This window comes from Silene latifolia, chromosome 1 (assembly GCF_048544455.1).
Source record: "Silene latifolia isolate original U9 population chromosome 1, ASM4854445v1, whole genome shotgun sequence".
Lineage (NCBI taxonomy): Eukaryota > Viridiplantae > Streptophyta > Magnoliopsida > Caryophyllales > Caryophyllaceae > Silene > Silene latifolia.
Genome location: NC_133526.1, coordinates 48,896,310 through 48,968,398, shown reverse-complemented (window position 1 = coordinate 48,968,398; position 72,089 = coordinate 48,896,310). Strand labels below are relative to the sequence as shown.

The following is a 72,089-nucleotide window of genomic DNA, read 5'->3' as shown; positions in this document are numbered from 1 at the left end:
CATTCCCAGCCGGTGGACCGGCTGCCGGCCTGCCGGCTGGGACTCACCTCCTCTTCAATTCTCAATTTTTCTCCAAATTTTACAGGAACTTCCCAGCCGGTCATAGACCGGCTGCCGGTACCCCGGCTGGGAGTTCACCTACTCTCATTTTCTACAATATGCCCCTAGTTTCACTTCTCATCATCACTCGGCCTCGGTTTGCGTGTTTTCATCTTTCAAAACCGACTCATCAAGTCGGGAAAAGGCCAATTGACGGTCATACACTTGTTCTTCATCAAAATCCCAAATCCTTCAAGATGACAACCCGTCATCAACCAAATTGTTAAGTACCATTGATCCAAAATTCTCATTTACCTATCTACATGCATGCTATGTACAATTGGTGGTTCTTGTGGGACTCCACCAAACCATTTCTTGTTCAATGTTGAAATTACTCATCCCCCAAGGACGGGGGGTCTTCCAAATCAATTTTATTTTGGGTCTCGATGTGTTGACCCTCATAGAAGTACTTCACTCGATGTCCATTCACTTTAAAACATTCTCCTTTGCGATTCTTCAACTCAAATGATCCATATGGAAACACGGTTACTACTTCAAAGGGTCCCGACCACCGGGACCTCAACTTCCCGGGAAATAGTTGAAACCGGGAGTTGAAAAGTAGTACCTTGTCTCCCACAACGATCTCTTTCCTTGTAATCTTTGAGTCATGCCATTGCTTGGTTCTCTCCTTGTAAAGTTTTGCATTTTCATAGGCATCCATCCTCAACTCATCAAGTTCATTAAGTTGAAGGAACCGCTTATTCCCTGCGACATCCAAATCATAGTTGAGCTCCTTAAGAGCCCATCTTGCCTTATGCTCCTACTCAAGAGGTAAGTGGCAAGATTTGCCATAAACCAACCGGTAAGGAGTAGTGCCAATTGGGGTCTTGTATGCGGTTCTTAGAGCCCATAACACATCATTGAGCTTAGCACTCCAATCTTTCCTAGATTTATTCACCACCCGTTCCAAAATAGCCTTGATTTGTCGATTTGATACTTCCACTTGCCCGTTGGTTTGGGGGTGGTATGCAAGAGCTACTTTGTGCCGGACACCGTACTTTTTGAGTAGAGAGTAGATGGTGCGATTGATGAAATGTGATCCACTATCACTTATAACGGCTCGGGGCACTCCAAAACGGGGGAAAATGTAGTCTTTGAATATTTTGGTCACTACCTTTGAGTCATTGGTAGGGGCGGCGATTGATTCAATCCATTTGGACACATAATCCACCGCAACCAAAATATATTGGTTGCCAAATGATGATGGAAATGGTCCCATGAAATCCACGCCCCATACATCGAAGAGCTCCACTTCCAAAATGTTGTTCAAAGGCATTTCATCTCTTCTTCCAATATTACCTCTTCTTTGACAAGAATTGCAAGAATGAACTATGGCAAAGGCATCTTTGAAAAGAGAGGGCCAATAAAATCCAAAATGAAGAACCCGAGCTTGGGTTCTAGAGGTGGACAAATGCCCTCCATAAGTAGTAGCATGACAAGCTTGAAGGATAGTTCGACCTTCTTCTTGGGTAACACATCTTAGATAGATCCCATCATTGCATCTTCTATATAGGAAAGGATCTTCCCATACATATCTCCTAGACTCATATCTCAACTTCTTCCTACCTTGGTTGTCTAGTTCTTCCGGAATAAAGTTAGAGCTCAAATAGTTAGCTATATTTGCATACCAAGGGTCGGAGTGCGTGATAGCTAAGATAGAGTCATCGGGCAAACACTCTTCAATGGGGATTCCATCATCAACATCCCCACGGGATTCTCTAGTCAATCTTGACAAATGGTCCGCAACAAGATTTTCGGACCCCGGCTTATCCTTGATTATAACATTAAATTCTTGTAGTAGCAAAACCCAACGAATTAGTCTTGGCTTGGCGTCTTTTTTGACCATGAGTTGTTTGATAGCGGTGTGATGCATGTAAACAATAACCTTTGAACATAGAAGATATGGCCGAAATTTCTCAAAAGCATACACCACCGCCAACATCTCCTTTTCCGTGGTGGTGTAGTTGCATTGAGTGTTGTCCAAAGTCTTGCTCACATAGGCAATCACATGAAGCTTCTTATCATGTCGTTGGCCCAAGACCGCCCCTAAAGCGAAATCACTAGCATCACACATGAGCTCAAAGGGGAGGTCCCAATTCGGTGGTTGCACAATTGGTGCCGAGACTAGAGCTTGCTTGAGCCTAGAAAAGCTCTCCATACAACTTTCATCAAATACAAAGGGAGTGTCTTTGGCTAGAAGTGAGGTGAGGGGTTTAGCAATCTTTGCAAAATCCTTTATAAATCTTCTATAAAAACCCGCGTGACCCAAGAAACTCCTCACACCCTTGACATTGGTGGGTGGGGGAAGTTTCTCAATAACCTCTACTTTAGCCTTATCCACTTGGATCCCTTTACTCGAAATGACATGACCAAGAACTACTCCCTCTTGCACCATGAAGTGGCATTTTTCCCAATTCAACTTAAGGTTGTATTGGATGCAAGTTTGGAGCACTTGGGAGAGGTACTCTAAACAATCATCGAAGGAGTTGTCATGGACACTAAAATCGTCCATGAACACCTCCATCGATTTCTCAATGTATTTAGAAAAGATGGACATCATTGCTCTTTGAAATGTCCCGGGAGCATTGCATAATCCGAATGGCATTCTTCGATATGCGAAGACACCATAAGGACAAGTGAAAGTTGTTTTTGCTTGATCATCCGGGTGGATGGGAATTTGAAAGAACCCGGAATAACCATCAAGGAAGAAAAAATACTCATGATTAGCAAGTCTCTCGAGCATTTGATCAATAAATGGCAATGGGAAGTGATCTTTGATTGAGGCAGAATTGAGCTTTCGGTAATCAATGCACATTCTCCATCCCGTGACCGGTCGGGTAGAGATGATTTCACCTTTCTCATTCTCAACCACGGTCATACCGCCCTTTTTGGGGACAATTTGAACCGGGCTTACCCAATCGCTTCCCAAGATGGAGTATATAATTCCGGCCTCAAGCAATTTATCAACTTCCTTCCTTACCACATCCTTCAATTTCTCATTCAATCTCCTCATTGGTTGAGCGGAAGGAGTGAATTCATCTTCGAGTTTGATGCGGTGCATGCAAACTAGAGGATCAATTCCCGTGAGATCATCAAGACTATACCCAATGGCTTTCTTGTTTACTTTGAGAACATTCAAAAGTTTTTCTTTTTGAGAATCCGTTAGGTTAGCATTGATGATCACGGGGAAGGCTTTTGCCTCATCTAGATAAGCATATTCAAGGGAGGAGGGCAAGGGTTTGAGGTCTACCTTTGGAGAGTTCTTACCCTCAACTTCATCAAGAATGGGTGGTAAAACTTTGTAGTCCTCTTCCAAATGCTCCTCCGAGCATTTATCCTTTTCATCTTCAATCAATTCTTCTAACATGTCCACCGCATAGACACTCTCAAACATAGGTTGCGACATTGCCCCGGTTAAAGAGAACTCAACAACATTTCCTCCCACCTTGAAGGTGAGCTTCCCCTCTTTGACACTAATGTTAACATCTCCGGTTGTTAGGAAAGGTCTTCCTAGAATGATTGGTGTTTGTTTATCTTCCGGAATATCAAGTACAACGAAATCCGCCGGGGATATAGAAGTTGCCAACTTTGACCGGCACATCCTCAATCACACCCATCGGTCTTTGTACCGATCTATCCACAAGTTGTAATGTCATTGAGGTGGGAATCATGTCATGGAGCCCAACTTTCTTTGCAATGGGAAGAGGCAAGATACTAACACTTGCACCAAGATCACAAAGTGCCCTCTTAATGTTCACATTACCCACCGTGCATGGAATGGAGAAACTACCCGGATCTTGTAGTTTCTCCGGCATGGGATTAAGTAAAATTGCGCTACATTCTCCTCTAAGAGGGACTACACCATCTTCTACAATGCTTCTCCTCTTGGTCAAAACATCTTTCAAGAATTTTGTGTAGAGAGGCATTTTTGTCACTACCTCGGTGAAAGGCAATGAAACCTCAAGCTTTTTCAACATATCCACAAATTTGGAGAACTTCCTCTCCTCATTCATGGCTCTACTTCTATTGGGAAATGGTATTGGAGGGTTAATGGTGGCTTGCTTAGTGTTCGCTTCTTCATTAATTTCCTTCTCTTTCTCTTGGTTTCTTTCAACCACTCTTTCTTGGCCTTTTTCAACCACTATCTCTTCCAACACAAAATTGTCATCATCTTCAACATAGGCACCCACTTTCCCTTTCTTGGTATGATAAACCTTGCTTGATGGTGAGGGAGGTGGACTATCCTCACTATCTCTCATCATATCTCTCTTTCTCTTGGCTTCATAGTCCTTGTAGGGATCTTCCAAGTCTTTACCACTTCTCAAGGCCACTACATGGGCTTGTTGGTGTGGTGGTGGTCCATCTCTAGGATGAGAGCCTTGAGGAGGCAATGAGTGAGGTGCCCTTTGAGAGGAAGAAGGGTTTTTGTTTGCCATATATGAATCAAATGTCCTTTGATGTGCTTGGACATTTGATAATTCGGTCTTCAAAGCTTTGAATTGATTATCCACTTTGGCATCCATGTCCCTTAGCAATTTCTCAAGGGAAGAGTTGGGGTTTGGTGGTTCTATGTATTGTTGATTTTGTGAGGGTTGGTTGAAATTTTGTTGTTGTTGATACCCTTGTTGTTGGTATCCTTGTTGTTGGCTAAATGGTTGATGAGATTGTTGGTATGGAGGATTTTGGTTTTGGTTCCGGTAATTGTCTCTTTGATGAGGTGGGATGTAGTTTGAATTGTCATGTTGCCTTTGGCCTCGATAGTTAGAGCCTCGGCCTTGGTTTTGGTGGTATTACCGAGAGTGGTCGGGTTTGGGTGGAGGAAGGTATTGAGCTTGTTGATATTTGGGATCCAATGGTTGTCCCGCATATGAAAGTTTTGGGTCTTGATTAGGGAAGACGCGGTAGAGGGTCTCGTGATGTTGGTAGGAGACTCTAGGTGCACCTTGCCCTTGGAGAGCAAAACTCTCTTGTTGTTGGTCATCTTCCGGTATAGATGAACAATACTCAATAGTATGCCCCACACCGCCACAATAATCACAAAACATTTGAGGGGGATAGTGCATAGGTGGAGACCTTGGTTCTTGGACATAGTAAACTTTGGAGTGACTAGGTCCACCCTCATTAGCACGCTTTGACTCTCCTTGCTTCTTTGCCAATTTGAATTCTTCAAATTCCTTTGTCAAGGTATCCAATTTTGCCTTATACTCCATCTCTATCTTGGAGGATCCTTCACTTTTGTAGTCCACATCCCTAGCATAACTACTCTCCATCTCGGAAATATTTTGATTCATTTCCGTGATTTGAGCGTTATTCATTCCATCAAAATTTCCACCGGACGCCGCCACTATCATGTCCCGGAACCTTTGCTCAAGAGTTTGAAAGAAGGTTTGGGTGGTCATCCATTTTGGGATGCAATGATGTGGACAAGATGAGAGAAGGTCCCTAAAACGCTCCCAAGCTTCACTTAGAGTTTCCAAGGGTTTTTGCTTAAAAGTTTGAATCTCATGGCGAATTCTTGCGGTCTTAGAAGGCGGGTAGAATTTGTTGATGAAGGCCTTGGATAGAGCTTCCCAAGTGGTAAATGTACCCAGCTCATGAGAGTTCAACCACTTCTTAGCATTGTCTTTCAAGGTGATGGGGAAGAGCATCAAGAGAATTTGCTCCTCCGTCACACCGTTATGCTTAATGGAACCCGCTTTCTCTTTAAAGGAGATAAGATGTTGGTGTGCATCATCATTCTTCATACCATGGAAAGTGTCTTGTTGCATGTAGTTGATCACATGATGCCAAAGTTCAAATGTATTGGGAGCAATAGCCCCATAGTTAATAGGCGAAAATGCACGGTTGGGGTCCGGTCTATTGTAATAGCCCATGGGTTGGTCCGCCATGTCTTCGTTTATGAGATTGTCTCGTGAAGAGTCGGTTTCATTTGTATGGTTGGAATGTAATGAATGTGTTGGTGAACTTTGTGGTGAGTCAATGGGAGAGTTTTGAGGTGGAGAGTTTTTAGTGGAGAGTTGTGTGGAATGTAAAGGGGTTATAGGGTGGAGGAAGAGGGTGGTTGGCATAGGTTATCTGTTGTGGAAATTTGGTTTATTGGTGGGTTAACAATGGGTGGAGATCCTCGAAATGCCGAAAGAGCTAATCTTCTTCTTGCTCGAAATGTCTTCTCGATCTCGTGATCAAGTGGGAAAAGAGGTCCGATGTAACACCTATTCATACACTTAACAAAAGATCAAATAGCCTTAATGAAAGAGTTGCACTAGGACAAGGGAGAAAATAATCAAGCAACAAAATGAAAGAACTAAGCCTAGATGTAAACAAACAATCCTATCCAATGTTACCGTCCCCGGCAACGGCGCCAAAAACTTGATGTTTATTTTTATTTGCCTCACAATTGCACGAGGGTGTCGCAAGTATGTGAGGGTCAAACCCAAAACACGGTATCTATGGCACTAGGATTAATTGTTTGACTACTAGTTTAGTTCAACTCAAAAGGGAAATGATAGATTTAATTAACTAAAGAGAAATGCTAAACAAGAAGATTAAACAATTGCTATGGATGGTGATTAAAAAAATTTAAGGGACTAGGATATCGGGTTCACTCATATGGTTAAGGGAAGACATGCATAGGAGGATAAATTCAAAAGCAAAAGCATAGAAAAGACTCTATCTCTCGATATGAGACTAATCCCTAAGCTAAGATCGATTAAGTCCTCACCTAATCAACTCAACTACAGTTTTATCATGCTAATCCTACTTACTAGCCGAGTTCTCACTTAACAAGCAAAGATAGATAGTGAAAGCACTTAAATCCTCATTCAAGCATTAACACAAACACCTAGCATGCATAATAAAATTGTAAAGCTTAAACTCAAGAATTATAATCATTCTATGCTATAATCTACCCTCATTAATCCATATGAGATCCCCCTTCATCCTAGTAGAGTACTACTCACACATGGAGATGATAACAAACACAAAATATGAGGAATTTAACATAGAACAATCAAGGAGAAACATTTTTGCAATTACTACTAACTAAACTATTCAAAATGTAAACAAATGAAAGATGAACAATAATAGAGAAGAATTATACTAATGATAAAGGCAAAGTTGCAATCTTTGAATAATTGGAAGAACAATCTTCACCAAATTTCAAGTTACAACCCAATACTCAAATGTAAATAATCCAACAAAACTATTTCTAAACTATAATAACAAGAAACTAAAGATTGATTGAGGAAAGATTGAAACTTTGATTAAGGGTTTGCTTATAATTAAGAGAGTAATTTCAGATCTAAGGTATTGTGTACAATTGATTAAGGGAGGGGGTATTTATAGGTTGCACCATAATTAGGGTGAGGTTACAAATGGGCTTCAAAATGCGGAGATGTACTCCCAGCCGGGCAGCCGGCTGCCGTCTTATGGCCGGCTGGGAGTTTCCTGGAAGAATATTTTATTTCCAAAGTCATCAGGTGGCCTCAGCCGGCTGGCCGGCTGCCGGTGCTTGGCCGGCTGGGAGTGCATTGACTTCCTCTTCTTCTTGTTGACTTTCAAGCTTCTTTGTGAGCTCCCAGCCGGGTGGCCGGCTGCCGGTCTTATGACCGGCAGGGAGTTCTCTGTAACTTTCCTTGAATTCTTCCATCCTCTTGTTCTCCCAGCCGGCTGCCGGCCTTATGACCGGCTCGGAGTTCGCTGTAACTTCCCTTAATTTGCTTGAGTTGTATACATATGGGGGTCCCAGCTGGCTGACCGGCTGCCGGCCTACCGGCTGGGAGTACATCTTAGCTCTTTTTCCTCCTTCTTCCACACTTAGTCTTATCAACCCATCTTCTTGCTTCAATTCTCCTGTTCCCGCCTCAATTCCTGCAAGGGAGGCATAATGTCATAGTCAAGGGAATCGGGGCATAAAATGTAAGCAAGGACATATAAAACCGACTCAAATTGAGTCGGAAAGTATGAAAATGGAGGGGGAAGATGGTGCAAATGGATCCTATATCAGGTGCCCAGACCTTGGGTGGACTACCCCGGTGCTCCGGCCTTTGTAGTTGAAGTCCTTCGACCTATGAGCTCGAGTTGGTTGCTGCTGAGGACGTCCATGGGACCAGTGTGGTACCTGGGTGAGCGTTTGACTCGGCAGTGCTCTCGTGATGCTTTCACGATTCCCATCGATCCTCCACGGACGATTTTTAGGGAGCCCTCTGACGTCGAGAGAGAGGCTGACTTAGCGAACGTTGGCGGTGATGCTCTTCTCCTTCCTGGTGAGGAGTACTCTTCGTTTGTTCGCCAGAGGCTGGCGTACTGGCCGATCGTGGTAAGTATTTTACTTTTCCTTTTTTGAATTGATTCGACAAATGACGAATGATCGTTAGATGAAGAATTTCTTTACAACTTGTAGGAGATCGAGGTGGAAGGCATCGAGCCCCCAGCGTACCCAGAGACAATTGAGTACACTGACGCTGCGGGGACGAAGACGATCTCGGAGATCCGCGATTTCGGCGAGGAGGTGACGGATGCTGGCTTGGAGGAGTGGCAGTACTTGATGAGGAGGGTAAGCCCCCAGCTTCGGCTGTCTCTCGCTGTCTTTATAAGGATACATTTGTTTACTTGCATAAGAATGCGTTTGTTCTTTTCCTGAAAACCTTTTGTTTATTGAAATGCAGGTGGCGCCATCTCGGCATGTGGCGTTGTGGAGGATGGCCAACCGGCTGCGGGCCACGACCGTCGATGCACTTTTGGGCGGCCGAGGACGACAGGTATGAACCGTTCTTTTCCTTTACTTTTGAGCATGAGCTGGCGCAGTCCCAGGAGGAGATAGCTCACCTGCTGAGGGAGTTAGAGGTCAGGGACACTGAGATTGCTTCTTTGAGGCGACCGTAGCTGAGCGGCGATCAGGAATAGCTACTTTTCCCTTTTGTTGTCGTCTTGTATATACTTTGTACATTTTGGACTTTGTTTTGTATTTTCGGACCTGTTTTGGGCGAAAGCCCCCAGTTGGTTGTACTTGTTGCGTTTTGGTTGTATATATGGTGGCCTGAGTGCCTTTGCTGCTGGGTTGTGTGTTGTTCCTGCAGGTTAGCTTAAAAACAGGTTTGGTAGATGACGGTTTATGCCGTCATGCTGCCGAAATTTACACAGAATTTACACGCGTGACACATAATATACACATGGCTTAGATTAGCACAAAAATGAGAAAAAGCAAAAAAAGAAAAGGTGCCCATGGATGAGCAAAATGACTTGAAAATGCGAAAAATTGCCCAGAAATGAGCGAAAATGACAAAAGTGCCCAAAAATGGAAAACAAAAATGATCGGACGGTAGGGAGGGCTACCCCCTAAAAAAACGTAAAAAGAAATGTGTAAGTTTGAAATGAGGAGTGAAATGATTCCCCTAAAAATGAAAATAAAATGAAACGGGTAAGTGTGCTCGTTTGGCGAGAATGTCGATTTTGTCTCGAAAAGTGTGCCCGGAAACTTAGGAAACATAAAATTTGGTAATTAGACGGAATTACCAAAATCAGAACCTATAGAAATAGGAAATTATAGCCAAAATAAATTAGGAAAGATCCAAAGCTGAAAATCACGGAAATCATTCTGGGGAAGAGAAGATGAGAGGGGATCCTCGTTTCTTGAGCATAGTGGAACAAATGGAGCTGCGCAAGAGCCCAGCATGCTACGATTGAGGCTACTCTTCGTATCCTGTAAAAGGATTGCCTACGTATTCATTAAGAAAATGAAATCAAACCCTTGCGCGTAGTTCGAGTAAATGTAAAAGAATAAATGTTCGAAGCAAGAGCTTGTAATGAACTTGGAAAATAAGCATGAGCTTTACTTACTCCTAAAATACAATTCAATTTATTTGATGATATGAGGATGACGAAATGTCAAAATTCAAGAACACAGTGACATAAGCTTTCTTTCAGCGGGCCAAGGGCCATTTTATTTCGTGTCGCATGAGCGGCACGTAGGTGTTTCGCGAGGCGAGTGTCTTGTCCTATACTAGACATAATATCAGTTCAGTTGATCGAGGTTGGTTGGGTTAGCAAATTCATTCCCGTCTAGGCCTGTAATCTTAACCGCACCTCCAGAGAGTATGAACTTGACTAAGAATGGTCCAGCCCAATTGGGTTTAAATTTTCCACGTGGATCGACAGGTAGTAGAGCTCTGACTGATTTGAGGACTAAGTCTCCTTCTTTGATGTTTCTGGGCTTACCCGTTTATTGAAGGCTCGTTTGATACGTGCCTGATATGTTTGTACATTATGTAATGCGCGCAATCTTCGTTCATCCAAGAGGATGAATTCTTCATATCAGTCCCTTTTCCAATCAGCTTCTGGAATTTGACTTTCGAGCAGAATGTGTAAGGACGGGATCTCTAGTTCAACTAGTTGTACAGCTTCCATGCCATATGTTAGGTAGAAAGGAGTAGCTCCACTGGGCGTCCTAACTGATGTGCGATAACCCCACAAAGCGAATGATATTTTGCTGGGCCAATCGCGATAATTATCGATCATTTTCATGAGGATAGTGACGACATTCTTGTTAGCTGCCTCCACTGCGTCGTTATTTTGAGGTCTGTATGGCGAGGAATGGTGGTGTTTGATCTTGTATTTGGCTAGTAATTACTCAGTCTCAGCGTGGAAATGTGATCCATTGTCACTGATGATCTTATGTGGGCAACCATATCAACAGATGATATTGGTTTGTATGAACTTTGCCACGTTCTTGGCTGTGAGAGTAGTGTAAGATACCGCTTCGATCCATTTAGTAAAATAGTCGATAGCTACTAAAATGAAATAGTGACCTCCTGTTCCGGCTGGAGTGATTTTCCCGATGATATTGATTCCCTAAGCAGAAAATGGCCAAGGAGATGTCATGGTGTAGAGTAGTGAAGGGGGGACATGTTGTACATTCTCGAAGATTTGGCAGTTATGGCAATGTCTGATATACCTGATGCAATTCGACTCCATCGTGGTCCAGTAATATCCCAGACGCGTGATTTTATTTACCATCATTGGTCCACTCATGTGAGGAACACATTCTCCATCATGAACTTCTTCCATCACTTTTTGTGCCTGTGAATGATCAAGGCAGCGCAAGACGATACCAAGAGGTGTTCTTTTGTACAATTCTCCTTGCTTGAGGAGATATTGAGAGGCTAGTAGGCGTATGGCGTGTTGTCTTCTCTTGTCCATATCTGGTGGATACGTACCATTGAGCTTAAAGTTTAAGATGGCTTGAAACCAAGGTTCCCCTGGATTGTCTTCCTCATCTGTAATTTGGTGCACATAGGCTGGTTCTGACCGTCGTTCGATGCATAAAGGCATTTTTACCATGTCATCTGGCATATTAATCAAAGATACAAGTTTTCCAAGAGCGTCTGCAAATTGATTCTCTTCACGAGGTAAGTGTAGATAAGTGACCTGGTCAAAGAATTAGGCAACTTGATCTATCCTAGCCTGATAGAGTGATAGACTTTCACTTCGAATTTTCCAGGATCCAGTAATTTGGTTGATGATCAAGGATGAGTCTCCGCGAACTCGAAGATTCTTGATGCCTAAACTTACTGCTGCTTGTAGCCCAATGAGGCAAGCCTCATATTCTGCTGCGTTATTTGTCACCTCGAAGTCGAGTTTGACAGAGAGTGGTGTATACTCACCTTCAGGAGAAATGAGCAACACTTCTATTCCAAATCCTCTTAAATTCGATGTTCCATCAAAATAAAGGTCCCAAGAGTCTACACTAGTTTGTAGTATGTCCTCGTCTAGAAATGACCACGTGTCTACTGCTTGGGTGTCGTTGATGGGATTATCTGTGAAGAACTCGGCAACGGCTCGTCCCTTTATAACCTTCAGAGGTACATACTTGAGATCGAACTCTGAGAGCATTAGGGTCCATCTCGCCAATCGACCATTGAGAACGGGTTTCTCGAAGAGGTATTTGACGGGATCCATTTTGGAATACACCTTGACATAGTAGCTAAACATGTAATGGCGTAGCTTCTTTGTTGCCCACACAAGAGCGAGGCATGTCTTTTAGAGATGTGTGTACTTGCACTCATGTTCCAAGAACTTCTTACTAAGGTAGTAGATGGCTCTTTTTTCTTTTCCTACGGTTTGTGCAAGCATAGCCCCCATGGCTGTTTCGGTCACTGTGATATAAACCAAGAGGTTGATCTCGCTGAGGAGGCATGAGCACTGTTGGCTTGGCTAATATCTCCTTAATTCTGTCGAATGCTTTCTGGCAATCGTCGTCCCATATGGTGTGATCCGTTTTCTTGAGTTTTTGAAGATGGGTTCACAGATCATAGTAAGCTTCGATATAATCGGCTTATGTATTGGACCTTGCCTAGAAATCCTCTAACCTCCTTCTCTGTTTAAGGTTGTGGCATTTCGATTAAAGCTTTAATCTTGGATGGATCAATTTCTATTCCTCGTTGACTGGCGACATATCTCAGGAGTTTGCCTGATGTTACCCCGAATGCGCATTTTTGGGGATTGAGCCTCATATTGTACTTTCTCAATCTTAGGAAGAATTTACGAAGGTTGTCAATGCGCCCCTTCCTATCCTTGGACTTGACAATCATATCATCAACGTACACTTCTACTTCTTTATGCATCATGTCATATAGCAATGTGGTCGTAGATCATTGATATGTAGCTCCAGCATTGATTATCCCGAATGGCATAACAGTATAGCAATAGGTACCCCATTGAGTGACGAAGGCGGTCTTATGCATGTCTTCTATTTCCATCTTGATCTGATTATACCCTGCATATCCGTCCATGAAGGACAACAACGCGTGGTCTGCTGTATTGTCTACCAATATATCGATGTGTGGTAGAGGGAAATTGTCCTTGGGACTTGCCCTGTTTAAATCTCTGAAATCAACACAAACTCGGATTCGCCCATCCTTTTTGGGTACGGGTCCTATGTTAGTCACCCAGTCTGAATACTCGAAAACTTTTATGAACCCGGTTTTGAATTGTTTATCGACTTCTTCTTTGATTTTGAGAGCCCATTCGGTCCTCATTCGATGAAGCTTCTGCTTTACAGGTTTGAAACCTGGTTTGATTGGAATTCTGTGTTCTGCAATATCCCTGTCGATTCCTGGCATGTCTTTGTAGGACCAGGCAAAAACGTCCTTGAACTCATGTAGGAGGTTTATGAAATCGGCCCTTCAGTTGGGTTTAAGGTTGTCCCTATCCTAAGTTCTTGGGGTTCTAGTTCGGTTCCTACGTTGATGGGTTCGGTGTTCTCTATTACTGGTGCCCCTTCCCCCTCGTGTAGTATTTCTTTAGCTATGTAGGGAGGTAATTCGATTGAGTCTGGGTCAGGATCATCCTCTTGATCATCGTAAATAGAATTGCATTCAGAATAACACAAAGAGTAAGCAGAATATGATTTATTCATATTAAATTTTGAAAACAGTTGAAACAAAAAAGTCATCTGTTCAGTAGTCAGTGGCGGTAAAGGGACAACTGATAGGACATTTCCCAGGTTACTGTTACTACTTGATGCTAAACTAGGAGAGACAAGGGGATTGGGAGTGTCGACAGGAGGAGACACCCTAGGAACTTCTCTATACTCAGACTCTGATTCCAACTCCGACTCCGACTCTGACTCGAATTCGTTGTCTTCTGGTTCTCCTTTGAACATCTCTCCTTCTCCAGTGGTGACTTTGAAGAGCTTTCCTTGGTTGTTTGTCCACTTGATCGATTTTCTCCATCCTTTATGCTGATCTGAATTGGTTTCAGTGATTAATTATATAGGGTTTAAATGGTCATCCTGAAGTATCATGGTAATGATCTCATCTTGTGCAGCTCTAACAAATCGGTCCTCCCCAAACAGAAGACTAACAGCCTGTTCGTCTAAGCAAGGTGCTTGACGAGTTTTGACGGTAGGAACTGTTGGAATATGTGTCCTAAACAATAGTGCGATCACAAGTTTAAATCTCATAATAAGAATACGAAAGGGATGATAAATTAAATAGTCAACTGATCAACATTAATCGGTAACGATTAACTTGCTAGAGTTTGACGTTACTGTCGTACGACGGTGGTGGTCAGTTGATCCCTTAAGGTCACACCTATAGGATGATGCCCTTATCAGTAAAGTTGATTAATTGTATGACGATACAAGTTAATCAATTCCTTAAAATTGAACAATTCAATTGTGAGAGAGAATATTTAATATTTTATTGTAATTGGACTAAATAAGATTTATTTTAGTAATTGAAATACTTTATTACTAAAATTGATTATTGTTTATGAAGCAATTGAGATAAGAATGAATGGTTAATTATAATTACAATATGTTGTGAATTATAATTATATGATCCATTTTATTTATGTGATCAAGTATCACTAGTCAATTTGTTGTATGTAATTTAATTAATTTATAAAATGATATTTATTTGATAAATATGCATTAAATTAATTAATAACATATAACATACTACATGTGACATATTATGTGACAAATGACAAACTTGACAAAATAAAATGAAAGTTCATTTTATACAAATGGACCGAAATATTGGAGGAAGTGTGGGTGGGTGGGTGTTTTGTTTAATGATTAAATAAAACACCATGATTACCTATTATGTAGGTAGTCTTACACCTATTCACTTGATAAGAACAAAAGTAAAAGGAAAAGACCATGCATTGCTTGGACATACTCCCTCCACCGGTGTTCCATATACAAAAGAGGAGAATTTGTCCTCTCATTTTTTGTAGTATTCATTCTATTCACATGCAAAAACTTTCCTCTCACACATTCATAGTTCATCTTTCTCTAATAACTTGAGAAATGATAATCCAAATTGTTCAACAATATTACTAATATTATTAATATAATATATGAGTATTAGTAATCAAATTTAAGGTAGATTACTAAATAAATATCTAGCAAATATTATTTAGTAGTGATGAGGGTTAAATCTTGGGTGCAATCAAGAGGAGGGCTCTTAATATAGAGTTTTGTAGGATCATCCTAATACTCATCATAGCTCAAGAATAAGTGAAGGTAGAACACCTTACTTGTGCACATAAATCCGAAAATAATAATGTAAGGGACATTATTTTTCTTATTAATCTCTTATTTTGTTATGCATGCACTAGATCTAAAGAACTAATAACTAAGAATTTAATTAGTTAACTATTAGAAGAGTCTAATAATAGGTATATGAACCTTTCAAGTGGTATCAGAGCATAGGATATTGCATGCATAATCGGTTTGGTTTTTCCGACTTAAAATGTTAACATATAAAATTAAAAATTTGTGATTTATAAGAGTAATCACGAAATCATGATGCATGTTATATATTCTGGTCCTAAAATATTTTTAGGTCATTTATGATTTATGGTAATTTATTGCTCATTTTAATGATTTTTAGTGATTTTATTACATTTTTATGAGTAAAATGAACTTTTATTCACTAAAAATAGTTAAATCTAACTACTGGCCGTGATTTTTTAGTATGACCTCACATGAATATTTTACGTATTGTATGTAAAATTTCGTATTAATATGATTAATATTTCATGATTTATGATTTTTATGAGATAAAAATGGTATAAATGGAGGTTAAATGACTAAAAATGGCTAAACTTAGTTTCTGACTTTGAAAATTTTATATGACCTCACATGCATATTTTACTTATTGTATGTAAAATCTCGTATTAATTTGATTAATATTGCATGATTTATGATTTTTATGAGATAAAAATGGATTAGAAGAGGTAAAATGGTTAGATATAGTTAAATTTAAACCAGGCCATGAGATTTTAATATGTTATCACATGCATGATTTAAACACTGTATGTAAATTTTGAGATGAAATGATTTTATTTTGCATGATTTATGAATTTTTAGAGTAAAAATGGCATAAATAGTGACTATTTTGGCATAAATAGCTAAAATGAATTACATGGCATGAAAAAATTATTTTAGGTTGCATAAATATCCCACTTATTAGATCTAACGTTGTAAAATTTATTAGATTAATTTTTGGATACTTTAGATGTTTTATGAGATAAAACAGATAAATTGCAACTATATTTTCTCGAAATAAATTCGAAAATTTTAACCATGATTTTTGATATTATGAGTGTCATGGAATTATTCCAGAATGTTCAAAAATTTAAAATTCAAATTTTGAAATTATTGTAATTTAATTTGGATTTATTTCATAAATGTTATGATTTTAAGGTCAAAATGAGCATAAAATTAAATCAAGTTGAATTATTGTCAAAAATTGAGTGATGACTAATTTTTGAGTCCTAAGAGTGTTAGGATAATTAACTTGAGATTAAATTTGATTTAAGTATTGATTTGTGATATTAAGAAGTTATTATCACGCATTTCCATAAAACCGGGTTATATAATTGATATAAGTTAAATAGGGCGATTTGGCACATAATTTGGCATGATAGATACATATTATAATGCTGCATATTTCAATTGGTGAATGTATTTTTATTTAGATAATTTTGAATTATGTAATTTTATCTTAGTATGACCTTAGTTTTAATCGATATTACCCGTAATGAAAGGGAATATTGATTCGGTTGTAATTTAATGTGATCTCGTTTCACTTTTATTTTTACTAGTTTTTCATATTACAAATGTATAATAGGAATAACTTTGTATTTTTATTATTATTTGTAATCATGGAGTTTCTTCAAGACGGTGCCATTCGGAAATGTGTTCCGGCAAAGACGGTGTTCTTGGGAAGCGTGTCACTTGAAGATTCAAGGGACCAAAGGAGTTGGTTTCCGAATGTGTAATAGATTATTTGATTTTTTATTTTACGAAGGTCATACTATGAATTTTTATTATTGCTTTGCATTTATTTTAATATGTTGCATGCATTGCCAAATCACCATAACAACACATGCATATCATATCGAGTCATCGACCGTGTCAATTATAATTATCGTAGTTTACCGCTTTAGTTCACTTAAAACGTGATAGATAATAAATTGACAAGACCTCTCACTAAATAAAAATTGAGTATTAGCCTTACCAAATAGTAGAAACCATGAGTCCCAATTTCATGAGGAAGTAGGCTCGGCTCACCGGGGTGCTAAACTTGTTATGTTGGGTAAGTGGGTAATAAAATGTTATTACATCGAAATTTGGATTGAACTCAACGGAAGTATTTGTGGCCGTAGTCGCATGTGTTCCGGGCTAAAGATAAATATTAAAGTATTTTTTATCGACCGAGAATTCTAGAAGTAGAATCGATTAAGAGTTAATCCACCGAGTTATATTGATAAGGGATGAATCGGCTCACCGTGCCCGAATTGATATGAATTTGGATCTCGGGATCATTTATGATAGTTGGGTAGAGGTCACTATATAAATGCTTAAAACTTGTTTAAAACGTTTACAAGTATTATTAAAACGATAAATGTTAATTGTTTCCTTTCATCTCCGTTTTGTAGTTATTTATTTGCAATGGATTCATCTAATAATCCTACACCTATCACCAATAATTCAAGGCTCCAATCATTCAATGAAAAATGCTCCTTGCATGACGATGACCCGATTAGAGAACTACGCTTTGGCATTGGTGAGGATGGAAATATTTGTCTTTTTACTACTTCTACACCTCCCACTCCCATACTCATGCCCACCACCTCCTTGGTGAGAGAATCATATGAGGAGAATCTCACAAATTCCAAGGTATCCTTGTTTGATGAAGCAAGGAGAAATATCAAATTGAGTGGGAGTTCTAGCAAGAATGTCCTTGCAACCGAAAGGGGATAATGGTATTAATAAAGGAAAGGCAAAGAAGGGTAAGAAACCCAAATCCGATTGTGCATTGGAAGTTAATAGTTAGACTACCACAACCAAAACCAAGAAGGGTGCCCAATCCTACCATGAATGTCATTATTGTAATGTCATGGGCCATTGGAAGCGTAATTGCCCCAAGTATTTGGAAGATATCAAAGTTGGACTTATCACTCCAAGTGGGACTTGGAAATGTGGAAAAGCAAAACAAGGGTGATGTAGATCTCCGACAAGGAAATGGAGCTAGGGTAGCCGCCACTTCAAGAGGGACGTATGTACTTGTTTTAGCTAATAGCTTTGAGTTGTAATCTACATAATTGTTATTATGTATCCACTTTGTCTAAAAAAATTATTACCATTTATATGTTAGGCATAGAAGGATTGTTCTTTTACAATCAAAAACAATTGTTGTATTTTATTGAAATGACTTGGCCATGAGCCAAGCCACTTCTATAAATGGTATTCATGTTTTAGACATCTTCAACTAGACTAAAGATATCTATAACATACAATCCAAAAGACTCATAACAAGTGATTCAAATGATTTGTGCATTTGGCCTTTTTCGATTAGGTTACATAAATGAGAAATGCATTAAAAGGCTAGTGTCGACTAGATTTATTGAACCATTTGATTTTTCAATCATATGGAATATGCGAATCTTGTCTCCTTCGCAAAATGATTGGTACTCCTTTTAGTGGTAAAGGAACACGAGCAAGTGATTTGTTAGGACTAATACATGCCGACGTATGTGGTCAAATGAGCATCACCGCAAGAGGAAATTATGACTACTTCGTCACTTTTACCAATGATTTAAGTAGATATGGGTATATTTACTTGAACAAATATTAAGTGAAACTTTTAAGAAATTTAAAGAATTTCTAAAATGAAGTAGAGAACCAATTGTACAAAAGAAATTAAAGCATTACGATCCGATCGTAGTGACAAAGCTCTAAGTAATGAATTTGATTTATTATATATGGATTATGACCTTATGTCACTACCCATAAGATCAAACTAACATGAGTCAAGTTGAGTTGTTGAACTCACTTTTGGGGATTTTATATTAATCTGAAGGGTCAACCTGGAGATACCTAAAATAGTCAGTCTAAAGAAACTTCTAATACTCCACTATATATATGTTTGTAACTCACAAAGCTATCTCTTAAGAAGATAGAGGTAATTCTAAGAGATAGAGTGGGAGTAGATTAGATCGTCACAAACATGTCTTATAGTTAATGTGTTACTTTGTGAAAGTAATGGAACTATAATCTATAAAGATAGAGTGGGAGTATAGTTCAGTGGGAGTTTAGCACACATGTCTTGTTGTTAAAATGTTGCTTTGCAAAAGTAATGGTATTGTCCCAAATCGACTTTGTTACATACGAGCCATAGCATTACAATCCAAAGATTGTTACTCAAAGAGTGGATTTACTTAAAGGCGAGGGTCTCCTTAAAGTGAATAGAGCTTTAGAGTACCTAAATACATAGATTGACATGAAGATGTTGATCAAGATAAATTATGTTAGGAATCGCCACATTTCATTTTAATGAAGGATGGCAAATGATATTAAAAATTCGCTTTTCTAAAATGGGAATTTAGAGAAGGATGTTTATGGACCACAAAACCTTAGATAAAGATCTAAGAATCCTAACATATTATGCGTAGCTTTCTTAAGTGATCCCAAAATGGTCTTAAGCAAGCATTAAAGGATTATACTTTTCGTTCATGTGATAATTGAGAATGGTTTCATTCACATGATTGAAGAATCATGTTTATACATGAAGTTAAGTGGGAGCACGAATTATTTTTCCATGTCTTATATGTTGAAAACATATTACTTATTGAGAATAATGTACCAATACTCTCCTCTGTGAAAGAGTGATTGGGAGACTAGGAAAAGGTGTAATGTATTCGAGATTTACGAATATATGTGTTGAATTTGAGAGAATATTGGCATAGAGTCGAGAGCCTTATGATGATAAGTTCTTTCATATCTGTTTAAACATCAACAAGGTTGAGTAGGTTGTTCATGGTGATGAAAGTGGAATTACTATGATAGAGTCATAGTTATTCACTGAACCTAAATAAGTTGTTGATCACATGAAATCGATGCTAATTTTTCCGCCATTAGAACGATCATGTATGCCATTAAATGCACACGCCGTGATGAATCATATGCTTGGAGCATAATAAGTCAATAACAAGTTAATTCATAAGATGGTCTTGTGAAAGACTTAAAGAACATCCTTTATGATTCTTGAGAAGAATTGAGGAGTCGTTCCTATGTTTGCATGATATACTAAGTTAAATGTTGAAGGGTTGCACTAACTTTAGTTTCCAAACCGAAAAAGGATTTGTCGAAATCCTAGGTTGTTTTATTGACTTAGGAGTAAGAGACTAGAGAAGTATTTTAGTTTCGTACATTGCAAACTACAAATAGAATCTAAGTACATTGTGATAAGATGGTCAATGTAGGGAATGAGAGTAGATTTTCCTCTACCAATGACTTTATCACAAGTTATGAGATAACAGTGGGAGCATCTTTCAAGCATAAAGAGCCCAAGTCTAATAAGAAGACTAGACATATACTTAGATAAATTCATATTATGAGAAGTAACATTGAATAGAAGGAAATAGCAATTAATAAAGTTGGAATATATGGATATATGGTATATCCACTTGCCAAGCTTTTATTGCATTTCAACTAGTATAAAATGTACACTATAGATTATAAGATATGAAGTAGTAATAGTGTATTGACTATTCATATATGATAATCGCATTTATCGTTTGAGTTTCTTTAAACTCGCCCTTTACTTTGTTATATCCAAATGGATTGTAGAGACAAATTGAACCCCATTAAAGTGAACTGGATTGACATAGTACTCGCCCCTAGTCACTTAGAAGAGGTGACGTCTCGAAGTGATTAGAGTGTGATGCGATTGATGGCAAGTTCAAGTGCCACAGAGTCATATGGGATGACTAGTCGATCACATAGGCAGACTGTATGGGACACTCTGTCGGGCAGTGACCGCTTATAGAGTTCTGGTAATTCATAAAGTCTGATCGTGGCAAGAGCTGCTATAGTATTCTTATGAGTCAATTCTTTTGACTAGAGACTATTCGCCCAAGTTGGCACAAATTTCTGATTGGCTTTGATTTATGCTCTACGACTGTCGTAATTGAGGTCAAATGAGTGTATTTTGGGTCATGATGAACTGTGGCTATACGAAGGGAATACTGCGATAGGAATTGTCCACCCCCTTGTCAGGGTTATTTGAAATCTCAAGGCCACTCGAGGAGCAGTGAACTGAAAATGCGTGGCCACGCTCGGATCAAACAGTTACTCTCCAGATCGAGGAAACCACTTAAGATATGATCAAATGCAAGTAAGACCTGCGAGACACCTTGCATTGAGTGGGAGATTGTAATAGGACAACAGAATTGGTGACGCACACTTGTCTCGCACACTTGTCTCGGACAAGTGGGAGATTGTTGGAATATGTGTCCTCAACAATAGTGTGATCACATGTTTAAATCTCATAATAACAATACGAAAGGGATGATAAATTAAATAGTCAACTAATCAACATTAATCGGTAACGATTGGCTTGCTAGAGTTTGACGTTACTGTCGTAGGACGGTGGTGGTCAGTTGATCTCTTAAGGTCACACCTATAGGATGATGCCCTTATCAGTAAAGTTGATTAATTGTATGACGATACAAGTTAATCAATTCCTTAAAATTGAACAATTCAATTGTGAGAGAGAATATTTAATATCTTATTGTAATTGGATTAAATAAGATTTATTTTAGTAATTGAAATACTTTATTACTAAAATCGATTATTGTTTATGAAACAATTGAGATAAGAATGAATGGTTAATTATAATTACAATATGTTGTGAATTATAATTATATGATCCATTTTATTTATGTGATCAAGTATCACTCGTCAATTTGTTGTATGTAATTTAATTAATTTATAAAATAATATTTATTTGATAAATATGCATTAAATTAATTAATAACATGTAACATACTACATGTGACTTATTATGTGACAAATGACAAACTTGACAAAATAAAATGGAACTCCATTTTATACAAATGGACCGAAATATTGGAGGAAGTGTGGGTGAGTGGGTGTTTTGTTTAATGATTAAATAAAACACCATGATTACCTATTATGTAGGTAGTCTTACACCTATTCACTTGATAAGAACAAAAGTAAAAGGAAAAGACCATGCATTGCTTGGACATACTCCCTCCACCGGTTTTCCATATACAAAAGAGGAGAATTTGTTCTCTCATTTTTTGTAGTATTCATTCTATTCACATGCAAAAACTTTCCTCTCACACATTCATAGTTCATCTTTCTCTAATAACTTGAGAATTGATAATCCAAATTATTCAACAACATTACTAATATTATTAATGTAATATATGAGTATTAGTAATCAATTTTAAGGTAGATTACTAAATAAATATCTAGCAAATATTATTTAGTGGTGATAAGGGTTAAATCTTGGGTGCAATCAAGAGGAGTGCTCTTAATATAGAATTTTGGAGGATCATCCTAATACTCATCATAACTCAAGAACAAGTGAAGGTGGGAGACCTTACTTGTGCCCATAAATCCGAAAATAATAATGTAAGGGACATTATTTTTCTTATTAATCTCTTATTTTGTTATGCATGCACTAGATCTAAAGAACTAATAATTAAGAAGTTAATTAGTTCACTATTAGAATAGTCTAATAATAGGTATATGAACCTTTCAGGAACCGTTTCTAGAGGAATGAAGTAGCAATCGTGGAAGACCTCGATTCCAGCTAGTTGCGTTCCTTTGTAGTGCCAAGGTTCAGGAAACCCGTGAAAGTACTCTTGGCTCCCCTCTCTAACGAAGTATCCATTTAGGGTAGAGAGGTAAGATCGCATTTGGATTTCTTGGTTCTTACGATTCTGAAATTGAGTGAGCATCTCCAAGGCTTCTTCTTTCGTGGGTTTGTATCCCAATCCTAGTGGTATCCTTTGAGAGTTTCCTTCTTTGTAAGGTGCGAAGGTATTCCTTTTGGCAATATTCAATGGCATTCGCGGGAAGTATCCCTGAGACTTGAGTATGTGGTTGACCACTAAATTGGAGTATGGGTTGAAGTATAGAGGTGCCAGTTCACTCTCTACAAGATTTATGCTATGAAAGCCCCCAAGCTCATATACTGTATCTGTGACTACGTGGTTTCTTGACATCTTCTCTATTACTGCCTTGATAGGTGGCTAAGTGATCGTCACTACTTTGTCATCTAGTGGGATTTTGATTTTCTGGTGCAAGATGGATGTTACTGCTTTGGAAGCGTGAATCCAAGGCCTTCCCAGAAGTATGTTGAGTGATGCTTCGATATCCACTATTTGAAAATTAACCTTTCGCTCGATTGGTCTTGTGTCTACGGTGAGGTTGACTAGTCCTACCACTTTACGCCATGCTCTATCGTATGCTCGAACACCTTGGTTAGTAAGAGTCCAATCTGATTCTTTCATGCCCAATTTGTACACTGTTTTCAATGGTATTACATTGACTGCAGAGCCGTCATCTACCAATGTCATTGGCACGTTTTTCTTTAATCACATGACGGTAATGTACAGAGCTAGGTTGTGACTGGCGCCGAAGGGAGGCAAATCCTCATCTGAGAAAGTAACTGGGTTACTTAGCTTAGTTGAATCTTGGAAGACCAATTTGACTACGTCGTCAGGCGTAGAGTTGTGTGCCACATTCAATTTAGCCAAAGCTTGCAGTAAAGCTTGGCGATGAGGAAATGAACTTGCCACTAGTTGCCAGACTGAAAGATCAGCCTTTGTCTTCTGTAGTTGCTTTAGCAAGTGGTCAGTAGATGTATATCTTCGCCATCATTTGGTGTGATGACATTGGTGTTAGTAACTGGACCATTAGTTATAGGACCGTTTTGAGAAATATTTTGATATGGACGCCCCGAACGAGTAAGGTGGTCTATATCTTGATCTTTGCTAGCTTTGACTATATCCTCACTAACCTTGACGAGATAGTGTTCAGTGAGGTATTCATATTCATCGTCATCGGCCCATATTTCGTTGACATTAGTAAGCTCTCTCAATCTGATGATCTCAGCTTCTAAACTGATTATTTGGTCGACTAGACTGTTAACTACGGCGACTACCTCTTGCATTGTAGAATTTTGAGACAGATTTAGTGGCACGCTCTCCTTGGGTATGGTGCTTGGATTGCGGAGGGATGCTACTACATCTTCCAGTTCTGAAACTTGTCTACTTACACTCTTTGCCCATGCAATAAAATTGGTGATAGTAGGAGAAATGGTGGAGTAACTCCCCTCATCTTCTAATGCATGAATCTCGTCTTCGATTGGAGAAATGAGGTGTGAACAATCCAAGGTGGATTCTTCATTTGTAATCATCAGAACTCCAAGAGGATTCTGAGTGTTGTTAGGCTTACCTCCAGGAGGTATAGGTAAACGACCATCTTCGATCATGTCCTGAAGGACATATTTTAGCTTGAAGCATTTCTCTGTATCGTGCCCCTTACCTCTGTGATATTCGCAGTATGCATTTTCGTCCCAAAACTTGGACTTCTTTTCTGGGTCAGATGTAGATCCTATGGGTTGGAGCTTACCCTGTTTCATCAATCTTTTCAGAGCATTGGAGTATGTATCGCCAATGTTTGTGAACTTCCTTTGTGAGTTATTCTTTTTTGATGATTCGAGAAGGTTAACCTCATCAGTCTTGCTAGTAGAGCCATAAGAACGACTCGTTGAGCCTTGATATCTGTTAGGGATAAAAATTACATTTTATCACCTGTGACATGGCATCTGCTCATTGGTCGAAAGGAAGGAAAAGGGGGTGATGAGGTGGCACTTTTTTAATGGCGCATGAAAAGGAAAGAAGATTGATGAGGTGGACATGGTAGGACCATTGGATGGAGACCAAACAAACACAAATCTAAATTGATAATACATGTGCAAAAAGGAAGTGGGGTCTCTAACTAAGTTAATAACCACCTCCTATTCTTGTGGGTTGACCGAGAATCTAGGAGCATAAGTAGGGAAGAGGTTTTCTCACTCAGAATCTGACTTCGACGGCTATATAAAGCAAGAGAAGAGCAGCGCAAAAGGGGGCACTCAATACTGAAGCACATTCAACATTCTACTACCCAATATTCCGTCTATACTTAGCAAATATCACACTAGCAAAAGAAGTTATGTATTTCCTTACTTGCATTTTATTCCCTCGATTATAGTGCCAAATTGGTGGGATTCCGACTCCCCCCGCGGTTGTTCCCACATCGGGTTTTCCGCGTCACCAAAATCTCGCGTGTCATTCTTTTATTTCGTCATTCATTCGTTTGTTAAAACCGTTTTATTCGCATCATCATTGGCCGTAGATCATTCACTATCACTCACTAAATTAAATCAATAGACGGTAATTTTTTACCAAAACAATATCCACGACCTACCGTTTTGGACAAGAGCCCTTTACGGATGTCATCTTCGATTCTCGTCCCTAGCACGGTTAAATCTTTGAAAGTCTTTATGTTTTGGTACCTCAAGTGGTTTGCATAAATGGGTCTCAAGTTATCCATGAACTTCTCCACAAGGGTAGCTTCATCTGGACGTTCAACTAATTGTGTGCTAGTCTTCCTCCACCTACTTAGGAAGTTGGTGAAGCCTTCTTTTTCATTTTGGGTAAGAATCTCTAGAGTGCGCATGTTGACTTGGATTTCAGCATTATCCGCGTATTGTTTAGTCAATTCAATTGTGGCGTCATCCCAAGTGGCAATCTTTTTGTGCTCCAAAGAATAGAACCATTGCTTAGGAATGGTGTCGAGAGATGAAGGAAAGATCCTTAAGAACATCTCAGGTTTGATGCCTTTGATAGACATGTAGTCTTTGAACGCACGAATGTGGTTCAAAGGGTTTTCATGCCCCTTGAATTTGGGGATGTCAGTCATGTTGAAGTTGGTTGGAAATTGAGCATTAACGGCCTCATACTTGCGATTATTCTCCTTGTAGATGTCATCTCCCTTAAGGTACATTAATTGCTCCTCCAAGTATTGGAGTCGCTTTTCAGCTTTAGTAAGACCTTTTGGAGGGTTGGTTTCTTGTTGTCCAATGAAGGGTGGAAGGTTATCATGCACGATCTCGCTAGGAATATCGTCTTCTGCAGGAGGGAGTCTAGTTTCTACAGCAATAATTCGGCCTTCAATAGTGTTGAGGCGATCATAGGCTTGATCTTGGCTTGTTTGGAGGCGAGCGAGTGCAGCTAGGATTTGATCATTACCATTTGGGGGTTGACCGCTGGCACTTGTGGTACTAGTTTCAGGCATCTTGCAAGCTGGATAAGAGATCGACGACGAATCAAAACACGATCGACCACTCTAGCACACTTACTCAAAGAAAAAAAGACTCGACTTGTGAAGTGGGAATGTGCCACTTGTGTTAAGTGAGGTTTGAAAATGACAAAGTTTTGAAATGTTTGTCCTATCAACTGTAGTGTAGTTGTAGGAGTGATGACTCGGGGTGAGGTTTTAAAATGGGTTTTGAGGCCCGAATTTTGACTGGAGATTTTGGACAGAGTTTCAACTCATTTTGCGCTAATTTTAGGCCATTTTTGAAAGTGTTTACATTTTAAAATGTTTTTGATTTTACAGAAATTTTGTCATGGTTTTGTTTACAAAATGGTGATCACATGTGATACAAGCATTCATACAGGCATTATAACGGTATTCTGAGTGCATTTAGAAGGCTTTTGGCTTAAAAAAGGGTGGGTTGCCATACCGAGCAATCAAACCCTGGTCTGTGGAGAGGTCCGTGCCGGACATGAGTAAGGTCGGTTCCTAGTCCATTTCCTCGAGTAGTGAAAGCCCTTGACACAAACATGAGTAAGCACCATGGTATGGTTGACGTCAATCGCTATCCATCCTTAGGCCCAGATAAGAATTTGGACCGTCCAGACGGGACGATTGGTCGAATGGGTTGGGTTGGGCCTAGGAAGGCCGAATAAAACGACCTAAGAAGATCGAGTAATGAAAACCGACAACTGTCTCATATAAACTATTCCCTAACCTTGTTCAAGTTTCACCCTTGGCAACACGTAAGTGTATTACTCCCCAGCGGAGTCGCCAAACTGTGGACATGGGCCACGGGGGGCGCTTGGGACAAGCGTTTACATTTGTGGAGTCGCCACCAATTTTTATGGGAAATTGGAACCGTTCGAATACCTCGTGTCATGTCAAGACACAAAGTAGTGACATGAACACTAAGAACTCATTACCCTTAGCATTCTATGTCTAGAATGACTCTCGTGGATGCCAATGAACACGGATGTTCACAGAGATCTGAAATAAGGGGTGAGGGTACGTATTAGGAAGTCCTTTTACTGAACACCTAATCCAGCCCGCCTCGATAGCGGCCTATACTAATGATTAGGGAAATCTTTTGTACTTGATATGTCATCGATTATATGCATGCAATGCAACAAACAACGTTTTAATCCTAGCATGTGAATATTAACTAAGTCGTTGAACAAATAAGTTAGCAAATAATTATGTCTAAGTAGGGTTTAGAATTAATTACATGAAAAAAAATCATCCAATAAAATAAATGCAATAATTAAAATTACAATAATTACAACTGATTAATTGATTTACGTCAAAAATATATTTAAGGCGGATAATTTGAGAAAAATAAGAGAAAATAAAATAGGTTACAAAATACGGACAGATTAAGAGTGATATTACGATTAATAGTCGATTAATACGTAAACTAGCGAATTAAGTCAAAGCAAGAACGGAAGTTCAGAGACAGAACTCAACCCAGAACAGGCGCAGTAATGCTGCGTCTCTTGGAAGAGGCGCAGTGGTCACTGCGTCTGTTCCTGAGGTGAGTTCTGGCTGTGAAGCCGGAACTGCGAATTGTTAATGTTCGTTGGTAATTCTAGTGGTTGATTATTGATATTTGACTCGAATGAAAGTGATTTAACGTATTATTTACATATGAATTCGTCATGAAAGCGATAAAAACGAATAAACGGATAAACAGTTTAAAACTAATTACAAATTAATTAGGGTTAAACTCATAGAGACGGAAACGAACTAGACAAACGTGATAAACTGATGGAAGCATATACAAAAGTCGAATTCCAGAGACTTGATATGAACAAATCGTTCCAAAACTCGGGTTTGATTTAAGGACGAAAACCTGCAAATATTGATTATAAGGGATTTAGGTCGGGATTAAAGCATGATATTTATTATGAATATGTATCAAAGTTATTATATACGAATGAAATAAAGGAAAACAAGAAAACAAAGGAACAAAGGACGGATTAACAGAGAGGCGAGGAAGAAGAAGAAAAGCAGGAACTGCGGCAGCCTCCGAAGAAGCGCAGCAGATGCTGCGACTCTTCGAAGAGGCGCAACGGTTGCAGCGTTTCTTCTCGACGTCTGCCTACTGCTAATTCGTAAAAATTGTTTAACAAAAGGGTTTTAGAAATCGGTTTTAAGTATACTTTTGACGTAAATCTTACATTAATTAGTACAAAAATAAAATACAATAATAAAAGATGGGATTTACACCCTCAGACTTACATGTTTGACGAAACGAGATTAACTAAGTTAACGTTTAGTGATTGCTCGACTCGAATGTATGAAGAAAGTGCCCTCGTAAGAGGATTTAGACTAAATTGATTGATTAATTGAGGTGTAGTTGGTCAAATTGGTCGGTCATGCAACGTGACTGGTACTCAGAAGGATCCGAGCTTACGTGGTCGATTGATCAAGCAGGTAGACGTCAATAAGCTTAGAGCACGGTCTTAGAATGCAAAGGGAGAAGAGAAGGGCGGACACTCGCGTGAGAAATATGAGGAACGAAGGTCCCTATTTATACTAATCACACGGGGGAATTATGGAATGACTAAAACTTTGGAAACAAATCTCGAAAAGATCTGAAAATACGCAGAAAAGAGCTGAGGAAGAGGCGCAACAGCTGCTACGATCCTTCGAAGAGGCGCAGCAGGTGCTGCGTCCTTTCCCAAGAGGTTTCCTCCTGCGGAAGAAAGATTTTCGCGTTTCTTTTATGGAATTGCGGTAGATCTCGACTTCCTTATTCTTTAAAATAAGATTTTCGGAATATATTTTACAAAAAGCATGAAATTGATTTTATGGAATAAATATCTGGAATATTCTAGAGCATTCCGACTCGGCATTTTAAAACGGTTTATTAGAAAATGAAGCGGTTTTTGACCCGGACTCCAAATGAACTCTAATTACTGTTAAAACGATCCTATCGACGCGTAGATGACAACCAAGGGTAGACACAAGCATTTGAGGTATCACTTGACGATAAACTTACGAACTGTCATAAATCGTTCCGCGTACCAAACATGCGGCCCAATCATCACCGGGTGTTTGGCGGGAGGTGCAGAAATGAGGTATCTACACCATCAGGCAGACTACTGTTTTGCGTAAAAAGCTACTTACTCGACAGAGTAAGTCCCACTCGATAGATTACTCATAGACATAGAAAACCGTAGTATTACAATGAGAGAGGGTCGATTGTTAATTTAAGCACCCACTTATCCTCTGCTTTCTTTGTAATTTTGATACTGGATCCAGTAATCGAATAAGATCTCAGTTGAAGTGGTACTAGAAAACTAGAATCAAGGGGCTTGTAATAGTTATAGAGTCAACTCAATTAGACCTGATAAACAGGTTAATCGAGTCTGGTTTGGGTGGTGTTAATTCGGATTTGAAAGAATTCAGGCCAGTTCGGGTTTTGGGTGAGTTGTTGTCAAGTTACTTGGGATAACGACTAATATGCGAAAATAAACACTCGAGTAGAGTTGAATAAGATCAGATCAATTCGGGTTTTGGGTAAGATTTAGGTTCTCAATTTAGGTGTGGGTCGGGCTCAGATTTAATTTTTCAGGCCTGATCAGTTTTTGCTAGTCTAACCTCAACTCTCCTTATATTCACCATAAGTTCTTGTGTAGGACCGAGTTTATCCGTTAAAACTTAAAATAAGTAATACTTATATGAGAAGATTTGACAAAAACAAAATGCCTACAAATCAATGCAATAAGACAAATAGTAGTGGCATAGATGGCCGTCTTAAGATAGACCAACCGGTATTTTCACGCATCCCCCATTTGTCATTTAAGCTACAAAAACATGTCAATAAACTTCCTCATCAAACTTTTTCATGCACCAGCACAAGTGAGCTCCTTTCTAGCATCAAAAACTAGAAATTTCTTCATGTTTGTGTGGCTATGAAATAAATAAATAAATCATCCATCTTGGTCCTTGTGGTATGGTTCCTCAATTTGATTTCTCTTCTTCTTGTTCATTTGAGTGGCCATACATACAATACAAGTTGGTATTTTGAGTAGGGGTCCTACTACAAGTAGCACAAACTTTTTAGTGTTATACAGGACAAAGTCGGTGCCTTTTTCTTCAGTTTTCCCTTTACATTTTTATAGGAGAGGCTTCACTTTGATTCTAAAGTTTATGTCTTTATTGGATTCTTAAGAAAATTAATTTGTTCAATTTGATTAAAATCAGGGAATTATTATTCTGATTCTCTTAGAATTCAATTTGTGTCAATCTCAAATTTAACTTTCATTTTCCTCTGTTCTTTCTGATTCTTTACCTTATCACTTCATCACCCACCATTTAAATTCACTCCAAATTCAACTCTTTATTATTACTATCCATGAATCTCAACCATACTCAAAAGGGTTTCAATAATTATCTAAAAAGCTTCAGTCTTTGATACAAATTCAGCAACTCAATCACCAAAAAATAAAAAACTAACAAAAAAAATGGGTGCAATATATCCAGCATCATTGTTAACAAATTCTAGCCATAATTGGCTGTTTGAAGGAGGTTGTAACAGCACAATATGGACTAAAGAAGAGAATAAGAAATTTGAAAGCGCGTTGGCGATATTTGATGAGAAAACTCCTGATAGATGGTACAAAGTAGCAGCAATGTTACCAGGAAAATCAGTGGTGGATGTAATGAAACAGTATGAGGAGTTGATAGAAGATGTTAGTGATATTGAGGCAGGTTTGGTACCAATTCCTGGGTATCTTACCTCTCCTTTTACACTTGAATGGGTTGACAATACAAGGTTTGATCCTTTTAGAAAGAGGTCTAATGTTTCCTTGTCTAGACCTCCTGAACATGAGAGGAAAAAGGGTGTCCCTTGGACTGAAGATGAACACAGGTAACATTTTTCAGGAATGTCTGTTTTCTAAATCTTATGCTTGTTGAGAAACTCTAACTGATGTTGTCGTGATATAGTGGTTAAGACTGAGGTACCGTGCTCCTTGTATAGCACCAGTTCTTTTTATGATTGTTTGCGATTTCGCTAACGAGTTGATAGCATAACATGTGCTGTTCCATCTTTCTAGTATTGCTGTATTGGTTAGGTTCAGTTCTCTTCTCTTCTCTGGGTGTTATGCAGTGAATTGTTGAACAATTGTGCTAACTAGTTTACCTTATTTATGCATTGAATGTGAAATGATTGATTCACCTTATTCTCAGCTTGATTGTTGCTTTAAATTACAAATTGGTTTTACATTATTAACTTGGGAACTGAATTTGGGACTAGCTCAATGGTGAGCTTTGTCAATCACCTTAAACATTCTTTTCGGGTTTGCTATAATCGACTTCTGGAATGTCATATACCTCTTCATTTCCGTCAGAATGGCATTCGATGCCTAAAAAGTAATGATGCATGAAACCGTGAATGTGTTCTGCAGGCGGTTTTTACTTGGTCTTCAGAAACACGGGAAAGGCGATTGGAGGAACATATCAAGAAACTTCGTGTTCTCTAAGACACCAACTCAAGTGGCTAGCCACGCTCAAAAGTACTTTCTGAGGCAGAATTCAGGAGGGAAGGATAAAAGGAGACCAAGCATTCACGATATCACCACTGCTAATGTCAGTGACGCTTCACAAGCGCTTTCAGATTCTGATCAAAAGCCTAAGCTTCTGATAAACCAGTCAGGTTCATTCCCATCCCTACAAAAATCGTTCAATGTCATGCCTAAGATGCTACTGGATTGGAGTAATTCCGAAGCTTTCATGGTTTTCGATACTCATGGACGACAGAACCAGTACAGTGCCATGAATCAAGGAGCTTATGTAGGATCTAATTAAACAGAAGAGTAGCTTAGAAATTGGAAGAAAGGCCTATTAAACTGGTAACTAAATTTCCTTTGTGAGTTTGTGTGTGGTATAATTTATGTCTCAGGCTAAGTATATAGTTTGTAGACCTTATAAAAATGTAGAAGTTTCTAAATCTTTTGAAGGGTATGAATGTATATTTATGTCATTGTGAAATTATGGTGTAAAATGTCGATTTCACTGCTAATCACGAAATCTTACAAAGCGGCCTGGTGGTACTCAATGGTTCATGGCCTTCTGCCCTGTAAATAAGGCTGATTCCACCTCAAAATAAAATCACACCAATCTTCAAAATCTTTATAAGTCGACCGCAGGTATAATACCATTGTTAATTGTTTTGGCTTCAGAAAATTAGCTTATTGGCTTGCTAATTGTGTTCCAATCATGTCAATTTCTTTATTAATGTAACCTAACCACCCTCTTAAAACTTTTACCATAATTAGTAGAGCATAATACAAATCAGCTGAAAAGTAATGCAACCATTCACAGCAAACTGACCATTTTACCACTAAAAAAAGTGCATCAACATTTCATTACAGCCTACCAACTGGAATGTCACTGTTACTCCAGAAAACAAGGTGTAAAATTAATGTAATCCAAGGTGGAGATGCCTTTGTATTGAATGACAAGCACTCCCACTGTATAATTTAGGCAATGGAGGAAAAAGACAGAGGAGCCTAAGATTAAATATCAGCTGTTAATTAGGTAATCGAGAGAGGAAACGGTGAAAAAGAAATGGAGAGAATCCCGACTCTGAGCAACCTGCTGAGACAGAAGAATGCAGACAAGTAGGATTGTGAGACCATGCCAATTCCAAGAGCTGCAGCCAAATTTGCTGATACAAGGATGGTTAGTCTTTAGGGTAGTCATACTTGCTTTTGCTCCTTTGTTATTAGTTTTAATAAGTGGATCCAACATGGCCAAAGTGACTAACCACCCTTTATCACCATCACTTAGTTCATTGGGTTGACTATGAATTCCACTAACAATAAAACAAAACACCTTATAGGTAGTAGTTATCATCTTATAAATATACCTATTAGTACATTAAACTCTATTATTTAATCAATTAGCTCAATAAATTAACAAATGTAATTTTAGTTTTTGGAAGGGAGTTATGAAGTGGAATGTCGACACGAGTAGATTTCTAACCCTAATGAGTGGTGGACATTACGTTTCACACTTACAGCTGATCATATCAACTGAGTTAGCTTACATCTACTATAATAATTGTACTAATACATGTCCATGCCACACATATAATGATAGAAGTCCAATTTCCATAATAAGTAAGTTGAGGAGGGGAAATAAGAATTGAATATTGAGGGTTCCTCCAATAAATTACTCCACTAGACAACATCATAGCTTTTTGGGGTCTTGAGTGGTAGAATATGTCTTTAGCTACTAAGGTAAGGCCACATAATTAACATACCTTGTTATGTGGGAACAAAGCATCATCTATCTTGATGATTTAGAATCAAATATTGACTATTTTTTTCAAATGGACTAACAAGCTCTCAAGATCTAACACCCCATTATATAAAGATGCATTTCATTGATTCCCTTGTAAGTTGGGAATAAATCAACTTTCTTTAAGCTTTGATTTTTAACTTATTATGTTGTCTTTAAAATTTAGAAGGTACAAGGAAAAGATAAGGAAAGAATTTGAATCTTATAAACTTTCGGTATAAAATTTAATCTCTCTTTTTCCTAGTTGTGCAAACCTATTGGTTTGATCCTCCGACAAGATAAACATTCTATTTCTTCAAGATTCGTGTTCAGGTTTAATACATGATCAAAAGAATTTAGATTCACATATTCTGGTTGCTTTGCAAGATACAATAAATCAAGGCAAAAATGGTCATGGAATTTGTCGAAATGGAACTTTATACGCCTACTGAAAAGTATTGTCGTATAGTAATTCTCGTAATAATTTTTATAATAAGTCATTCAAGAACATCATTATGTGTTGAATCAACACACATTATAGGATATCTAAATAGACTCCTGACAACCAGATGAAGCTTAAGATCAGTGAATGACATGGAAGAGTTAAGGAGAAGCATGACCGCCCTAATTTTATACATTTTGTAGTAATTAGTTTAGATCCGCGCAATGAATGCGGTATTTATAGAGCTTTTGTTTTTGTATTACTTATTCATGCTAAATTAACACCTCATTAGTTTTTCATATTTCACGTCATTATATTTTAATGAGAAAAAAAATTGAAATGTGAAACTAATACAGAAAATTGAGTAATGTCATGAATTTTAAATGTGTGATGAATTTTTTTTTCAAAAAGTTAATAATTTAATTTTATAAACTTCTCAACTTGTTTTAATGATTTTTTCTATCCAAGGGCTTTCTATAGAATTTTGCTTTTCAGTGTATTATTTATGAGATTTAAATTGACAATTCATTTATTTTTCATGATTCTCCTCATTGTATTTTTATTTGAGAAATAAAAATTTAAATCGTAAGAAGATATGAAATGAGTATTTTTATGAAAGCTTTTTTTTTTGTTTTTTTTTACCGAGATATTAATGATGTTGTTTTACAAATATTTACTAATACCATATTTTTTAGCTGCAACTTCTTATCATGAAAAGTTAATGAACTTTTATCATAAAGTTCTTTAAAAAAAAAGAATTTCTTTATAATAAAAAAACAGGAGAAAAATTTGTGCAGAATGTGAAATATTGAATGTTATAAATATTTAAATACAAAATATTATGTCCATTTATAACCTAGTATATACTAAAAATACCAAGCATTATTCTAGGAAATATGTTTTAGGCGGGAAAAGTTGGAGTTTCGCCCATTCTTTTAGTAAATAGGGGAAGGGTAATTTGAAGATATTTTTTGAAGATATATTATTTGACGTGAATATTTGGCATGATTGACGGTATATTCTTTTTGGCAATGATTTTATATATTTCGATTAGTGAAAGATATATTTCGAGATTTGTAATATATGAACCCAAATTTTTGGCAATGATCGAGGATTTATTACCTGTAGCAATATAGCAATGATTGGGAGGATCTTATCTGCGTTTTATGGCAATCAACTATTACATTATTTTTGGGCAAAATCATTGATATGATCTACATTTTCTGATATCTTATAATGATTTCAGCAACTATAATTTGCAGAATAATATATGCAATCAAATAATAATCCTTGGGCAAGATAATAAGTTATATTTTGCTGAAATCATTATCCGGGCAGTCAAAAAATATAATATATGATCTACATTTTCTGGCAATCAAATAATATAATATGTGATCTATATTTTCTGGCAATCAAATAATATATGTAGCAATCAAATTTTACCTTATTTAGTACTTAGTAGAATAGAACATTATACATAATATTTTTTGGGAATCATTTTTACATTAGACTTAGCCCATAGTAGAATGCAAACATTAAAAGCCCAATTAGAAGATAAAATTTTAGGCGGGAAAAAACGTAGATTGACCTATTCATTTAGTAAATAGGGGATTATCCCATTCAGAGTAAAATTTAAGTTCGATCCCCTAACTTTTTTTATTTTTTTGGTCAAGGATTTAAGTTTAGATTTCGACTCTAATTTTTCCATCAAGATCCGTCACTAGACGGGACAATGAAGCCACTATTTTTCCAATTATTTTCCAGGAAGAGAAAAGTAAAGAAGAGTGTGAGGAAACTTAGGCCCTGTTCTTTCCGACTTATTTTCAAATTTCACTTTAGTTCAAATTTCATTCTATTCGATTGATTCATTCAGTTCAATTCAATTCAGCTCAGCTCATTCGATTCGATTCGATTCGATTGGCTCGATTCGGCTCTATTCGATTGATTCGGCTCGGCTCGGCTCTATTCGATTCGATTCATTCGGCATTTCGGCTCCATTGATTCACTCCACTAAATTCAGCCAATTTCAATTTTGCGAATCTTAAACTTAATAGTTTTTATTAATATTATTAATATTATATATGTATTAATATTAATATTTTTATTATTATTATTATTATTATTATTATTATTATTATTATTTTATTATTATTATTACTATTAATTTTTTATTATTATTATTATTATTATTATTATTTACTATTATTATTTACTATTATTATTATTATTATTATTACTACTTAATCATCCTCATTATTGTTATTATTATGAATATTATGGTTATTAAAATCAATAATATTCATATTAATATAGTTAATACTATTACTATTATTATTATTATTATTATTATTATTATTATTATTATTATTATTATTATGAATATGAATATTAATTAATAATAATATTATTAATAACATTGTTAATTTTAATATTACTATTATTAATACCTAATTTATACGAACTTTATTCTTTCACATACACTTTTTTCATAATGTTCTATTTTGTACCATTTTCACCTAAAACTGAACCAAGTGAACTCTTAAATCAATATTTTTCCCTAAAACTTAATTTAACTATTCAAATGACTTAAAACTTACAAGATGGATTCTAATTTATCAAATAATAAATTAATTTACTTGTTATCAATTACTAATATTATTTGTTGAGTTTTAATTAATCAACCAAATTTTATTTATTTGTTAAAAATGAAATTAGGGTCTGTCAATTTTTATTTATCTAATTAATTAAATTAGGATTGTTGGTGCTTCGTGATAGCTACCTAATCAGTCAAATTAGGATGATAAACGACTAGACTTTGAACATCAATCTAGCAAATCGGTGCTCTATTATTTCACCTAATTAGATTGATGGTGAACTGTGGTTCATGGTGGCTACCTAGTTAACCATTCAAATTAATATTATTATTATTATTAATGTTCTTCTTCTTCTTCTTCTTTTAATAATAATAATAATAATAATAATAATAATAATATATTTAGTATTAATATTAATAATATTAATATTAATATTATTTCGATTCAAACTCAACTCAATCGGCTTAGTTGATTCAAACTCTATTGATTGGTTGATTTTTCAGTTATTAGCTCGGCTCCATTGATTGATTATTCGATTCGATTTGATTGATTAATTTCAATTGATTCAATTTCGAGTTCGATTTTAGGCTTTAAAAAGCCAGAAAGAATAGGGCCTTAGTTTAGAGGTTGATGAATATGAAGAGCTTTTAAAAGTAAGACTATGACAACACCATAAACTTTCATAAAATGCACTAATAGAAAGTCTATGATGCTCTTCTTTTTTAAAAAGATTCATCAACTAGTCTCTACCTAGACTTTGTGTATTTGCTTGTCCTCCATCTTAACCACAATTTTAAGTTTTTGGAGCTACATGAAACTCGGTTCAATTATTTCCGAGTATAAGAGCAACTTGGGTATTCATAAACAATCTAAAAGTTTTGAGCAACTGTGAAATTGTAAAAATAGAACGCAATACTCTCGTAAAATTTAAAGAGGTACTGTACATAGAGAATTTTAATAAATTGTATTAAAATTTTAGATCGCCGCTTTCTAACGTAGATACTATAGGATTAGATGTGAGTAATCTTATTATTGGCATCAAATTGGCAATTATAATGATACCGAGTTTTAAAGTACTCTCTTCATTCCAATTATTTGTTTATCTTTGATTAAAAAATGTCGTACAAAGAATAAACAATGATCTAGAGGACGGAGGGAGTAAATACTTAGTCTAACAATGACCTTTCTGGCTTTCTACTCATTTTGACACAATGACACTTGACAGTGCATTGCCATTTGCGTTAGGGACAAACTGACATTCGAAAGAAATATAAAGCTCTCAGCCTCCCACAAAACCAAAGTATTTAAATATCATCAGGTCTCGCAGATGGTCATTTTCGTCTGAAGGGTTCAGACGGGTCATATGTGACCCATTTACAGCTAAATGTGACCAGCTTAAATGGTGACATTTTACCGTAAAAATGTGACCCAGTTTAAATGGTTACATTTTACCATAAAAATGGTCACATAAGGCCGTCTGAAGGCTTCAAACGGAATAGTCCGTCTCAAATGAGAATTAAGTGTTTAAACAGAAATATAAAGCTAAAGAAATCAGTTCTTACGCCAAAGAATCTAAAGACAGTATAGCAGATTAGCAGTAAGTTGCCAAGTACATTCCTCTTGTAAATTGTAATGATTGCAGAAACAGTTCATAAACTGCAATGCAACAGGAACTTATTGGTATGAAATATGAAGTACCATAACAAGTTTTATTTGCAGGCAGAATGCTAGTGTCTACCCAGCTAATGAATCTAGTGTACAATAAATCGATAAAAGAAGAACAAGAGTACAAGATAACATACAGAAACATATTGTTTGACGCATCGCGAAAAAATTAAACTCAGCCACCAAAATCCTTCTCTCAAACATGTCAAATTTTTACCAACATGATAAGAGGACAAGAACAGCGTGGAAGGAGATGATCTAAAGCAGTAAAGCCACAAAACTAAGATTTACCCATGCTACGGTTCTGGAAGGGCCAAGGGATAGACCGTCTCTGGATGGTCCTTCCTCTGTCCAGCTAGTGAATAATAGGCGATAATGTGAGATGGAATTGATTGGGCTCCAACGTCGCCATTAGCATCATACTGGTCTCCCGGAATTAGCTCGATGTTCCAGCATGGACGAACCATTTGTAGAAGATCAACAATGCCCATGTGAGACGCCCGATATCCTTGGACCCACATGTACCTCAAAGAAACCAATTGTGTTGCAGCAATCGCCAAGGCACGTTCCGTAAAGCAACAAGCTCGGATTTCAAGTTTCCGTAGACTACGACATCCCTTAGATAACTCAAGAAGTCCGGCATCAGTTTCTCCAACAAAACCTAATAGTAACCACCTTATATTTTGACCGAACTGCCCAATGTAACCAAGGCCAACATCAGTGAGGCCTCCTTGTCTCAGGTATAAGGCACATCTTCTTATATCTTGACAGCCTTCAAGAAGGGTTCGAACTCCATTGTCAAGAGGCAAGTCAGGGACTGTTACTTCTCTGTCGAGCAAGACAATTCGGAAATCATTTAAATTTTTCAAGTTTGCGCCCATACGAGCAAACGCCTCATTCGTCATGTCAGTCACGTAAACAGCTATGTATTCAAGCTCTCGACAACCCTCTGCTATAGCTATCAATCCCCGGTGAGTAATTGTACCTGATCCTTCCACCACCCCTTGTATATCTGCATCATCAGCCCCTCGTTCAATGCGAAGTCGTTTGAGACCTTTACAGCTCATAGCTACAATCTCCAAACCCTCGTCGCCAATAATATTTGTAGTCTGTTGACAAGAGTAAAGGAGCAAACAAATAAATCAACAATTTTATAGATCTCTTATTAAAGATTCATCATGAAACTGGTGAAAACGAATCAAAATCAAAGCTCATAAAAGTTACGAGTACACCTAATACACTTGATTGGCAAGTCCATTTAACATCTTGGTTAAACCACCATCCAAACTACAAACAGGGAACAAGCAAACAAAAGGCAAAGACCGTTTTTGAATTAATAGAAGAGAGGAAAAACATCATTATCTCAGCAACTATCAACTACGGTATCAACTATTGGCGCTTGTCCTGCAAAAGATCTACATCTAAAACAAACGAGTACATCATATAGACACTGGTTACAGAATATCAGTTCTAATCGATTTGACGGTCGCCACATAAATTCAATAGGAGTGCATATTCCAACATGACACACGTAGTAGCACTCTTCTAATACGAAACTAAAGGCAACTAACTAAGAATCTTATTTGCAAAACAATAAGGTTATCAAAATTATGACTATGTCGAGGCGAGAAAGTGTCACATACCTCTAAGACTTCCAAATTGTGAAGTCTACGTATCAAGTCACAGTGCCCATCACAGCAAAGTGATGCATATATCAAATCCAACCTCTTTAGTGACTGCGCCATTGGGAAAAGCATAGGCAAATGGTTCTTCTGGAAGTACATGAGACCCACTGAAGTCAGTTGAGGAGGAAACTCAATATTCGTGTAGTTCTCGTTTTCAGAACACGAACCCCCACAAAACTCTTGCAATCTAAGTGCTGCCCGAAAAAAGTTACCAAGGTGGACTAGATCAGTATCACCTATTTTGACAGACATCAAAGGGCACTTGGTGGCTAGAAGTTCAAGATCTTCAACCTTGATTTGCTCCAAAAAGGTCATATAAAAATTCAATGTTTCAAGAACCGCGTTGTTCAATGCTAGCTGGTGAAACCATTCTCCATTTGTTTCATCTATAGTGCTGTCTTCCAAAAGGAGTGTTTTCAAATTCCTACATCACACAATAAAATGTCATGCACCAGTCTTGAGGTCAATGAATACCATTAATTTTACACGGAAAAATAAAATATACGATTGAGACAATTGAATGGGAGCTTGCTTAAGCACATATCTATACTATAGAGAAAAAATGGAGAAAGAAAAATGTCCCTTAGTTAAAGCATGCACAAGAGAATCAAAGAAGTATGCCACCACTGAGGTTTTTTGGGAGAACTAGTAGCAAAAATATGATTACATATAACAACAAATACAGAAGGAAACCAATGGAAAACAGCACTCAAAGAACGACATTAACTTTTCTTGTGGAGCATATATATCTCCACAGTGTGGAACTCAAATCATCCTCACTGACCAGAGAACTTTCTCGTAGGTCAACAAGGTACCAAATGCCATTAGCTATCATCTTTAGGGTGTGTTTGGATATCAAAAGTGGAGGGAAAGGGAGGGGAGGGGGAAGGAGGGAAGAGAAAGGGAGGTAAGGGAAGGGGAGGGCCAATGGGATGTAGGTGTTTGGATACAATTTCCTTCCAAATCTTGCCTATTGTGGAGAGATTTTGATTTGCCTGGGAGAAGGGAAAATTCCCTCCAAATTTCTCCCCCTCCATTTCTCCCACCCTTATTTGCTATCCAAACAAGGATTTTAAATCTCCTACTTTCCCTCCCTTTCTTTTCCCTCCAAATCCCTCAATCCTAACACACCCTTAGAGTTCATTGTTTCCTCATTACCCATAAGTGGCATATCAAGAATCAAAAATAGGAGATTAACACCTCTAACTAGTTGGTGAATCAATTTGTCATTAGAAATTCGCATGATAGCCCTGTTGGTTCGTACGATGTTCAATAGGCTCTTGCCGAAACATACATGAGGTTGATTTACAGAGGGGTGTAAACAGTTAAGTAACGACTATATAATTTATACTAGTAGGGATATTTATACTAGTCATTATAATTTAAAAGAGCAGTCCACCAAGGCCTTTAAAGTGAAAAACGTAATCTGAAAACTGCAGGTATCATCATTGTACATGACAGTCATAGACTCATAGAACATTAGAACTTTAACTGGAATTCTTCAGTTACCTAATACCCTTCATTTACTCTACCAAAAGAATCATTCGCCCTTTACCCGTCAAAGTGCACTCTCAAATGATGAAACCCATTATTCAATCGAGTCGGTCTTCGTGCAAAATGATTTTAAACTAAATTAGTCTAAACCATTCTTTAAAGACATATACTCCTCACTAAAACAATAGTTAAGAAAATAATGTCATAGAGAGGGTTTTACTGTTTTGGGTAAATGTAAGATGGTTTTACCCTAATTTAGTGTCAAACCGCCTTACACAAGAATTTGCATATTCAATTAGTTCATCTAGGATTTTCCTCTCAGAAATACTTGTTCTTTGACCACAAGAACATTATGCAATATAGATACAGGTTACCAAATTTGCAAAAAGCGTGCATCACACTGATAAAAACTACTGTAATAATTAGCATGTAATAATACACACAAAAGTGTTGAAGACAACTACTCCTTACTCTGTCTTTTAAGAGTTCATCACCATAAATCTGTAATTAATATGAACTCTAGTAACAACAAAACAGCTAAATACACCAAAATCTTCTTAGCTGATCTATATGGTCAGTTATCTTTAAGAGCTTGAAATTCTTAACTCGTGTTTCTATTTGAAGATGTGAAAATAAATAAATAAATAAATAAACAATTTGTTCTCCACAAAATAAACATTGCATGCTATTTGAAGATAATTAAATATTGCAAGGAAGTATTTCATAACGGTAATCCGTAATGCGAAGTATAATAGAATTAGCATCATTACCAGATAGATATAAACCTAATGCCCGAGCTATATATCAATGTACCATGTGGATTACTTTATAACTAGTGGTGTAAATTAGCTAGATCAAAATGATTTCAAGCACGAGCTAGAGTCTAAGCCAGGGTTTTAAATCTCGGCCGAGACGTATCGTATCGCCCGAGATGTATCGGTATCGGAGACCGCCGATACGAGATATCCCGAGATGTATCGGGTAAATTGAAAAGAAGAAAGTATCGGCCGAGACGACCGATTTATAACGTGTATCGGCCAACTCGGCCCGATACAGCCCGCGATGAACCCGATATGAACGAGTTATAACTTGTACTGGCCAAGTTTTTTAATGGAAAGCTCTTAGAAATTGTATAGCATTGATCAAATTAATTATCCTAAGTAGAATTAATCTTAACTTTATATGAAATAGTCAATAGATGATGAAATATCTACAAAACTTGTAAAATAAATATCACCGCGATAATAGCGATTCGGAGCGCGATGGCCGAGTCGGGGACGATTCCGCGACTCCGTTACCGCGACCGCGATCGCGACCGATACCGCTATTTAAAACCCTGGTCTAAGCTAACCTTGACCTAATTTGAGCTTAATAAAACTCGAATTTGGGCTTGTTTTAATTTTTTTGAGTATATTATTGTCCAACGATTTTATTATAATGTTATCTGTAATTATATGTTGTTTTAGTATTTATAATTATATTCAGAACTTAATTATGTATTTTAGAAATTAAATTTATTTTTAATAAGATTTGAAAGCAAAATTAAGGAAAACCACGCTTGAGCCTTTTCCCAAGCAAAACTTGAGCTCCGACATTTTAGATTGATAAGCTCCGAGTTGATCCAACCTGGACTCAGATTCCCGAGCCGATTATGAGATCAAGATCAAATGGACTCAGTTGGAGCCCTAGTAATAACATCATAGGTTTGATCTAACAAATAGATAGCAACGAGTTGGCTAGCAGTGACAATCATCTCCCAAATAATAAAAAATATGAAATTTTTGAAGTTAAAAATTTTGTTTGTCTTTATCAAAGTTAATCACGGTGATAACTCGACCCTAAAATTTTGAGTATATATCTTTCACCACCACAAACTTGGAAGCTTGACTCTGCCATGGAAAACAAGTGTATACAATATAAGAAAACAAAACACATCTCATCCCAATCGGTAATGAGTATTTGTAAATCCTCTATGAAGAAGGCACCATTGGTTTGACTCGAAGATGAACTACACCAAAATTACATTGTTTATCCTGAAGTTCGGCGCAAACCCTTAGAGAAAACCAATGAATCTAAGATGCATTTGGATAGCATTATCTTTTACTAAGCAAACAACGGAAATTGTACGCGTTGTCACCTCTCCCCCAAATCCCTCCATCCAAGCAACTTTAGACCAAAATGTAAAACAAAATTTTCAAGAAAAGAAATACAGAGTATAATCACTGAAGCCCCAACTTTGGTTTCCAAAAATAGAAAGAAATACAAAAAAGTCAGTGCAGTAAATGCTCATCCATTAAACAGATCTCTCTTCTTTACAATTTACATCATCCACACAATCAAACACAACCACGTAATAATTAATAACCAACACATCAACAAGATTGCATTTACACAATTTCCAAAACTCATACAAAACGCATTTTATAAGATCAACAACAAAAGTAGCAGAACTAGTAAAGTCGGACTTCAAATCTCGTCAGCATCATATTTGCGCTTTGACTCTCATTTATAATTAACTACTGTACACACATTTCTATAAATCATACAAAACGCATTTACACAAGATCAACAAGTCAACAAGAACAAAAATAGCAATAATAAAATCATCACCTGCAAATTCGCGTGATACTGAGTAAACCATCAGTACTAAAACCGGAACATTTATCCAACTTAAGCGACACCAAGCTACGACCTTTGAGAGTAGCAATACTCTCAAGATCGGCATCAGTAACAATCATTCGTCGAAAATGAATCGAATTCAATCTAGGAAAACTAGCAAGCATATCAACCCAAGGACTAACATAACCTCCCCAATCTTCAGGTATAAGGTTAAACATGGCAGCTCTAGGCTTTCCTTTGAGTTTCAATGACTCAAGGTTGGGGAAACGGTTATGGAGACGCTGCGGAGTGGTAGCGTAGCACATGGCGATGGTTACGTGACGTCGAGTATAGCGATCTAACTCGTACCATCGACGACACACTGAGGAGATCGAAGCTCGGTCACGCGGATCTTGGATGTATGGGAGGATACACTCTAGTATCTCGTCCGTTAGAGGACGGTTGTTATTGCGGTGGTTGTTGTTCGCCATTAGAGTTGAAGAAACCCTAGAAAATTTGGGGGAAATGGTGATGGTTGATTGATTGGAAAAGAAGGACAAGGAGGAGAGGTGGAGAAGTTATGGATATTGGTAAACCTAGTAAAACAGGAGTGGGTAGTTGTTGCTAACAAACAGACTGTTATCTTTTTATTTTATTTTTATTTTTTATTTTAATTATTTTTTTTTTGTTTTTTAAATTGATTTTTGACTGTCACAAATGCTAAAATCTATGCAGAGGTGAGATTGTTAATGGCCAAGAAAAGATAGGAAATGGGAGTGAGAGAGACAAATGCAGAAAGACAAATGATTTTGTCACTCTGCCTCTGTGGATGTATTATGTTGGGCTTGTTTGATGGGAAACGGCTCAAATTTAATTTGGGTTTTTTTGTTTTTATTTTAAAATTAAAAAATAACCGAGATTTTGGAAAATGGGGTGGAAGACCATTCTCAAGCAAAGGTCACGCTAACTAGGTCACGACCCGATTTTACTCTTAATTAATCTCATCTTATTAACCTTGACCCATTTTCACCCTCCCAAGCAAAAGGTCGCGACCTAGGTTATCAACCCAATCATTATACACTTTACAATATTCTCAATCATTGAAAATGTAGTACTTTTTATTATTTATTAATTGTTCCACCAATCAAATTTGGACACATAGGAGGTCACAAAGTTGGTCAATTTTATTCAAGTAAGGTCACAAATTGACCTTTGGTCACAAATTATCCCATTTGGTCACCAATTAACTACCTTAATTAACTCACTAACCATGACCAAGCAAGGTCATGACCAAGCAATTGACCTTGCTTGGGGATGGTCGAAGTGAAAGTGTGGAACAATATGAAAAATGATAAATTTTGAGGTAAAAAAAAAAAGGATAGGATGTGTATGGAGTTTGGAGGTGTAATAATTGAAAATTATCGTTGTTGATCTTGTTTTTCTATAATTTGATCGTTTTCTTTTAGCTTAATTTCAGCTTTCATTTAACTTACTTTAATTCAGCTTACTTCAGCAAATTTTAATTCACTTCAGCACAGCCCTTATTCAACCCAAAGGAACAGAGTCTTATATGAATTTGTGAATGTGTATTGGTTGAATAGTTGAACTAGTTGATAAAAGTATAAATATAATACAGTGAATCTTATGACATGTTCGTCGACTCTATGAGTACATGGTATTGATGTAGTTTGCGAGATCGTTACTTGATCGATCAAATAAACGGTTACCTTTAGAAATTGGTTGAAAATATTTAAAATAAGATCTACATTAGCAACCGTTTGTCAGGTAATAATTACAAATTCAGATTGTATAGTATTTTGGAGAAATTTTTTCGTGAACCATATGTCTTTTGCGTAGTATTTTGGAGAAATTTTTAGGTGAACCATACATATATCATCTTAATTCTTATACATCAGATAATATGGAGTAATATTGCTCTCTTTTTATTTATTTTAAATATCTTGGTTTTATAAATTGGAAATCTCATCCCCTATCTATAAAAGCTGAAGCCTTTAAAAGCTTCCTATTAGTTCCTTGAAATAAGGATGAAAAATGAATTTCCAAAAAGTGGTCCCCTATCACCAAACGTGGGTTTTAAGGTGATTTAATTGCTTTGTACTCCCTCTATTTTTTTATATATGACTTTCTCGCATTTCGAGACACTCCCTTCTCTCTTCAATATCTCTTAAAATATAAGACTAAATATTATGATATATATACTCATATGAAAGAGTTTTTCGTAAGGAATTTAATGGTACCATTTTATATTTTTTGAACAAATATATTTTTGTAAATATTAAAGTCAAAGGCTTACCTCGTAAATGCAAAACGTCATTTATAAAAAAGTGGAGGGAGTATTTTTGTATACCGTCAACAATCAATAAATACAACAATATTTATTTGATCGATCAAGTAACTAAATCAATATAAATATGAAAAGTTGAAAGCCTCATAGTTTGTTTTTAGCTCTCATATTTTAGAGAGGATCACTTAGACTGTTAGACATATCAAAATATACATACGAAAGTGGAAAATGAATACTTGAAAAGGAAAAAAAATTAAATGCAAAAAAAGCAAATAAAAAATCACTAAATCAATATAAATATGAAAAGTTGATCTATGATTTACAATACAATGAAGATGAAGAACTTAATATATATATAATGAAAATTTTATTCTGACCACAAATTTTACTAAATTAAAAAACAACAAAACACTTAGATAAATAGATAAGATCTACATCATATCTGAGTATTTTTGTTACAAAAAGAATACTTACTATCTTGCAAAATTTCATCTTTTTAAAAAGAAATTAATGTTCAATTACATATACACATGTAGGATTATTTGAATTAAGAAAAAAAAAAAAGCTTTCGGCAGATAACAAAGAACATTTATATAATTTGGTCAATGAAATAAAATACAAAGAAATACCGAAAACGAAATATTATTTAAAGAATACATATATACATGACTCGCCATCAATTACTTGCTCCAATTAATTTTCTTCATGTCGATTGAACAGTAAAGTCGAACACTTTATGAACTTTTGTGGATTAGAAGAGAGATAATTGAGAGATATATAAGAGAGGGAGATTGAGATTAGGATTACAAATAAGATAAGACGATTTGATTTCTGAAAATAACGCCAAAAAGGGATGAAGGATTGAGTGAGATCTCGGAGAGAGAAGTGATGAGCTAGATGTGGGAGACGGAGATAGAGTTAGGGTTAAAAATAGGAGGGTTAATTAATACCGTATATGTAAAGGGTTAATTGGAGGATTTTGGCTCATAAATATAATATGAGGGTGAATTGGACGATTGGGTCCATTGTTCACAAACTGCACTTAATTTTTCTAACACGCGTTTTTAGATTGTTAGTATTTTTTTTTTTTGCTTCATATTTTAAACTTTGTTTTTAGTTGTTAAACAATGTTAATGGTGTGTTTACATTTCCGTCATATTGGATTATTGGGTAATTATTATTTTATTTTACAACTTTTCATATATTATATGATACTCCCTACGTCTTAGTGATTAGTTAAGTATTTTATATAAGTTTAAGTAAACTTGCCAAAACTGACCCAACCGTATAACCTGGTCCATGTCCGACCTGATACCCAAGCTCGAGACTCAAGCTTGACCCGAACCCAAATTCTCCCGATCCAACATAACCTAACCTGAATGTTGATTATTGCACATGATTATTATCCATTAATAACTTGATAATATTGGACCCGAAAAAGAGCTGACCCAGAAATGACCATCACCAACCCGACTCAAACTCTTGCAAACCCGATAATAATCCGACCTGAATCCGAGTCGGTTGACCCATTTGTTAGGTCTATGTTTAAGTGGCAAATCCGTGCAAATTCTATTACGACCCGTACATTTTTTGCACGGGGTTAAAACTAGTTAATTAATTAAAATCTCTTAGAGAAATATTTTGTTACTAGAGCTTAGCGAGACAAAAATTTTGCTTCTCATTGCGTGTAATTTACAATGAAAATGACAATGACATAACAATTTTTCCACTATGTTTAGAAGTTTGAAAAGGCTTTGATGGGCTCATGTATTCATGTGACGTAGCATGTAGCTACTACATTTTGATTTTGAACGTTCTTATAGTATGATTGATGCATGTTGAACCGTAGGCTTAGTTATGAAGTCACGAGGAACGTTACTTATGAATTTATGATCGAGGTTTAAATTCTGTTAATATTAAAATCGCTTTTATAACTCCTTTTACATAACGGTTACGAATATGGATTCCCTTCCATATATTGAATTGGTATCACACCTTATTAATTAAAGAAATATCTAAAGACATTAAATCATAGAGGTAAAATAGACACAATAAATTGCAAATGAATGTATGTCATTATTCATAGCAAATGAATTTATGTAGGATAGAAAATAAAGTTGTTGGGGTAGTTTAACTCTATATTGAAGAAACAATGTTTAAATTAAACTTTTTTCCCGTACACTATTGTGTTACACACTTACACATTAAACGTGAATAATAATATTTTATCATTATATCATGGTTAAGATTCATATTAAGTTTAGAGATAAAGATAGACTTATTTAAAAGAAAAAGATAAGATGTCAAATGGCAAAATGAACCATAAGACCATCCCCAAGCAAAAGGTCAACTTAATCGGGTCAATTAGAATTTTTACTCTTAATCACCCCTTATTAACTTGACCCATTTTCACCCTCCCAAGCAGAAGGTCACGACATGGGTCAATTAATCCAATCATTTTCCACTTTCCAACATTTTTAATCATTTCCCACATTTTCTACCCACTAAAACCTCTCTCTTACTTTTTCAATTATTATTTACTAACTAATTATACACAAGTTTTTATTGTAATTTAAAAAAAATAAAAGTAATCTAATATATTAAACATAAATTTAATGACGTACACTTCGGAAAAAAAATATTAAATAACAATGTTAAAATTTAATAATCCAAAAGACGATTTCATTGACAATAAAAAAACCGCATTCATAATTAAAAAAGCTGCATACATAATTTAAAAAAAAAAAAAACATGATATTAAAAAACATGAAATACTACGAAATAATATAAAGCATCCAAAACTAATTTTAGTTACGAAAGTTTTGCCAAATATGCTCAATGAGATCATTTTTCAGAGCGATATGAGTGGCACGATCACGAATCTCACCATGAATTTCTACAAATCGTTCTTGAGGCGATCTTCTAAGACGATGATATTGGATTTTAGATATTGTAACCAATTACAATTTGACACATGTAAGGTCAATTCTTGGGTCAATTTGAGCAAGTGAAGATCACCAATTGACCTCGTCTCACCTTTTCAACCCTTGGGTCACCCTAATCTTTTGCTTAAATGTGGATTAAGGTGACCTTTCACCAATTGACCCCCCCCCCCCCAATTGACCTTGCTTGGGGGTGGTCTAAGATGACCGGTGTCTAGTGTCTACCACTTAAGGAGGATACAAATTTTGCTTATCTTTGGTGTAATTTAGGACTATTAGGACATGCTCTTCAAACCGGCCATTACTCATTACTTGTTAGAATATAAAATCGATCTTGGGATTCCAACCTTCAGTTTAAGTTTTTGGTTGAGATAGTTTCTTGACATAATATCGGAGTCATGTGACTAAAAAGTCATGCCCCCAATTTCTAAAGTGGAATATTAAGCACCAGGTATGCGGAGACCTGTAGTTGCATCTACACTTCAAGCCTCATGGGGATTTGTGTGAGGAGACGTGTTAGAGTATAAAATCGATCTTGAGACTCCAACCATCGGCACATTACTTATTTATTGTTTTGGCATAAAAACCAAAAAAAAAAAAAGAGTATTGGTGATTTTAGACTTACAAATTACAAAATCCGGCATATGGAGATGGCTCGCAATTTTGTTAAAAGTAAGCTATCTAAGTCTATTTATAAGTAACAGCTTATCAATAATGAAAATATATAACAATGAACTAATACACTCTTAAAAGAAAATAATAACTATTGATCTAGACAAAAGGGATTATATAAAGAGCAGTAGCCCACACATGTTTAAATGTTTGGAATTGAAAATGCTCTAAAACTATGTAGACATATTGATCAAAATTCAAGTTTTTCATGACTAGGTTTTATACTTGTAAGATGCCCGCTAAAAATAAGTTTTAGTTCAAAGTAGTGTTAGCTATTCGATAACAGAGGTAATTATTATTAGGAAAATAGAATTTAAATGAATATAAAAGTAGAGGCAGGTGATGATGGTAAAAGTCGAAAACGAGGAAAAGACGAAATAGTTGGCCAATCACCCTCCACACAACCACAAACCAGTAACCACCAAGCTCCTCAGAATTGTTGTAAACTCTATTAGTACTAATTATCCCACCATTTCAAGTGAGCCCATAAATTTTTTATATTCATACTCCCTCCCATCCAAACCAAAGGTAACATGGGAGGGAGCACAAGTTTTAAGAAAATAGAGAAAAAGTAAGGGTAATATTAGAACTAAAGTAGGACCACTTGTAGCTTAATTAAAGGAGGGCCACAAATATGATGACATTTTCTGTAAATAATAAGGGTGTATGAGGGGTCTTTAGTCATGTTTTTTACCAAATAAGGAATGGGTAGTTTGGTTTGGATGGTCCGAATAAGGTAAGTGTTGCCTTTGGTTTGGATGGGAGGGAGTATAACGTAGTAGTGTGACACACAGGTAATATATTTTGAAGGTTGTAAAAGCAAGTGTGACTGTGTGAGTGACTCGGTGATATGATCCAACTGTTTAGATAATGTCTCGATGATATTAAGTCTCAATCTAAATATTATGACTTAGTTAATGGCTTAGTTAGATTTGTAGATTCCATGTTACGTAGACAAATGATACAAATATGCCATGTGTAATTGGAAAGAAACAAAGTCTCAATTAAATCAAGTTCACACATTTTAATTTTAGACCGACTAAAAGTCGTAGATTTGTGACCACTTTATGATTAAATGTAATCACAATGATTGAGCTAGTTTTACGCCTTATGAGAATTTGTTTTTCAAAAGAGATCACATTTGACTATAAAATAATCTCAAAATCTCGTCTTGTCTTTTATAAAAGACCAAAATAGTCCAAATTGAAGGGAGATCAACTAAGATGTTATTTGACCAAGCTTCAAAAGTGTTTTTATAATTGAAAAAGTAATAGCTAGAAGAAGATATTTACTACTACTTCTACTTTTCACATAAAGAACCAAAAAAACAAACAAAAGTTGTATTAGAGTAATTAGGCCGAACATATAAAATGAGAAACCACTTTTATAAAAATACGGCCAAACAACCAAAAGTTTTCCAAAAAATAACTTGTGAATAAACTTCTTTTAAAAAGGAAAAACCATTTTACATACATAAGGAAATCAAGCTAGCTTTCAAAATTTCCATACTTGTGGAATAGGAAAGAAACGCTCAAAGGGCAGCAGCCAACAGGTAAAACTTGCCTAAATTCCACGACTTTTTTTTGGTGGAAGTCTAAATTTCAAGACTTCGAGAATGCATTCGTTAATCCCGAAACAATATACAGAATCCGTGAAGGCGGATGTGGACAGTACTAAAAAAGAGAGACGTTCAATTCACATACAAAAAAGTCATTTACATTTTCATTTTCATTTTCATTTTCATTTTCATTTCATTAATGTTTGGCAACAAAATGCGCAGAAGTAGACAGGTAACATAGTAACAACTACTACACCTCAAGCAGCCATACACCTAAATCATATACATTTCCTTCATGGCTAAAACACGGATGTACAAGATCAACATACCAAAAAAAGGGACCAAACCTTCAAAATCATCAATCAATCTTCTTATCATCCTCCCTGGACATAAATGCCGAATTCCAAAAATCTGGACCACAAGAAGGCTGCTCAATAGCATCTGGTCCCATGCTACTGCAGCTCGGTAGCCCACTCATTCTGAAGGACCTCTCAGACACAGAATTCAGCCCCACAGCAGCAAAGCTACCAACAATTGCATCAACATCGCTAATCCCACTATACAGACCTCGGCTTCCAGTAACCATAACGCCTTGATTGTCCTCGTGGCTCAAAACTGAAGGTAGGACTCCCAAAAGTGATCCCGAGGGTTGACCACTTGAATTTCCAATCAATAGCCTTAGAGTCTCCCTTGCACCTTTCTCCAAGAGTGATTCACCCTCCGATATTATCGGGCCCATAAGTTTTGGATGCAATGGCGGGATACTGGTTGCTATACCGGGTCCAGCACTAACAAGGTAACCCTGGCCCAGCGAGCAAAGATCCAGAACAGGAATGTGGACAATTGGGTCACACATTAGAGGTGTAAAGGTTGGAAACGGCTGTGAGCGTACCAAAGGATCAGATAACAAGGGTGGAAGTTCAAAAGGGGACCCACCTGTGAGATCCGGTGGTGGAAGCAAACTGCTGGTCACTGTTGCTGGGAAGAGAGTTGAGAGTGGTGGCAGTGAGAAAGGTTGAGCAAACGAGGTTGGGAGTTTCGGAGTGGACGTAATAGATGGAGAAGTGCAAGGCGGGCACCAACAATAATAGGGAGAAAAAAGGGAACTTATTGGTGGCAATTGCAAAGTTTCACTTGGAGAGGTAAGAAAATTGGATTTGCCTAAAGACTCCAAAAAGCTCAATGGAGAAGCTTCAGAAGACTTGTTGCCCTTATCTGAACTATTTACTACCGCTTCCGACATGAACGAATTGTCAACAGGAGCAAGATGCAGATCTCCACGACGCCTTATCTTTTCTCTTGAGATACTTTTCAAGGAAGACAGAGATTTTGGTAAACCTTCTTTAAATGTACTTGGCCGTGGACTCAAGCTTCCTTGATACTGTGTGTTCCCTTTCGATGCTTGACATCCATTCTGTCTGGTTCGCAGAGACCTCACATATGTTGAGGAAGATTGAAGGGGTTCCATGGAAGCTTGGTTTACATCAGCCCAAGGAACGCACGAAGCAGCAGTACTTGCTTGAATGCTGCTAGCAGTTGGGCCCGCCAGATAGGCACGGAGATGAGTAGCAAAGCATTCAAGACGAGATTCGCTAATTCCCGTTAGATCAGCCAAAGTTGGTTTCCTTCTCAGGAAGTCCTTCATCTGATAAACCAGCAGAGTGAAATATTACAAGCGAAATACTCTACAAATCAACTTTGACCATAATTTTCTCTCGTTATATGTAGCTACAATGTAAACTTTGACATGTTTGATTCGCCAAATAAACTAGTCAAATATCAATTGTAAAAAGTATAATTATTAGATAGAGAAAATATAGGTCAAGGTCTAATGGAACAATACAAATGGGGTGGAGGGAGTAGTATAAATACAAGTCCACCTACCTTCGAAAGCAAATCAATTCCAAGAAGCTTAGACCTCTCTGAGCACCAGAAATAAAATGATTCCCCGTCAAGGAGCTTCACTAAGAAAGATCGTCCAGACTGGTCTGCAGGTATTTCCTCAACTGACACAGAGGAGCAATCAGAAACATAACTTAATGTCGCTAGTCTTGCAGTCTGGCCATTGTCTCCAATAAATGAAAGCCGCATATCAGATGATGGTAGAAGAGCAAGATTCAAAGTTCCTCTGCAACAGGGGCGAAAAATTTGGAATTTGAGAATATTTTAGCATGAAATACGAATAAGAGACTATGGAGCACTAATGCAATCAGCATTAGATATAAAATAATACACTTATCAAAGCCTTAAAACAGGAAATAAAGGCTTAATTTGACTCATAGTGAATTTCTTACGGAAGAGATTTATATAAATTTAAGCGCAAAAGATTGCAGAAGAGGGGCCCTACACAACAGGGCTCCCTCACAATTTAGCATGAGGGATCAACCAAGTTCAGACGGAGATGTTATTATGCCAAGTCGTAAAGTGACATGCGATCAAATGAAATGACTTAACTTTTCAATCAAAAAGAGCTAAGGTAGAGAACAATCTTCTATTAACGACCTTAGTTTCAAATGGCGTTAAGCGCACCGATGTGAGGAGGGCTCGTGTAAATCAGGCGCACGGATTGACGATCACACAAGGCGCACTATTTTTGCAAATTTTGGGAATTCAAAAGGATTAACATGTAATAATCCATAAAGAAATAAAAGCTAGGTATAACAGAGTGAAGAAAATGAAAAACTAAACAAAAAAACTACCAAATAGAAAAATGACACGAAAATAGCATAGTTGAGTCCCCCAGTAGCTCGCCTATGCAAAAAGCTAGCGCCTCGAGACATTTTGCCAGAGGCAATTTGAGTTTAGTACTAGTGCCTCTCGCTATTTTTTATAGGTAAAAGAAACAGGTTAATCAGCATTCATCAACTATCATCACCCCCATAAATAAATAGATAAATTTTTTTTTTTAAAAAAAAAAGAGCTGCAAACAGAAACTATTCATAATTTTGGTGATCAGAGGTATGTTACACTTCATTCACAAACTCAAACTTGATAAAAGTACTGTGCATAAACAAGGCTGAAAAAGACACATCGAGGACAAGGACTCCTGTAGAACCACTGCAGAAAAATGTTCCTAAAATCAATCACTGGGAAGTAGATCATATAACATGAGAGAGTGAAACTACCTTCACTTCTTCTTAAGTCAGAGATCAATATAGAAACGGCCCCAATTACCTACAAGCCAAAAGACATCTTCATATGGAAGGATGAACATTGTCATCATTGACATCATTAATATATAGGATCCTACTTAATCTCTAAAACTAAAAGAGACACCCCCACCGCCAATGAGTTCAAACCAGTCTTTGAGAACATCGAATCATATAGAACTATCATTGACCATGATATATGCGTACAATTGAAGGACAGAACATAACTAAGAAGCACAGCGGAAGAAATCGAATAAGACTGATAATAAATTTTGATAAACTCATCTGAAATCAACCAGTTCAAGACATCTGCGTAAACAGTAAATTAACTTGACATCTGCATATATTTATTAAAGAATAGCATACGACAAAACTAAGGGTATATACAACCCACATCCCTCCAGGGTAAGTCAATAACACCTGAGTTCTCATACGGCAAGTCCAGGACTTGCATGAAAAAAAGCAACAAACTAGACCTCAAACTTCAGAACAAACCCTTCAAAAAGATTAACACTAGCATGCCGCTACAGAAATTCATCCTAGCGAGTTTCATACATTTGCGTAAGGAAAAAAAAAGCATGTGAAATAATGGCATCTAAAATTCACTCCACCTGGATCTTAACTTAACATGACGTATATCCAACATGTAGATCCCATGAAAACCTCAAGAATCTCCTGTAAAACATGAAATATTTGCGTACACCCAGAGGTAATTAAAGATATACAGAGGAAACATAATGAGCACAGACGAATTGAATTATGTTCAGAAATTTTTTGTCAATCAACGAAGACACTAAAAAAAATGAGAATCTCTAATGAAACTGTAGCAAGTAAAACAAAATAAGACCACAAGGAGCAATAGAGCCAGAGACATGTGAATCCGGGTTCCCGCAAAAATTTATCATTAGGCAGTAAATTTCCTATGAACTATAAAAAGAATCTTCTACAACCACATTTCATCTTCTAATTTTATTTATGATTTATTTGGGGAAGGGGTAGATTCTTTTCTCAGATTTCTTCTCTTACCGTAACAAAATGTGCATGAGCGACAATGCGAACAATAAAAGAACAAAAACTGGACTAAGGAATCAGTCCCAATATCCTACAGGAAAGCTTAAAGATACAAAACAAATCGTTTAAGATGAGAAATCTACTAAAGTAAATAGATCGATATCAAATCAGACACATAAACGATAAGCTTATACACATTCATCATATCTACAAAAACAGAAAAGGACATAATCAATCGTTCACCTCAAAGAAGTAGGGCATAACAATGAGCCTTGCTTGACTAACTTGCCGACGCGCATTGAAACAAGAGGAACACACAAGCACCTTGCTAGCAGACCAACTTCAGATGCTTCAAAATGCTGTTACCACATCAAACAATATCATCAACATCAAAACTCAAACCACAACCTCCAAAATACGATAAATAATCAACTTTTCCAACAAAAAATAGTTCAGAACAACAACATAACATCACTCCTACCTTGAAAACTAAAAATCTCCTACCTAATCGAATTCCACATAACTACTTCACAACATTTGGCAGTAACATTAAAAATAATAGCTCTATCATGATTCACAAATCAACAACTACCGATTATTTGTTTATCTTCACTTTTGGCACAAAAACCAATGAGAAAGCAGCGAACCAATTGTAGATATTGTCAACTAAAATAGAACTGGATATATAATCACTTTCAAAATAGAAACGTAAACAAATGAACGGAAAGGAGGAGCAAATCAAGTCCAAAATGGATGAAATACAGAAACTTTTGTTTGGAAATCAAGAATTGTAGGGAAGGAAAGTAACGAGATAAACCTGACTAAGATGAGCAAGAAGGCGATCTTCAGCGGCATCGTTAACCTTAAGCAAAGGCTTAAGGCGTTCATCAGCACGACAAGCTCCCATTACTTGTAAATCAAGTGCTTGAAGCCATTGCAAAAAGTTGCTCTCCCTCATACTTTGCTGCATCAACAAATCTCCATCTCCTCCTCCGACTATTATCTCGTTCAACCTCTCCGCTAAACCGCCGCCGCCGGAGGTTCTAATCTCCGCCGCAGTTGATCCACCGGCGTCGCCAATATTATCGTTTCTCGAAGATCCGACGGTTGTGATTGCGTCGCTTGATGACAAATTTTCATCATCGCCGTTGATTTCGCGAGTGTCGTTTCTTGATTCGTCGCTCCTATGATCCGCCATTAAAAACTAAAGTTTGATTTGATTCAATTACTGGAAAACCCTAGAATTCGAGAGAATTAACTTTTTGAATTATAACCGATTGATTTAATAAGCTTTGAATTAAAACTAATTAGGATAAGATTCTGCAAATTTGTGGATGAAATCAATGAATTGATTGACGTTAGATTGCAAACAAATTAAAAAAAAATGATTAGGAATCTTTGGTCCGAATGAAATGCCGAAATAAGTAGATGATGATGATGATGATGATAAGGAGAGAGAAAATAGAGAGGGGAAAATGAGACGTATATATAACAAAGGCGGTGACGGACGTGAAAGGGAAATCAAAATTAGGGTTAAATTGTGAATGGATTAAGTCCGGGACGTTATGGTCTCACAAGTCGTACGTCAAACGCCTCTCTATCTCTATACTTTGGCAACGCCGATGTGTGGGTCCCATTATTGCAGATAATAGTATCACAAACTCGTTTTATACCCGTGCAATGTATAGGTCTTTTTTTAACTTCCTCGCATCAAAATTAGGGATTATTTAATAATTTAATGATTTGTACAACACACAAACTCAAGATAATACAAATACAATCATTTTTGCGTGCGACGGTCGTACCCGTGCTTTTTGACAAAAAAAAAATCGTCCATTTTGAGTTAAATAGTTGCCGCTTTATGGTAAATAGTGATAAATTTGTTAAAATGATCATTTTTTAGTAGTAACAATGTATTCACTATTTAATATAATATGATCATAATTTATCAAAAAATGGTCATTTTTTTATCGTCACTCATCGACTGTCGTACAAAGTAATTTATCAATCACATTTCATAGCTCAATACAATATAATTCAATGCTTTAAAGCCACCAATGTTACAATAAGAAAATACGATTCAAAGCTTTAAAGTCGTCGTTCTTTCATCAATAATACTAAGTTCTTAAAGCTACACGTTTTCTCCCTTCAACTTCTTTGTCTGTTTAATAATGTAAAGTCCTCCATAATTTTTTCAAGTGTAGGTTCGTCTATGTCTGGCCCAAACTCATCAATGATCACCTCTAGTTTTGACCAATTAGAAGGATACGATCAAGTTTGATTAAACAAATTCAATTCTATCAATCAAAATGAAAAAAAAAACATATACAACCAGCTCAAAAATCTGTATGAATTACTAAATATCAATCCTATCATAATGTTTGGAGAAAACAAAATTTTAAATATGAATGTACAATTTAACTAAAGGTTAACAATTGTGCAAAATAGTTTTATATATCAAATTACCAATCATTGTGAATAATAATCAAAGGAATGTCAAAATTGTGCAAAGGGTTAGTTGAGTAACTAATAATAGAATTGTATCAGTTAATCAACCAAAAAGTGAACATCATGCCTTAAATAAACATGATTGTGGAACTCTGTATACACAATTGACAATGCGATGCCCTAGAATTCTTCACGAATGACAACCCCCTTAGTGACCCAAGTTCTTTAGCATAATTAACTAATTGTAGGTCAAAATTATAATTATCAATATGTGGGTTCAATAATAATAAAAAAATAAGATTAAGACTAAATAAATTAAAAATTCTTAATACAAATAATACTCCGTAATATTAATCAAGAGTAACGTAAATAAAATATATTTATACTTAACTTACATAGTTACATTCTAAATTTTGGCGAAATTCCAAACAATCACATAGAAATAGGTATGGATCGATGAGATGATCATAGTGTCATCAAATTGTTAAGAAACTATTATACATACTTCATAACCAACATCGAATCCTCTATATACTAAATAAATTAGAAAAACTCAAAGTTTTCCCGCCTAAAATATTTTCCTTATTTTAATATATTCTTTTTTTTTTCATATTTCAATATAGTTCCCTATTTAAGATTTGCTTCTAGATTTTTTGATGATAAAAATTTCGTAAAGATATGTTATTAAAAAAGTTATAAAACAATATTATTAAATCTATGTAAAAAGTTATAAAACAAGATTTGGATGGAAAGGAATGCAAGAATTTTCAGGAACAGTGAGGCTACTATTAATACTATTGTTGATAGTATAAAGTTTAGTGTTACTGTGAGAATGCTTATGCATAAGTATTCCACAAACTCGAGAGTGATTGCTAGTTTATGCACATGAGATTGAGATTGTAATTCTTGTGGGATAATTTGCAAATTTGTAATTTCTTTTCTTAATGAAATGAAATGATAACTTTTTGAAAAAAAAAAAATCTATGTAAAAACTTGTTTTCATTAAAATACACATTTCATGTTATGAGTATTACTTAAGCTGTTTTTTTTCTCTCAAATCAAAATACAACGATAAAAAAAAAAACACTCTCTCTAAAAAACCCTAGCCTCCATCAAATTATACAGGGGGCTCCCATCGATTATCAATCGATCGATGGTAAGCCCCAACATTATTTGAAATTTCAATCGATAGTATGCATATCTATCTTCTATTCAATAAAAGTCTCCCTTTTGGTGAAAATCGTTTTTCCGTCCCTTATTTCGGGGTTTTGCCATTTATTCGTGGGGTTAGTTTCATCAGTAATATAGTCAAGAGTGGTTCGTTGATGGTTTGCAGCGTGTTCTTTCAAAGGGTAAAAGTGATTTGTCAACGATCTTTGGAACCAGTCAGAAGTAAATTTTATCTCATAAATCAAACGAAGGATCCCCTCAAAAGCTACATGAAGATAGCGATACTAAGACGACCCGAATTGTCAGATGCTGTTTTGAGATCCCTAGTTTATAAGAAAATTATTTTTCTTTGGTTTCCATTAGATTTATTTCGATTATACTTATTCTTTGTAAATGTCGTATGACGTTCTATTAATGAATTGTTCTTTTCTCTAAAAAAAATACAATGATGAAAAACGTTAAAAATAATGAATTGTCAATTACACTCTATAAATATAGTATACTAAAAGGCAAAATTCTATAAACATTGTGCATGCATTGCACGGGGCCTATCATATATTATATTAAAGCAACAATCTATTGGAGTTAGTGTCCTCCACAATACTGCGTTTACATATTAAATCTCATTAAAGAAATATCATCAGGATATTTATTATTTGATCCTCGTCAGTTGATTAACGTAAATCGATATTGGTTGGCTGACTAGAGATTGACGTTATTGTCGTGAGACGGCGGTGATCAACTGACCCCTTTCGGTCATACCTAAAGGAACGAACCCCAATTGACAACTAATTAATTGTATGAGATACAATTTATTTAGTCCCTTGATTTATTGACTAAAAGGTTAGTTGATCCTTTTTAGAGAGATTTCGAGTTACGAACTCGAGGCGCGGCAGTTATTATTTAATTATGCGATAATTGAATAATAAATTTTATGAGATGGGTTTTAGTTAATTAATTGTTAATTCACTAAAATTTGTGATAATTGATTAATGTGATTAATATTAGTACGTAAATACTATGTGTAGCGGTACACATATATTTACGGAGTGTTTTGGACAAAATTAATCGGGAAGCATTTAAACATAAAACGATGTTTAAATAAAATTTACACATATTTATGCGACAAATATAAGAACCAATATGGACCCGTAAATGGGTCATAGAAATCGTGTAAATGAGATTGTGTGTTGCTTTAGTCATAATCATTCCTCTTACACAATTTCACTTCCCATAATATTTTGTTCTTTTCTAAACTATGCTCCATTGGGCATATTAAAATAAGGCAAAAAAACACTCCACTCACCCACTCAAAAATCCGGCCTCCCCTCTACTATACTCTATCATTTTGATTCATTTTTATACACTAACTTGAACATTTCATGTGATAGAAAAAGTGTAGGAAAATTTTATCTCTTTAAAATTAATAGAAATCATTTACTAAGATTTGTTAGTAAAACAAAATATTTACTAAGAGTGTTAGTAATATTACAAATCTTATCAAGGTTAAATTTAATAAGTATCTAGTTAATACTTGTTAGATTATTGTGTTTTGTTCTTGGGTGCATATTGAAGGAGATCTTCTAATTTGAAGATTTGTTCTAGGAGGATCATCCATCTTTTATTAGCACAAGAACAATCTAGATAGGTGATCTAAATTGTGCCCATATTATCATCAAAATCAATGTAAGGAAATTGTATTTCCTTAATCTTTATTATTTTGCTTTTATATTTGCATGCATGTTACATAGATCACTAAAATAACATATTATGAGATAATTTATTTTTAATTAGAGAGTCTAATATGGATCTATGATCTTTCAAGTGTTATCATGAGCTAGGCTTGTAATTTACATGTTGATTTTAAGCATTTTAAACAAATTATGAGATAAGTTGGTAAATTCAAAAATTGTGTTAGAAGAGGTTTTAGCAATAAAAATTTTGGGCATGCATACCTACTGATCTTAAAAGATTTTTGGTAAAATTTGGTGACTTGTGAAGTTATTTTGCTATTTTTAATGATTTTTGTAGAAAACCGAGTCAAAAATGCTGTATTTTGGTTAAGAGTTAACTAAAAATAGTTAAAGATTGATTCGGGTCATGAAATTTTTATATTATTTCATATATATTTTCTACAGATTGTATGTAAAATTTCGAAGGTTGGTTTGAAGTTTTGCGTGTTTATTGATTTTGTGAGATAAAAGTAGATAAAAGTGAAATAAATTAATCATAATTTTGAAACGGATGATTATGCCCTTGATATATTTATGTACATTTAAAAATATGATTTAAAATTTAAAGTGAAATTTAAAATGTGATTTCACCTTGTTTTGATGTTTATTGATGTTTAGTGGTTAAAAACCGATAAATATCGATCTTTTTCTTCATAAAATTTATCCGAAATTTTTGGGCATTTTTTATGTCATTTTGGTGTTCTTAGGAGTGTTCCAGAATACTAAAAATTTTTAGTTTTAATTTTTGATGATATTTTCAAGTATTTTGGATTTATTACCTTAAAGTTATGATTTTACCGATTAAATTAGCAAATAACACCAAATCAAACTAATTATTCATCATCAAATTAGTGAGGAATAATTTTTGAGGTCCAAAACAGTTTGAACAATTAGTTTGGACTTAAATGAGATTTAAGAGTTGATCATTGATTTTTTTTTTTTGGGAAAATGTAAGTTTTCATTAGAAATCAATAATATCCCATACAATACAAACTATTGGATCCAAACTCCCACCACCAATTTGTCGCATATCTAAGCCTTAAGATACTCTACCCATTCCAAGACTAGAGCGTTCTTACTTCTAATATCACACTGACCTAGACGCATTTTAACATCATTTTTAACATTTGCTAGGACCACACTAGGCCTAACAACAGACTCTTCAACACGACACTTATTTCTACACTGCCAAACATGATAAAATAATCCAGACAAAATGACAGCAATTATTTTTTTCCTGCAGGCAGTTTGCTCATCTTAGCTCGGTCCACCGATTGATGCGATTCGCAAGGGAAGGGAAACCCCGCACCGCCATCGACTGTGTCCCCGCTTTGTCTCGCTAAATGGACATTCAAAGAACAAATGATTCAAGTTTTCCTCCTGCATCCCACACAGAAAACAAGAGTTACTCTGTATGATTCTCATTCTCAGTAGTCTGTCTTGAGTTAGAAGCCTTCTCTGAGCTAACAACCAACACATAAAATGATGCCTTGGGATCAACCATTGATTCAGCATCCAAGGATACCAGGGAACTTGCCCTGCAGTAGGTTTAAGCCATTGATATCCCGCTGTTATAGTATAATGCTCCTCACTAAATAAATTAGATAGATAAGGTTTCAATAATTGCTTAACCTGGCAGATTTTCCGCCAAGCCCAGCTGCATCCAGACCCAGAAATATACTCCCACCAGGATGAAGATTTGATGTACACAGCATGTACCCATCTCACCCATAAATGATCTTCCTTGTTTGCCACCCACCAGGCATACTTTCCAACCGTGGCCAGGTTCCAAACATGAAAATCCCTCAAACCCAATCCCCCTTGCTTTCTAGGTTGACAGATGCTGTCCCAAGAAACAAGAGCTGGGCTCTCCTTATGATCAGCTCCATGCCACAAATACTTCCTACAGATAGCTTCAATCTTTGAGATCACAGTTTTTGGGAGAATGAAGATCCTAGCCCAGTAGCCATGAAGGGTGCTTAGAACTGCCTTGATAAGCACCAGTCTGCCATCATAAGAAAGCTTCCTGGATCCCATCCCTCTAACTCTATCCACCACTTTATCAACTAAACATTGACAGTCATGAACAGATAGCCTTTTTGGAGACACAGTGACCCCAAGATAAGAGAATGGCATTGTCCCTCTTTTCATACCAGTGATCAATTCCACTTCCCTGAGAGTATGCTCCTCCATTCCATTACAATACAAACTGGATTTGCTCTTATTCATGGCAAGCCCAGTAGCTTTAGAGATTGATCATTGATTTTTAACAAGTTAAAAATCGATTAAATTCACAAAACCGAGTAAGATACCAACGATTGATTGATAGGGCGATTTTGGCATAATTTTACAACATTTTAAGCATATTTATTTATGTTGAATGAATGATTGTCATTTATTTAAAGTATTTATTTTGTTGTACCTAGTATGGCCTAGTTTATTTTAATCGTTATTACCCGAAATGAATGGGAATAGCGATTTGTTTGTAATTTAAATACGATCTCGTATCGTCGGTTTGTAATTAATTAATAGTTTTTATTTATTTTTATTAATTAATGTATAATAGGAATAGCTATGTAATTTAATTATTTTTACCGGCGTTTCCAAAAGAGGGATTTACTTCAAGACAAAGTCTATTTTTGGAAAGGTATTCTAAATCCCACAAGAAGGAACCACTTTTGGAATGAAGAGGCAAGAGACCAAGGAGTTGATTTCCGATATGTAATAGTCTAGTTTTTATTAACTAGGAGGCCATACTAGGATTATTCATATGCTTGCTTGCTTTTATTTTTCCGCGCATGCCAAAATCGCCATTCACATGCATTTTATTTTCGCGGTTGTCAATTCACGTCATTTACATTCACCGACTTAGTTCACTTATAGGGAATTTATAACTAAATTGACAAGATCTCTCACATAACTAAAATTAAGATTAGCCTTACCAATTAGTAACACCTATGAATCCCTTGTTCATTAGAGCCACGCTCGCCCAAGCGGGGTGTTCTCTTTTTACCTCGGGTAAGTAAGGTGGTAAAAGGTTATGACGCGCCAAACTTGGTTGGACTCAACGGGATATTAAGACGGTCTTGTATTCCGGGGCTAGTAGATGGATTTAAGGAAATTCGTCGACCAAGAGTTCTAGAGGTAGAATTAGTCAAACGTTGACTTACCGAATTTACACGATTATGGGATGTTTCGCCCAAGCGATGCTCATTTTTGTTTAAAATTTGGGTCTTGGAATCATTTATATAATTTAGTGGGAGATCGTTATATAAATGTTAAAACTTGTTAAACATGTTTCACAAGTAATTTTTAAACAATGAATGTTAATATTTCCTTATTTTGTTGTAGCATTTTAATTCGCAATGACAACTTTATCAACTCCATCGACTACTACACTAGGCAAAGATTCATGGCTAAGGTCCGTAATGGACAAATGTATCTTAAAAGATGACGGTAGTAACTTTCTTGAATGGGAATCCAACATCAAAAGTGCCGCGTTGTCCGACAACGTGCTCACTTACTTGGCCGATGCCCCTCCCATCGAACCCGGTCCAAGGGCTTTATCGGCGGTGCGGACCGCCTATGATGACCATGTGAGAATGTCGAATGATATCAAAAATGTGTTGATATGGTCGATGTCCCCAAATCTCAAGCTTTCATGCATTTCTTTGAATGCGTACGAGATATTCACTCGTATGACTACTATGTTTTCACAAACACCCAAAGTCCCCCAATACGAAGCGGCGGCATGCTTATTTGAAGCAAAGCTTGAGAGGGTCCAAAAGGTTGGTCCCCATGTACTCAAAATGGTCGAATATGTTGACATCCTAAAGCGTTTAGGGTGTAACATTCCTAAGACTCTTGTGGTGGATCGCATCCTCCACTCACTTCCCACCAAGTTTGCCCACTTTAGGGTAAACTACAACATGAATGGCATGGCTAAGAGTTATCATGAAATTCATGCACTCCTCACCCAAGCGGAGAGGGATATGGAAGCTAATGGGAGTGAGAAAGGGGATGTTCTCACCATGAAGTTGAAGAACATGTCCCTTGGAGTTAAGAAGGGAAAGGGGAAGGAAAAGTCCCAATTCAAGAAATCGTCAAAGAAACTAGACAAAGGAAAAGGGAAAGCCGTTGAGAATGGCAAACCCAAGGCAAAGAATGTCAAACTCTCCGAAGCCGAATGTTTCCATTGTAAAGGGAAAGGGCATTATAGGAGGAGTTGCTCCAAATACTTGGAGGACCTCAAAGAAGGGTGTGTGACGCCTATTGGTATGATCTCCTCTCTCTAATTCTCTATGTGATAGACGTTAATTATGCTTGCACTTCCACTTGGGTACTAGATACCGGATGTGGCTCTCACCTTTGTAAACATTTGCAGGGTTTAAGGGACCTGCGAGCACTAGCAAAAGGTGATGTGGATCTCCGCATGGGCAATGGAGCTAGAGTAGCGGCCGTTTTCGTGGGTACCTATGTGCTCACTCTTTAGCTAGTGGTCTAGAGTTGTATTTAAATAAGTCTTATTTTGTACCAACTTTAACCAAGAACATCATCTCCATTTCCGCGTTAGACGCGGAAGGCTTTTGTTTTATGATTAAGGACAATTGTTGTACTTTTTCGTTGAATGATTTGGTTTATGGCAAGGCCATTTCAATTGGAGGTATTTATGTTTTAAATGATGTTAATGACGTTTATCATGTGGAAGCTAAAAAGCTCAAAACGGGTGATCCAAATGAATCCTACCTTTGGCATTGTCGTTTAGGTCACATAAACGAAAGACACATTAAGAGACTTGCTTCATCAAAAGTGCTCAAACCATTTGATTTCGAATCTTATGTTATATGCGAGTCTTGCCTTTTAGGCAAGATGACTCGTGCACCTTTTGCGGGAAAAGGGACACGAGCTAGTGAGGTTTTGGCTCTCATACATACGGATATGTGTGGACCATTAACCATCACCGCTAGAGGAGGTTTTCACTACTTCATTACTTTTACTGATGACTTGAGTAGATATGGGTATGTCTACTTGATGAAGAACAAAAGTGAAGCTTTTGACAAGTTCAAAGAGTTTCATAATGAAGTAGAGAACCAATTGGATAAAAAGATTAAGACCCTACGATCCGATCGTGGTGGTGAATACCTAAATTCTGAATTTGATTCACACCTAAAAGATTGTGGTATAGTATCACAATGGACTCCTCCTGGCACACCACAATTAAATGGTGTAGCCGAAAGGAGAAATCGAACTTTATTAGATATGGTTCGGTCTATGATGAGTCTTACCGAGCTTCCTGATTCATTTTGGGGTTTTGCCATCTTGTCTGCAATATTTTCACTAAATCGAAGCCAAACTAAAGCGGCCGATAAGACTCCATATGAGATATGGATAGGGAAAGTCCCTCATTGCCATTCATGCGCATTTGGGATTACAAAGCGTACGTCAAGATCAAGTCTGACAATAAACTTGCACCCAGGTCTGACAAATGTCTTTTTGTAGGTTATCCAAAGGAAACACGTGGCTATTACTTCTACAATAAAAATGAGAACAAAGTGTTTGTGGCTCGTGATGCTGTCTTCCTAGAAAAAGAGTTTATTTCTAGAAGACAGAGTGGGAGAAAATTTGAACTTGACGAAGTTCGAGAGCCACAAACTGAGAATGAGGTAGAGGAGAACGTGGAGGATAATGTTCCCTCCTCCTCTGAGACGGTTATCGTTCCTAGAAAGTCAAGTAGGATTTCTAATCCACCTGACCGCTACCTTGGTAACATCGAAGAGGATGGTGTTTTGTTACTTTTGGAAAGTGACGAACCCACTACCTACAAATCGGCCATGTCTAGTCCCGACTCCTCGCTTTGGCTAGAAGCCATGCGGTCCGAAATGGATTCCATGTACGAGAACCAAGTATGGGACTTGGTGGATTTACCTAGGGAGTGCGACCCCTTCAGTGTAAATGGATATATAAAATTAAGCTCGGCGTGGATAAACATATAGATGTTTACAAAGCTAGATTGGTGGCAAAAGGTTTCATCCAAGTTCATGGTCTACACTATGACGAAACCTTCGCTCCAGTCGCTATGTTTCGGTCCATTAGGATAATCTTAACGGTTGCCGCATTTCATTATTATGATATTTGGCAAATGGATGTCAAAACTGCCTTCTTGAATGAGATTCTAGAAGAGGAAGTGTACATGATACAACCTGAAGGTTTTGTGGATACATCTAACCCTAAGAAGGTGTGTAAGCTCAAGAAGTCCATCTATGGTTTTAAGCAAGCATCTTGGAGTTGGAATCATCGCTTTAATCATGTTATTAAGCAATACGGTTTCACTAGAAGTGTTGAAGAACCGTGTTTATACATGAAGTTTAGTTGGAGTAAGGTTGCATTTCTTGTCCTATATGTTGTAGATACCTCGTTTCTGCACCTCCCGCCAAACACCCAGTGATGATTGGGCCGCATGTTTAGCATATGTCGCGATTTTATGACGTTTCATAAATCGGTTAATAAAAGGTAACTCAAACACTTGTGTCTACACCATGGTCGTCATCTAGGTGTCATTACGGTCGTTTTGGCAGTAATTAGAGTTCATTTGGAGTCCGGGTCAAAAACCGTCTTCATTTCCTAAAACCGTCAAATCCCGAGTCAAAGCAATGTGCTTATCTACCTAAGGTTAGGATGACATAAATGTTGTGATTATATCTCATTTTGAGTCCTATGTCACTTCTTTGGGCTTATCTTAAAGTTTACATTACAAAATGTGCATTTCATTTAGCTAAAATGACAATCCGAACTTTAGGCCCGTTTTACGAGGTGATATTGACTTTTTTGTGTCAGGCCTATTTCACAGAAAGTTCTAGATCTTTCTTTTAGCTTTCCAACGCCACCAAAATCACCTTAATCCGAGTCTTGTAGAGAAAGTTATGCCTAAAATACGACAGACTGTCAAACGCGCTTTCTTGCGCAGGAGGAACCCGCTGAGGAAAGGACGCAGCAAGTGTTGCGCCTCTTCCAAGGGACGCAAAGACACATCTTTGCGCCTTTTCCTCAAGGCTTTCTTTTTGTCCAAGTTTCCGTGTTTAACCTAAGTCGGTTATTTCCGGATCTTTCTCTCCTTTCCTAAACCCTAATTCCGTGATTAGTATAAATAGAGACCTTCGGTCTCACATATTTCTCACGCGAGTGTCCGCCCTTCTCTTCTCCCTTTGCATTCTAAGACCACGCTCTTGCTTTTTGGCGCCTACGTGCTTGAACTTTCGACCACGTAAACTCGGATCTTTCTGAGTACCAGCCTCGTTTTGCATGACCGACCAATTTGACCAACTCCACTACACCATAATCAATTAATCAATTCAATTTGCTTTTAAATCCTTTTTCAAGGGTACTTTCATATTTGCATTATAGATCGAGTCGAGTTACCACTAAAAACCGATTTAGTTAAATCTCGCGACGCTAACATGTAAGTCTGAGGGTGTAAAATCCCAATTTTATTTAGAGAAAATTGTTGATTACAGCCTTTTAAAAATCACTTTTTGAAAATTACAGTCTGATAAGCAATAAACTAGGTCGCTAATATACTAGAATAAACCACCAAATTAACAATTTATAAGCCTAACTAAACTTTACTAACTTCAAGCAATAGGGTAGTAAATTGGCAAGTTAGGGTCGAACCCAAGGGAAGAACTTTTGAACTAAAGACTTGAATTTTAACTATATAGCAACTAATTAGGACTTTATGGACTAATCAAAACACTAACTACAATAAGGACCTACTAATTATGTTTATCAACAAACAATGCTTATGAACAATGGTTAACATGTAGTATGACATAAATGGAGAAAGGGGTTTTGAAGTAGAATAAGGAAAAGTAAAGATGCAATTCTTATCATAGAAGCAAAACAACAAACACTAGATGTGCAACAATCAAATATGGGAAAGACTTGGTGTAATTCTCTCTTAGTAATCCAACAATGACAAAGTTTGACTCTTTTCTCTCTATTGTTATCTATCCAATACTATCATCTCAAGAAATTGACACACACAATTAAACCATATATGTGAGTCCTTCAAATCCAACCACAACTCATTAAACCATGAATAAAGACTAGAATTGAGCATGAAGCTTATTGCCAAGAGATGTAAGATAGAATCAAATCCTACTAGATTAAACCATACTAGCAAGAAAAGACATGTAATTTCCTACTTGAAATATGAATCCTTTAAACCAAATCAACATATAACAAGTTTGCTCCAAACAATTCTAGATAGATTAAACCATTTCTCTAGAATTTGCAATAGATGGGTAAATAAGATGCAAGAGTGATCAATTCAAACATTCTATCTACTCAACATAAGAATTTAAGAACAAAGGAAAGAACATTAGATAAATTGAGAGAGAATTGGGAGTCTTACAACATCAAAGTTGGATACTTTGATTAAATTACACCAAGTAAAAGGGAGATTAGCCTTCCATCTTCTTAGAAAAACCCAAGAATTGAAGAAAGATTAACATCCAAACTAAAAGATTACAAATTCCTTAATAAAAATCCAAGCTTTCTTAACACACAAGCCTTTTTGAATTACTCCTAAACAAGATGATTTTTAGGTCTCCAAAATGTGAACTATTTATAAGGCTGCACACGAATCTAGGGTAATACGGGATTTGGGCTTAAATTTAAGCCAACGGGCTTAATAAAAGTCACGAGCACAAGACAACTGCAGCGATCTGCGGATGAGTGGCAGATCTTTGCGGCAGACTCGCCAGTATGGAGGGCAGAGATCGCCATGGCGGATCTCTGGCGATGGTGGCGATCCGCCAAAAGAGCCTGGAACGAATTTATTTCTTCACTTCCTCAACACGAGTTCTTCACTACTTAGCCTTCATGCTTCCTAGCAGGGAATGTCGGCTCCGTAACTGGTTCATGCAAGGTCGTCTCCGCGTGATTTCTTGTCTACTAGTGTGGCTAGAGGTTCGCTCTTTGGATTCCGGGTTCTATCCTCATACGAAGCTCCACACGTGAATCAAAACGCATTAGTTATGACAATCATCGGGACGGGAAGATTAACTCTTAATTCCGACAAAAAGACCCTTAATTAAAAGCATACTTGGCCTAAAAAGGCCCTAGTGACTCGACACTTCTTGACTCTATCAAACTCCCCCACACTTGGACTTTTGCTCGTCCCGAGTAAAACTCAAGAAAGCATTCGGCAAGTCCACAAGCGGGTGTAGGAGAGAATGACCACTCTTCCCTCACCTCTTCCTCCTTATTTCTCCCTCTTGAACTACCACCAATTAAAGAGAAAATCTAGACTCAAAGGTGACACAAACTCTTCTCTCACTCGTCCTCCTTATATCATCCCTCACACAAGACACGACATGACCCCAACTCCGACTCCTCACATAACTCCACCCTTCTTATATCTCCAAAGTAGAAGTGGCCACTTTTGCCTTATCCCAAGGCACAAGCAAAGTGACAAAACCAATCCTCCACATCATTCATCTTCCCCTTATTTCACCCCCTTATCACTCCATAAAGAGTATGATCATGCTACTTGGTTGGCCACACACCTATGCAATTCAACAACCAAAGTAACCATAGCCAAAAAAAATCCACCGATTTGGAACAAGTTTTTGTGACTCAAAAATGAAATTAAATCCTAGTCTAGCCTCCTTCCAAGACCCTCCTTATCACTCCCTTCTTGTCCCTCCATATTTTTGGTGGTGCATTTTTCAATTTTTTTGATTTTTTTTTTTTTTTGTTGAAAATCCCTCATTTTGCCTAAGGTGCCCTTTCGGGTTTTCACCTTAGCTTTTCCTTTCCTCTCATGGTGGCTCGCAACTCAATTTTTCATTTTGCCCGGAATGCCCTTTCGGGTTTTCATTCCGTCCTCGGCCACCTTTCCCAATCTTGCCTAGGCGCCCACCCTTGTGGGTTTTCACCTAGCCGGGATTTTTTTTTTTTTTTTTTTTTTTTTTTTTTTTTTTTTTTTTTTTTTTTTTTTTTTTTAATGCATTAACCAACAAGAAATTTACATATAATACAATCCAAATTCCTCCCCCACACTTACATTCCACATTGTCCTCAATGTGGAGGAGTCACACACTTCTTCTTCAAGAATGAGAACCCGAGGCACCCTCTTGATCATGGGTGCCTTGGTTCTTCCACCTTCTTTCTCTTCTTTCTCTTTCTCTTGTTGCCCGGGCATAGTGTTGGTCCACATCTTCTTGGGTGATAGAGGGTGGGATGGTGGGGTGGAGAGACATGCCAAATAGACCACTAACTATCCCAAGTGTGTCTTCTTGGGTCCTTGCATCATAGTATGAATCTTCGACATACTCTTGATATCTTTCATTTTGGACCCCAAATTGGTGGTCCATTTGGCTTCTCCACTCATTTTGTGCTTTCCACATGGTGGCATTGTCCGCCATTGATTGGTCAAGTTGTTGTTGCCAACGACGGTTAGCCTCTTGGTTGGCAATCATTTCCCTCATCAAAGCCGTTTGAGTTGTTGTGGCCTCCTCTATCAATCTCCCCCTATCAGGCTATCATCAACCACACTTTTCCATTGATCAAGATTCTCCAACCTTGGTGTTTGTTGTTGTTGCCAAGATTGGAGATTCTCCACACGTCCACTTATGGTAGTGAACACCTCTCTTGTCTCTTTGAAATAGTCGTACATATTTTGTTGCCAAGGAGCAACCGATGCATGAGAGCCCTCCCCCGCGTCATACATGGGGGTGTCCATGTCCACGGGAGGCTCATTTGTTGCCTCCTCTTCCTCCTCATCGGAGGCAAAGTCCGAAATATCCATATGACAAAAGAAGTTCCTACCATGGGTACCACTTGGCAAAGGAGAATTGCTAGGCCTCGGAAGCCTCAAGTATTTTTGCTTGTCGGGACCCAACCAATACCCCTTAAGGGGTTCATCCTTCACCTTCTTGAACATCTTACACTCCTCAAGGACCATATCATTGTAATAGGGAAGACCTTTAGTCTTGAAGATGTCTTGGGACTCATCAATGTCCCCATCAAAATGCG

The 72,089-nt window shown here is 36.8% G+C and overlaps 4 protein-coding genes and 1 non-coding gene across 5 annotated transcripts; 2 read left to right on the top strand and 3 right to left on the bottom strand.

Annotated features, from left to right (window-relative positions):
* Positions 1-5,508: 5,508 nt before the first annotated feature.
* LOC141620615 (small nucleolar RNA R71) lies at positions 5,509-5,615 on the top strand. The gene has a single exon (XR_012532004.1). It is a non-coding gene; the product is annotated as a small nucleolar RNA R71 (small nucleolar RNA).
* A 24,737-nt stretch (positions 5,616-30,352) lies between these two features.
* Positions 30,353-32,293, top strand: LOC141605196 (transcription factor DIVARICATA-like). Its single transcript, XM_074423882.1, has 2 exons — positions 30,353-31,172; positions 31,711-32,293. The coding sequence occupies exons 1-2, from the start codon at positions 30,766-30,768 to the stop codon at positions 32,108-32,110; spliced, it is 807 nt and encodes a 268-aa protein (XP_074279983.1). The 5' UTR covers positions 30,353-30,765; the 3' UTR covers positions 32,111-32,293.
* Positions 32,294-38,213: 5,920 nt separating this feature from the next.
* On the bottom strand, positions 38,214-44,845 carry LOC141605188 (coronatine-insensitive protein 1-like). Its single transcript, XM_074423869.1, has 3 exons — positions 44,077-44,845; positions 39,931-40,396; positions 38,214-39,396 (listed from the first exon to the last, which is right to left on the bottom strand). The coding sequence occupies exons 1-3, from the start codon at positions 44,553-44,555 to the stop codon at positions 38,584-38,586; spliced, it is 1,758 nt and encodes a 585-aa protein (XP_074279970.1). The 5' UTR covers positions 44,556-44,845; the 3' UTR covers positions 38,214-38,583.
* A 6,832-nt stretch (positions 44,846-51,677) lies between these two features.
* LOC141605178 (uncharacterized) lies at positions 51,678-57,276 on the bottom strand. Its single transcript, XM_074423858.1, has 4 exons — positions 56,519-57,276; positions 55,945-56,060; positions 53,426-53,669; positions 51,678-53,186 (listed from the first exon to the last, which is right to left on the bottom strand). Exons 1-4 carry the CDS (start codon positions 56,897-56,899, stop codon positions 51,900-51,902), a joined length of 2,028 nt encoding a protein of 675 aa, XP_074279959.1. The 5' UTR covers positions 56,900-57,276; the 3' UTR covers positions 51,678-51,899.
* Positions 57,277-62,084: 4,808 nt separating this feature from the next.
* LOC141646187 (uncharacterized) lies at positions 62,085-63,245 on the bottom strand. Its single transcript, XM_074454185.1, has 2 exons — positions 62,355-63,245; positions 62,085-62,237 (listed from the first exon to the last, which is right to left on the bottom strand). Exons 1-2 carry the CDS (start codon positions 63,243-63,245, stop codon positions 62,085-62,087), a joined length of 1,044 nt encoding a protein of 347 aa, XP_074310286.1.
* Positions 63,246-72,089: the final 8,844 nt, after the last annotated feature.

Coding starts and splice junctions, on each gene's coding strand:
- LOC141605196 (XM_074423882.1), top strand. CDS start 30,766: ATGGGTGCAATATATCCAGCATCATTGTTAACAAATTCTAGCCATAAT. Junction 31,173..31,710: donor TGGACTGAAGATGAACACAG/GTAACATTTTTC, acceptor TGTGTTCTGCAG/GCGGTTTTTACTTGGTCTTC.
- LOC141605188 (XM_074423869.1), bottom strand. CDS start 44,555: ATGGCGAACAACAACCACCGCAATAACAACCGTCCTCTAACGGACGAG. Junction 40,397..44,076: donor AGTATCACGCGAATTTGCAG/GTGATGATTTTA, acceptor TGTGTGATGTAG/GAATTTGAAAACACTCCTTT. Junction 39,397..39,930: donor ACAATTTGGAAGTCTTAGAG/GTATGTGACACT, acceptor TCTTGTCAACAG/ACTACAAATATTATTGGCGA.
- LOC141605178 (XM_074423858.1), bottom strand. CDS start 56,899: ATGGCGGATCATAGGAGCGACGAATCAAGAAACGACACTCGCGAAATC. Junction 56,061..56,518: donor TTCTTGCTCATCTTAGTCAG/GTTTATCTCGTT, acceptor ATGTGGTAACAG/CATTTTGAAGCATCTGAAGT. Junction 53,187..53,425: donor GAATTGATTTGCTTTCGAAG/GTAGGTGGACTT, acceptor CTGGTTTATCAG/ATGAAGGACTTCCTGAGAAG.
- LOC141646187 (XM_074454185.1), bottom strand. CDS start 63,245: ATGGAGGAGCATACTCTCAGGGAAGTGGAATTGATCACTGGTATGAAA. Junction 62,238..62,354: donor ACAGTCGATGGCGGTGCGGG/GTTTCCCTTCCC, acceptor CATGTTTGGCAG/TGTAGAAATAAGTGTCGTGT.